General features: G+C 45.2%; 1 protein-coding gene across 6 annotated transcripts; it reads right to left on the bottom strand.

The window, feature by feature from the left end:
• Positions 1–15,743: 15,743 nt before the first annotated feature.
• On the bottom strand, positions 15,744–67,599 carry LOC128931407 (uncharacterized). 6 transcript variants are annotated; one of them, XR_013532702.1, is made up of 3 exons: positions 67,200–67,599; positions 38,041–38,554; positions 15,744–18,490 (listed from the first exon to the last, which is right to left on the bottom strand). XR_013532702.1 is itself a non-coding variant. In XM_078365943.1 (3 exons), the coding sequence occupies exons 1-3, from the start codon at positions 67,353–67,355 to the stop codon at positions 55,571–55,573; spliced, it is 318 nt and encodes a 105-aa protein (XP_078222069.1). In that variant the 5' UTR covers positions 67,356–67,599; the 3' UTR covers positions 55,444–55,570. The 6 variants fall into 6 exon arrangements, 1 of the variants encoding a protein (XP_078222069.1); XR_013532703.1 differs by lacking the exon at positions 67,200–67,599 and adding an exon at positions 43,921–44,055; XR_013532701.1 differs by lacking the exon at positions 15,744–18,490 and adding an exon at positions 47,072–47,313 and having other exon boundaries at positions 37,203–38,554.
• Positions 67,600–72,089: the final 4,490 nt, after the last annotated feature.

The following is a 72,089-nucleotide window of genomic DNA, read 5'->3' as shown; positions in this document are numbered from 1 at the left end:
GGGAATGAAATCCTTCACCCATGTTTGGAAGTCAGACTAGAGATTTAGCCTGGAGGCAGGTGGGTTTTCCTGAGTTGAACCCCAAAATGTGAACCGGGAGGTATTGGTTATCATCTCCATAGGGCGAGTGTGAGCCATCTGGGACTTATGTACCCAGGTGTTCCCCAGCCAAGGAGCCGTGTGCCTACTGTACTTTGTGAGCATGAACAGAGCAGCGGGGTACTGCACCCCGCAGTCATGGCTTGAAGCTCCTCTTTCCCTCCCGAACACTTCAGTCACTCCCTAGTGTCAAGTCATATCAGAGAGTCATTTAAACGTAGGAGTCTGAGATTCTCTCATTCTCCTACCAATTTACAACTGGAAAGCAGAAGTCCTAAAAGAATTGCCTCCCAATGTCACCCAGGAAGTGGTTACTAGGCTGGAAGCTTCCCAAACGCTAACGTGCATGAGTGTCCCCTGCAGGTTCTGAGTTCCCAGGCAGGTCTACCCAGCTCCAGGGCTGCTGCTGTTGCCTTGGGGGCCACACCCGTTCCACTGGACTGCCAGCCTCACCCTGAGACACTCACTCCTGCTCCGCACAGCTGGACACATAATAGGTACTCAGGAAATACTGGTTGAATCAGTGTTTAATCGAAGTCCAAGACTAGTCCTGAAGCCTCCCACACCAAACTTCTTTTAAATGCTACTTTGTAATGCTTCCATAAAAATTCTGTGGTGGTAAGAACACCTACCAGGAGATCTCCCCTCTTACCGGGATGTGAAGTGTCCACTACAATCGTGTCAACTGTTGGCACAGCAGACCTCTAGCACTTACCCGTCTTGTAGAACAGCAATTTGATACCCGTTGATGTCCTGATGTGTTAGAAATGCACAGCCGCTTTTATCAGTTTGTTAAAGCAAACTAAATACGATCAGAGAAGGAGTACTTCGATATTTGAGTCTCTGTGGATGAACTGCCACCTAAGTTAGTAGGTAGACAGGATTGAAAACCTAATTTAGGAGGATGCACCTGGAACCATCGCTGAGTCTCAGCCAATCCCAGCAGCCGGACTTCAACCACTCACATGCTGCGGAGTGTTCAAACTGTGTTCAAATAAGGGAAATGACCACGTGTAACCCGTCTGGCTGTTTCTGTACCTCACTTTCAATTTCTGTCCGCCACTTTACTTTTTCTGAATATAAATGTGTTCTGACCAAAAGGCATCCCTGCGGTCTCTCTGAGTCTGCTGTGTTTCTGGTGCTGGCCAGTAAGCGAATTGCTCATTCGTGAATGAACGATTTACTTTTAACAAGCTAAACCTCGATTCTCGATAGGAGAAGCTCTGTCTCTGATTGATCTTAGTGTCATCACACCAAGTAGAACAAGGCACCATCAGTCCTCAACAAGCTCCCGTGCATGAAGGGCTGAGGCGCTCCAGCAGTCTTCTCCATAGGAACGATTAGAAGCTTTTGGAGATAATTTTGGAGAAACTCCAATAATTAAGAAAGAATAAGAATGCTTAAAAGACAAGAAAATGGAAACTCTTTACAAAAGCCTTTCTAAAATGAAAGCACTCAAAGAGTGACGCACGGTGGACTGCCTGGGTTCTAGACATGAGCCACTGCTGGAGTGTATTTCTGTGTAACTCACAACTTCAAGGTCCAGTGGCTCAAAACCACAATGTGCCAGAACTGGGCTCTGGCCCAGAGTCTCTCACAGGCAGAATCAAGGTCTAGGCAGGTGCTGCAGGCATCCCCAGGCCTGGCTGGGAGGGGACGCTGCCAGGCTCAGGACATGACCGCTAGCTCAGGCTTGCCTTGGGGTTCAGGTGAGCTGACTAGCAGTGCCACATCATCCTCCATCTCCTCAACCCCATCTGGTAAAGGTGAAATTAAGCCACAGCCCAGAGAAGTGAGACACAACCAAAGCCAGCTTCCCCAAGCCCTTTCTACCCCGCCTGTCCTGTGCCACAGAGCCCATGTGTGTAGTGCACCTGGGGCTGCAAAACACCTTGCTTAAACACACACACACACACACACACACACAGAATCACAGCCACAGACACATATACAGTCACAGTAACACACAGTCACATGCAGTCATACACACAGGATCACACAGTGATAAACAGAGTCACAGGATCACACATACCATCATGCACACTGTCACGCTCACAATCACACTCAGCCACACAGTTACACTTATAACCATGCCATCACACAGAGTCCCATTCACAGTCACACACAAGAGCACACTCACAGTGACAAACACAGTCTCACAGTCACAGAGTCACACTTAAAATCACCTACAACACAGAGTCAGAGTGACACCCATGGACACCCACAAAGTCAAAGGAACTCACACACACACAGTCACACTCATAATCACACACAGTCACACTCACAGTCACACACACCGTCACACTCACAGTCACACAGTCACACACAGAATCACACTCACAGTGACACAGTCACACACAGTCACACTCACAGTCACACAGTCACACACAGTCACTCATAATCACACAAAGTCACACTCAAAGTCACACACACAGTCGCACTCACAGTCACACACACAATCACACTCACAGTCACACACACCATCACACTCACAGTCACATGCAATGACACATGCGGTTACACACACAGAATCACACACACACAGAATCACACACACACACACACACACACACGTAACTGACATTGTCAAAGACCAGACAGGACTAACCCATCTCGGAGCTTTCCCCTCAACTTCTCATCTTGTTTCTTGTTCCCTGTAGCCACCAAATCAGGAGTCACATTCGCACACCCAACATCTGTGTTTGAAGGTCCAGTCACCTCCTTGGCCCCTCCCACTCTGTCCAACACCCAGGCCCAGCCTCCCCTGCCCTTCTTGGCCAGTCCTCCCATGCTGCTGTGATCTGAGCATGTTCCCCAGAATTCACGTGCTGTATTAGTCAGGCTTCTCTAGAGGGACATATATATGTATCCTCTTAGTTCTGTTTCTCTCTTTCTCTGTCTCTCTCTCTCTATCTCTGTATGTGTGTATATAAATATATATATATGGGAGTTATTAAGTATTAACTCACATAATCACAGGGTCCCACAATAGTCCATCATCTGCAGCCTGAACAGCAAGGAGAGCCAGTCCAAGTTCCAAAACTAAAGAACTTGGAGTCTGATGTTTGAGGGCAGGAAGCACCTAGCAGAGGAGAAAGATGTAGGCTGGGAGGCTAGGCCCATCTAGTCTTTTCCCATTTTTCTGCCTACTTTGCATTCCAGCCAGACTGGCAGCTGATTAGATGGTGCCCACCCAGACTGAGGCGGGAGGTGGGTCTGCCTTTCCCAGCCCACTGACCCAAACGTTAATCTGTTTTTTAGCAACACCCTCACAGACACACCCAGGATCAGAACTTTGCATCCTTCAATCCAATCAAGCTGACACTCACTATTAACCATCGGATGTGTTGAAATGTCTTCCCCATCATGGGGGTATTAAGAGAGGGCTCTTCTAGGAAGCGCTTAAATCCTGAGGGCTCCACCCTGGTGAAAGGATTAATGCTTTAGAAAAAGTCAGAGGGAACTAGCTAGGCCTTTCACTCTGTCCCTTCTGCCAGGTAAGGACGCAGCATTGTTATCTTCTAGCGGACACAGAAACAAACCATCATCTTGGAAGAAGAGACTGGGCCTCACCAGACACCAAACCTTCAGACATTTTAGTCTTGGACCTCCAAGTCTCCAGAACCGTGAGGAATACATTTCTGCTTTTTATAAATTACTCAGTCTAAGGTATTTTACTGAAATGGCATAAACAGATGAGACACCTGCCTTTCTTGGACATGGGGACATGGGGAAGTGGGTTGTGCTGAGTGCCGACAGGCATCTCAGAACGATGCTCACACCTGCCAAACCCCCGTAGTCCACTGCCTCTGGGGCTCTCAGACTCGCTCATGTGCTGTCTCCTTACTCTTGTTTTAAGAATATAATCCCAAGGAGCCTGAGCTTCCTCACTCCAAGGTGTCTCTGCTGGTTTCTACCCTAAGGCTCCATCTTGGGCCATTCTTTGTCACTAGCAAGTTTCCCTCCACCCCATCTCACGACTGAGCAGGTTTTCCTGTGACCTTACCAGCTGTGATGCCAGAACCCTCCAGCCTTCTCCTCACACCTGTCTGAAGATTCCTAGCAAAAATTTAAGGTCATGGCTAGCAACCGCATGTATATGTACAGCACAATCAAATGAGAGCTGGGTATTCAAAGGCATCTCTAGCAGAAAGGGGAAGAACTGAAATTACCGGGTGTGGTGCCTTAAACATTTCTCCCTGAGACATGATTTTGAATCCACATCATGATTTGTCCATGGCAATAATTCCTGTCACTATCCTTTCAGGGAAATCAGCTTATCAGATGCATTTCTTAGAGTGTAGAGTATAGTGTTCTAAAATAAACATCCCTTAATTGTCAGCTACCTCTTCGGAAATATACCTCCTTATAAACATTTCCTCATCTGCACTGATGTTCCACTGTGTAGGCGCCTTTTTAAAGACAAGATATGTATCGTTAAGAGGACCTTGCACAGTGGCTATTCTTAAGGAAAGAAGTAATATAAACATAAAATAAATGTTTACAAATTTGAGGAATAGAAAAAAATGTATAAAATTCCCTAAAATGAATTTCATACAAAGTTGGTAGAGTCATACCAAAAAATTTCCTATATTTGTTACTATATAAATATCAGTGTTTATGAGGATTTTTAGAAAAGGGGTGTTAAGAATTGAGGAATTAAGAAAATGACAAAATATGGAAACAAACGTCCCTGGTGCTTCCTTGTAAACATAACTAGAAAAATCCCTTTGTCCAGTGTGCTCTCAGAGTGCGTTTGGACTGGGTGGAAGGGACTCCAGTTTCCCTCCCCTGCCGCCCTCTTAGGTTGTCATTGCTCTCCAGCTCCATTGTGCATGGCTCCAGAAGACGTGTGGACCTGCGGAGGTCACAGCCTCATGCTCCCGGTCACTTAACCTGGAGAATTACCCCGAAGTTGAACTTAGAATGAATACAACTGACAATACAAAAGTCCCTTTAGTCTAATAATAAAAGGTAGGGTTTGCAATCCACATGTACATGAGGGTCAGAGTCGGGGGGTGGGGGGTGTATTTATCTCTAAATACAGCAGGTCAGGGCTTATCTGGAACCATCCTTAACAGGTCAGTCCTAACCCGGAACCATCCTTGCTCTAAGTATGCCCCAGGACTGAGGTGAGAAGTTTCTAGGCTGTGCATCTCATTCACATAGTCACGTGGGGAGTGCAGCCTGCATCATTGCCACGTCACAGGGAGAAGAACAATTGGCAGATGCAAGCTCTAAAGTGGACATAAGCAAAGGGCTTGCTGCTCCTTCTAGATGAGTTAATTTGGCCAAGTGCTAACTGAGCCTAAGTCTCTGGTGTGAAAGGTGAAACACATTTGAATCCATAAAAGCAGGGGCTCTCTGTAGTTCAGGGGGACTTCTGCTTTGGAATTGTTGTGAAAATTAAATCAGTGTCGGAAGACAAAGAGTGAGCACTCTGTAAGTTCCTGGGTTTTTTGTTTTGTTTTGTTCGAAACGGTCTTGCTCCGTTGCCAGGCTGGAGTGCAGTGGCACGATCACAGTAGCCTCAAACTCCCAGGCTCAAGTGATTCTCCTACCTCAGCCTCCCGAGGAGCTGGGACCACAGGTGTGAGCCACCTTGTCTGGCTACATTTAAAACATTTTTGTAAAAATGGCATCTCCCTATATTGTCCAGGCTGGTCTCAAACTCCTGGCCTCAAGTGATTCCTCAGCTTCCGCTTCCCAAACGGCTGGGATTACAGGCACGAGCCACTGAGCCTGCCTCTGTAAATTACTGTTAAACAAAAATACATAAATATGTAAGTGTGGTCTTCCTTCTTCTCTCCTCACCTTGCAGATGGGATGATAGAAACAGCACTTCTGCAGACAAACCTCCAACTCTGTGTCTCCCTGAATGTCACACTGCAGGTCCTCATCGCCTGCTCTTGTGATGTCCTGGGAGAGCCCCTGGTGGCCGAGCACAGCGCCCCTTCCTGGACCCATCACTTGCCACCCCATGTGTGCTCCTGATGGCAACTCTACAAGGTGGTGTCCTGGGCTCTCCCTCCGGTCCTGTCCGTGTGACCTCCTCGGTTTGGGTAGAGATGCAGGAAGAGGACTTCAGGACAATTTACATTCCTAAGACATCATCTTGGAAGAACAGACTGGTCCTCACCAGACACCAAACCTTCAGACATTTTAGTCTGAAGACACTTTAGTCCTTTAGGAATTTGTCTATCCTAAAGGAATATAAACTGTTCCATCCTAAAGACACATGTGTGTGTATGTTCACTGCAGCACTCTTCACAATAGCAAAGATGTGGAATCAACCTAAATGCCCATCAGTGGTTAGACTGGATAAGAAAAAAGTGGTATATCTACACCATGGAACACTATGCAGCCATGAAGAAGAAACAGATCACGCTCTTTGTGGGAATGTGGATGGAACTGGAGGCGGTTACCCTTGGAAAACTGACACAGGAACAGAAAACCAAAAACTTCACTTTGTCAAAAGCATGTCATAAATAAGATTGTTCAAAGCCATATTGTCTCCCTTTTACCCAGATATTATTCTACATGTGTTTGCAGGAATCCTAAAGATTGCTGACTTGAGTTTCCAGGCTTCCTAGAGTCTGGTTCAAATGTAGTAAGTCCCAGCTGCACTCTCTGTAGTGACCTGTGGCCGTTGCTGTGTGACGGAATTTCTTTGGGTTTATATCCTGCTCTGGTTACTGATCACTGATCACTGCATAATGAGCTTCCACACATGTGCACTATCAACGACCCACCTCATTATTAAGCTCTCGGATTCTACTGGCCAGGAAGTTGGCAAGGCAGAGAGGCTGACTTATATCTAATCCCATTGTCTGGGACCTCAGCTAGGAAGATGCACCTGGCTGGAGTCTTCCACACACTCACTCTCCCATGTATCTGGTGCCAGGAGTGCCAGACTTAGGTGCTGAGCTTAACTGGGCTTTCAAGGCCTTGGCCTCTCCATGTGACATGGGCTTCTCTGGGGTCCTGTGAGTGTCCTGAGAGCCATGCAGGAGGAGGCTCTCTCTAACAATCTCATCTCAGAAGTCACACGGCATCACTTATGCCTCACTCTCTTGGAAGGAAACAGAAGCCCACCTAGGTTCAAGGGCAGAAGAAATTGACCACATGTCTCCAGGGGAGAACCGCCCAAGGACCAGCAACTATTATTCAAGCCACCCATGACATGTTGCCTTTGTATCAATGAGCTTATCCTCCACTCTGGGGGCCCCTGGGTCTCCCTGTTTGACCTGGCACATCCAGGGCGTGTGCTGGCTTCAATCCTCGGCCACACCACAGACAAGCGTGGTGTCTGTCCACCAACAGCATCCCCGCATGTTAGCACAAGCAGCTCTCCTGGGTTTCTGCTGCCATACTTCTCCACGTCTCTGAAAGACTTGGATGCAAGCCCATTCTTGCATCCCTACAATGAAATACCTGAGACGGGGTAATTCATTTTAAAAGGTTTAATTGGCTCATGATTCTGCAGGCTGTACCGGAAGCAAAGCCCTGGCTTCTGCTTCTGGGAAGGCCTCAGGAAGCCACAATCATGGCAGAAGGTGAAGAGGGAGAGTACATATGATGTGGCAAAAGCAGGAGGAAGAGGGACAGAGCGAGGTGCCGCACACTTTAAACAACCCCGCGAGAACTCATGCCGGCCAGGACAGCAGCAAAGGCAAGTGCTAAGCCACTCATGAGAAATCCACCCTGTGAGCCCACCGCCCCCCACCAGGCCCCATCTCCAACACCAGGGATTACATTTCAACATGAGATTTGGATGGGGAACACACATCCGAACTACATCAGAGGTCAGAGAAACTTTAAGTAAATTACAGGATTCTTCCCTAATTCTACTGTCCTGCTTGTCATATTGAAATGGAAGAATAATGGTCCAAATCCCAGATCCCATAATTCCTGGTTTCTCACATTTAGGGGAAGACAGAGGAGCAGATGACAGTTCTAAGCTGCATGGATGGGGCTCAGCTCAGAGCTGTGGCCCCAGTCCCCAGCATCTGAGCAAATCGCTCATGTGCCCCCGTGTGCCGAATGATCTGCCACCATCCAGCTCCCAGAAGATAGTGCTCCCCCGTGGGCCAGCCACTAGCCACCTCGTATCCGGCTCTGCCCCGTCAGCACCAAGAAGAAGACCTGTCAGTGACCATGTGCTCAGTACAGGCTTTTCCATGTGCAACATCTTCTTGTCCAGGGACTGCGTGAGACAGAAGCCGAAGGAAGAACTGAGGGCTTTGTCAGCAAGGAGAGCCACCATGCTGGACCTCCCTGTGAGCTGCTCTGAGGTTGCTCGGGGCTCCCAGATCATCAGATATTGAGTATCCAGCCTCCGTCCCACTGCAGCTCTGAGAGCAGTCAGGCTTTAGGCCCCATTCTCAACTGGCTAGCTCCAGATGTTTCTCAAGGTTACCCAGCACCTGACCCTCCATCGGACACAAGGTATAAATGCAGAGTCTCCCAGGACACTGGGAGCTGTGGAAGACACCAGGAAGTGGTGATCTGAGCTGCTGAGGGTTTAGACAGCAGAAGGTGGAGCCATTGGAACCCATGAAGGCTGATTCCAAGGGCAGCATGAGACACTTCACAGTCACCCGAGTTCAGCCCAGAAGCACCTCTGCGGGGAAAAAGCGGTCTTCCCTTCAGTGGGGGGAGTGAGATTCTGACAAAGGTAACAAGCCTGTCTCAAGCACAGAGGATCATTGGATCATCATACTGAAGAGGCAGTGCAGTGTGTCCCTAAGACCATGGGTGGAGGTCAGGCTGCCAGCTCTGTAATTAGCCATCTGAGTGACCTGGGACGAGTGACTGAAGCTCCCTGTGGCTCAGCTTCCCCATCAGGAGGACCTCACGAACTTGTGGCGGGGACAGACAGCAGTCGTGAGTTAGGGCTGGCACAGAGGCAGCTTCTTACCAAAGTCGGCCTTGGCATTAATGACAAGCCTGGGGAGGACCAGCAGCCCCTCCCATCACGGTCTTGCACTCCAGAGCTCTGTGGAACAGGAATTCGTATTGACTGTACTGGGATTCAAACCCACATCTGTCTGCTGAATCCAGCGCTCAGGAACTTCTCTGCAATGAACAGCCACTCAGTGGGAGCATCATGACAGAGAGGCTGGCGTTGGGCTGCAATTCCGGTGGGCAGCAAAGCCCCAGCTTACACACCCCTCAACACCCTTCCCACCACCAGAGTGCAGGAGACACTCATGTGTCCACGGTCACTACCTCGAATTTTCAAATAACGTGAAATTAGGCTTGGTATGCAGCGTTTAAGGAAACTGGGAAGGATATGAAAGGCATTTGCATAATGATTTTCTTACATAATAAAAGTGCTTTAGGTTTTTAAAACTTCAACGACTTGAAAGAAACATCAACTTCAGTTATGCGCCAAGTTAGTGTACATGGGACACCTCAGTTCTCTGTCATGTGATGCATTCGGTATCCACTTAGCAGAATCCACGTGCACCTGGGAACACACATGCAGCAATTCAACATGCGCTTGTGCATCAGCGTCAATTCGTAACTCATGCATTTAAAAAATTATTTTACTTCCCATAGAAAGTAACTTTGATAATTTGTAATTTTTTGTAGGACTTGAATGGGAAAACCTTTAAAAATGGCCATTGCCTCGGGGCCAGTCCTGTTTATAAATATTGTCTCCTCCTTCCCTTCATCGAAGTTTGCCTTGTTTGCTGTTCGTATTAACTGACTCAAATTTTGGCTCTTTCTCTTGCTCTGTTTTAGAAAATCTGCGCATGTGCAGGTTACAGGGTGCCCTGCTGTGAGGAGCTGGCAGCGACCGATGCCTGGGGCCAGTCTCCCGGCAACTGCCCAAGCCTTGACCTGTTTACCTAAGGTCAGCGGGTCCCAATCTGGGATGGGTAATTTTTTTTTTAATCTTTAACTTCAAACTTGTAAATATTTGCTGACTTTTTTTCCTTTTTAATAAAACAGATTCTACTTGAAATTATTGTTTTGCTTTAGAAGAAATGGCCAGAAACCCTCCCCCGCCCTGCCCTGCTGCAATTATTGATGCTATTAATCTGCCCAGCAAATGCTTCTTTCAGGTTGTTATAGCATCAAGATGAAGAATGCCTGGAGAAAGAGGTTTCTGTCCTCTTTGGGGAATCAGAACCAGGGACTAACAAAGCCTTTGGCTGCATTCCTGGCACCTCGCACTATGCGAAGAAACGTCCATCCAACCCTTCTCAGCCCGGGGCTTCCCAGAGCTCCTTCTCACAAATACCTGATAACAGGAGAGCTGCAAGCCCTCATTCTCTTTCACCCCGGAAAACCTGCACACATCCAACTTGGTGAGCGATGCAAAGGCTAATCCCCTCATGGTCTCCACGCCACTCTGACAGAATGATGTCCTGTGATTTTCCTTCCCCCAATTCCTGCTTCTCCCTGGGGAAGTGCCAGTGTCCCCGCTCCTGGAGCTTGGCTGGCCATGAAGAGTCATGTTTTAGTTTTAGTCATAAGCTCACAATTGATTCCAAACCAAAAGCAACAGGTTGTCTGTGAAACATAAACTAGGCGCTGCGCCGTGCACATTTTGATGGGCTGAAAATCTGAACCATCAAAGTGGTTTAATCTCATCTCATCTTTCAATATGAGGATTAAGTGAACTCCTTTATTCCTCTTTGGCAAGGGTTGAAAGAAGGGGTCAAGAATCAGCCCTGTTTATTTTGACACTGGCATGTTTTGTGATGGGCTGGGAATGATGACTGGCAGGCGGAGGTGGCCCCACACGAACCGCTGGTGGGAGTGGGGATGCTCAGCCTCTGAACTCTGAAGCGAAGGGGTCCGGTTGGCCCTGGGCCATGCGGGACCCCGAGCAGGTGCAGTTTATCACATCCCAGGTGCGACCCGCCTAAGCCAGCCTCGCAGCAGTCTCGAGCAGGGTCCTCGGGAGACCAGGCTGGAGAGACGGCCTCTTGCGGAGCTTCTCGCAGTCGGGGAAGCTTGAGGACAACGGAAGAGAGGGAATTCGACCCTGCACCGGCAATCCTGCAGCAGCAGTCACACGGCAACGCGCCACCCTGAGTCACACACAACGCGCCACCCTGAGTCACACACAACGTGCCACCCTGAGTCACACACAACGCGCCACCCTGAGTCACACACAACGTGCCACCCTGAGTCACACACAACGTGCCACCCTGAGTCACACACAACGCGCCACCCTGAGTCACACACAACGCGCCACCCTGAGTCACACACAACGTGCCACCCTGAGTCACACACAACGCGTTTCCAAGGCCGTCTTCTCCTCTGACATAGGCTCATGAAGTCCTAGTAAGAATTTATTCATCCTCGTGTGTCCAAGAGTGGCCTGATTTCAGTTCTGAAGGTCCTGCACCCCAGGAAGCCCCAACTCAGTCCCAGTAAGACCTGGACAGTTGTTCACCCTAACTTGGAGGCTGGTGTTCAGATCCCCCAATGCCCAGTGCAGAGACGCAGGGGTGGCAGCACCTTCTGAAGGACCCTGCTCGAAGGAACAGGGCCTCTCAGCCAAGCTGTTCCAGACTCGACCAGAAGAGGGCAGCCAAGGACCACAGCTGTAAAACAGACATGGGGTTGCCAGAAATCTCCCCAAACGCAGTTGGGGAGGTTGAAACCTCTTTTACGGATAGGGCTGTGGAGTGTAGACTTGGAGGGGAGAGAAATCTAACATAGGTCCCGTTAACCCACTGTCCCTGTGTTTGTGACATGCCCACGATGTCAGGCCTCCCATTCTGATATGTTTCAGTATAAAAACTTCCTTAGCATTACTAGTTCTTGTCTCTTTTTTTAGACAGAGTTTTGCTCCTGTTACCCAGGCTGGAGTGCAATGGCGCGATCTCGGCTCACCGCAACCTCCGCCTCCTGGGCTCAGGCAATTCTCCTGCCTCAGCCTCCCGAGTAGCTGGGATTACAGACGTGCGCCACCACGCCCAGGTAATTTTTGTGTTTTTTTTTTTTTTTTTTTTTTTTAATTTTTGTGTTTTTAATAGAGACGGGGTTTCACCATGTTGACCAGGATGGTCTCGATCTCTTGACCTCATGATCTACCCGCCTAGGCCTCCCAAAGTGCTGGGATTATAGGCGTGAGCCACCGCTCCCGGCTGTTTTACTAGTTTTTAATAGATGTAAAGAACAAAGGCTTCTTGTCATTTAACAAGAATGTCAGCTGCGGTTTTGGAAAAAATAAAAAAAGAACATCACACCTTTTCATCAAGTATGTGGAGAATCACGGGAGCCTTTAGAAGTCTTCTTATATTTTTTGTGCCGACACTGGTGGGGTTGATCTGGGGGTGGAAATGGCTCACAGACGGGAGACAACAATCCCGACTGCGGATGGAACAGCCGCTCCCACAGGAGCCTGCAGGTCCCGAGAGGTATCATAGGCACTGAGCTCATCCTCCGCCTCTCATCTGAGCCTGCCAGGGCCAGTGCAGCAGCACCTCCTTGGGGCAGAGGGAGTGATAGACAGGAAGAGGAAGGACTCACCCCAGCACATGGGGGACAATGGCAGCTAAACCAGGGGTGCCCCTGCAAGGTGCCACTGGAGCTCAGAGGTGCATGGCTCATGCAGGACACACCTGCAGGGCTAACTCCAGAAACCAGGACCTGTGCCCAAGAAGCAGACCACCCCCCAGGGCATGCCCTTCCGGCATCAGTGGGCTGTGTAAACCTTTTGGCAATTGGGGTGCAAGGCTGGGCGCGCTCCAGGGTGAGCAATCAGCTGGTTTTATTTGTTAACACAGTGGTGCCTGGCATGAGGGAGGCACTAATAAACCTTTGTTGGATGAAGGGTGATGGCCACTGACCAGCTCTGCTTCCTAGAACACCTTTCCTGGGAGTGCTCGGTCTTTGCTTTAGGCTCTAAGTATTTTCTATTGTCTTACCCTCTGCTAGGTGCCTCGGGCTGCCTAAAAACTTGAAATGGACAGCTTCGAACAACAGAAAAGCACTCCCTCAGAGTGCTTCAGGGCAGAATTCTGAGGTTACTGTGTCCAGGGGTTGTGTTTCCTCTGAAGACTCCCAGTGAGGAAATTTCCTTGCTTCTTCTGCAGGGTTCTGGTCCTGTAAGAGCCAGAACCTGGTGGCTGCACCCCTGCATTCTCTTCTGACCTGGCTTCTCCTCTTTCTTCCTGTGTCTCTCTGTGTCCAGACCTACCTCTTGTGAGGATACTCTCATTGGATTTAGGCTCACCTTTATCCAGTATAATCTCACCTCAACTCTTCCCTTAATTCCATCTGCAAAGACCCTATTTCTGTCAGGTGACATTCCGAGGCTCCCAGTGTGCATGAATTTTTGGAGTACCTCGTTCACCCGCTGCCCACCTGGAAACAGCGGCCTCTGTAGCCACTGACTTAGCTCAGGCAGGACCTACATTAGGTGTTTCATGTGTGCTTTCACATTTTATTCTCAGAGTTACCCTATGAAGTCAGTTTTGTTATTATCACTCCCGTTTTACAGTCAGAAACGCTGAGGCAAGTTCAGACCCTTGTCCAAGGTCTGAAAGCTAAAAGGTGACCATATCAAATAGATATGAGCCAGCTGAGCCCTGCAGCTCCAGACATACCTGCCCCATGGTGCCCCTCCAGAGGGACTCTCCACACTCAGCTCTGCCAGGAAATGTCCTAGGACATGTTGAATAGATAATTAGAACTAGTTGAAGTTTTATCTTTTGTGACTACTTTGAAAATGCAGGACTATCCAGAAAACTAATAGAGGATGAACAAAACCAGCTGTTGACATGTGATGTCCATCCCACTCCAAAATACTTGGCCTGCCACGCACCAGAGGGAGTTCTCACTGATCTTAGATTCCTCGGCATGCCAAAGATGAGATCTTCCTAAACGTTTTGTTATAATTTGAAGGAGCATGACAAGTGAGGGCCAAACAAATGCTACAGAAATCCTGAGCTTCGCAGACCTCCTAAGCAGAACGTTAGCTATGCAAGCAGCATGACAAGGTAGCCACACTAACCACCGGCCCTTTCCCAGAACTTATGGGGGTACTTCTGTGGCACTGTGGTCCAAGACCTATAATTAAGGCCAAGTATCATGGGCTGCCTTAACACCTGGCAAAGTTAGGAGAGTCTGGAATGGCATAACCATAGATATCCCCCCAGTTTGCTCCCATGGACCCCTGGCCAAGCCACCTTCTTTATAAAGGAATCGGTGCAATGCCTGCTTATCCCGGAGCCGTGGCCTTCCACAACCCCTAGCCCCTGAAATGATTGCATCATGGATGTGACTAACATACCATGCCAGGGACATCTGCCTGGTGCTGGTGTGTGTTCGGCCATCTTCAAAGCCCAGAACCAGACTTCCTCCCTCACTAATGGGATGAGAAAGAGGTCACTGGGAGTTCTACTCACCAGGTCCTGCAAAAACTCACAGTCCCTGGGGAGGGAGCCACAGGGAGAAATGTCTACAAAGCAACGTGGAGACATGAGACAAGAGACAAGAGTCCGGTGCTGATGGCAGGCAGGGAAAACAGTGATTTCTAAAGCAAAGCTTAGAGAAGAGGTGACCTTTGAGATGGATGTTGGAGCCAAAAGAGGTGGTCCCCAGACAGACACCGGACTGGAGGACCGGGCTGGAAGGGCACTTGAGTGCATGAGTGTGACAACCAGGAGGTAGCCCAGGGCCCCGCAGCACTCCACGGTGTGGATGTGTCCTAATCCGGATTCTGGCAGTGTCTCTTCAGTCCACACTGCTGGGGGCAGCATCTGCATGTAAGCTAAGAGGTAGCATCGCTCCAGGTGGAAGGTAAGCGTTTAAAGATGTTTCTGGGCCTTACTGACAAGAACGCGCCAGTGTCCAGCAGACAGGGTGGCCGCGCTTATTTGTAAGCATGAAATGGTTCAGGTAGAGAATGATCTGAAATGTTTGACTCCAGGCACTGCAGGTGGACGGTGTTATTCACCGACCTCCCGATATTGTCACGGGTTCTTTGATTACTTGCTCTGTAAATTCTTTAGACCTTCCACGTCTCACTTTTGACAGAACTTCAAAAGTAGAAGTAACTTTTCAGAATCGGTATGAAATATTAACTGCTCTGAGGGAGGTGAGGGGATTGCATTCTGGCAAATATTTGAAAACAAATGGGGCACAAGCAAAGAAGGTGATGTCCTAAGGCATCCAGGGCCAGGTAGAAGACACATCTATCTCAAGTGTGCAAGCCAAGGCGCCCCCGTCATTATCACAGAGGAGCAGAGTTCAGCGGGGTAGTAGAACTGTCACCCCGGAAAGGCAGGGCTGGATGTGTGCACAAGTCAGGATGTGAATCCTGGATTCACATTCGATGCATGATCCTCGCTCATGTTACTGTGCCAATAACTTTAATTTAATAAGCCGGTGTGTCAAGGGCCACTTCAGATCCATCGCAGCTGCTGCCTCCCCTCCCTGCTTTTTTGGAAACCTCAGTTCTCTGGCCGGCTGCTCCCGCCGGCACCGCCACAGAAAGCTCTGTGCTTGCACTCGCTGCCTGCACCGACCCAGCTAGAGGAGGAACTTGGTGTTCCCACGGGTCACCTAACTTCAGCCTCATGACAATGAGCGTGGCCACCAGTGATCCTGGAGACCTTTCCCTGCAGTGAGGAAAAGTGCTGAGCATGGGGGAGAAAAAAAGGAGCCAAATACACAAATCACTTTAATTTAATGCCTCAAATCAAAATTGCTCAAATTGACATTTAAAGTAGGCGACAGGGGCAGGTTGCATGACTAACCCTTTACCCAGGAGTAAGCAACAGAAAAGAGACAAAGGTCATTTTTAAGAAACAGTAATGAAGTTTAAGGAAAAAATACTGAAAGTGAATTAATATTGGTTCTAACGTTTCACTGGGCTCGCAGACAACAGGGAGGGGCAGCAGGTTTGCAGCGGATGTGCTGCTTATGACTGTCTTGTCTAACAAAGCCAGAAACCTGGCCAGGAGAAGGAACAATGTTTTCCAAAACATCACAAAAGATTCGGACCCTTAAGTGAAAGGGTACAAAAGAATCAGAGGAAAGGAAGGATTTAGGCAACCACGCAGCTCGGGGAGCATCACAAAGGAGAAACAGGGCAGAGTCAGCGTTTCCTCGGGCTGCGCCAGCCCCTAAGCACCTGAGCTTCCCGAGCGTGGGGTACAAGCCAAGCATTTCACATGACAATTTCTGGGCTGTTTGTTTTTTAACCAAGTGATCTATGTAAAGGCCATTACTCTTGAGAATAACTGCACCCACCCTCTGCAGGGAAAGCTGCACGTACTTGATCCAGTGCAAACCCAGCCATAGGTAACACAGCCCCCAGAAGACACACACTGCAATCTGTTGTGGGGGGTTCTGTAGGCTGGAGTGTGCCCAGTGTCGGCGAGAGGTCCAGTCTTCCAGATCCGCACCCTCTCTGCGCCCACACTGTGCTTCTTCGTGATATTTGAGTTACACTATTTTGTTTCTTTGATCCACACTCTTTTTTTTTTCCAATGAGAGTTTTTCACATATGCGTTTTCAATTCCTCAGATGCTGGCAGTACAGCCTTTGCATATGATAGAGGGCTTCTTTTTTCTCTAGTTAACAGACTTTGCCAATCCCTTGCCTGGCGTAGCTGGCAGTGCTGCTGTGTGCTGCCTGCGCCATGCCTTTCTCTCTGTTTTACTTGAGCAGTCTGCCCACCAGCAGTTCAGTTCAGCTCTCACCGAAGATGGCTGCAGCACTTCCCAGGCACCACGGAGACACAGCATCTGACACGGTCACCAGAAGTGCACCCTTCCTGTTCAACGCTCTGCACGTGCCATCGAGGGGCCTTCTCTGCAGATGTCCCAGAGGCTGGCAGTCCTGCATGAGGTGCTTCAGCATGAGGCATTTCAGCATTGAAATGCCAAGAGCTGGGTTTAAAAAGTGAGTGATGAGAGAAGCGCTTTTCTGGTTTTCTAGAAAGAAAGAGTTAATAGAGAAGAGAAACTGAGTTTTTGAGGACAAGTAATCTTGGCCAGATAAAGAAACAAAAAAAAGCCATAGTCCAGACAGATAATCTGTGTGAGCAGAAGTACGTGGAGAAGCAGGTGAGCACACCGATATTTGCTGAATATTTGCCGTCATGGGAGAAAGACCAGGGTCAGGGTGAAAGGTGGAAGGTGGGAGCTGGATGGGGGCTGCAGGGAGGCCTTCTACAGCCAACGAAGTGCCAGCTCCAGCTCCTGTCCACAGCAACAGGCTGAGCCAGACACGGGGCTCCTTAGAGCCTGCAAATGAGAAGTGAGCTCAACTCCTGGCCATTTCCATACAGTGAGCCAGTAGGTTCCTGTGTTGACTGAAGCTATTTTGAGACATCTGGTAGGCTCTGAACTGGGGTGCTAGTAATTGAAATTGGAAGACAGGGGTTTAAAGAAATATTTAGAAAAAGAATAGAAGTTAGAGATCAATTAAATGAGGAAAGTGTGAGAGGGGATGTCATTGAGATTGACCTCAGGCTTCTGAAGTAGGTGAGTGATGGATAGCGACAGATTTGAGAGAAGGACATGCCTGGTCTTTATTATTTGGAGTTTGAGTAATTGCTGGGGATTTAGGATCCCAGTAAATAAAATCTCTCTCCTGCTTGAGCTTCGGAATCCATTGAGAAGTAAGTGGAGGTGTCAGTCAGTTGGAGATGCGTGAGATGTTATTGACAAGAGCTCTACAGGAAGATGGGGCTTAGAAGTCAATTCAACTGTGCTCATCAATATGTCCCCTTGCTTTGCATGGCCCAGAGGGGAGATGTGAACCTGGGATCTCTACAGATACAGGAGCTCCAAGGAGGACTCAGCAGAGCTGGAGCACCACGTGGTCTATTGCTTCTGCCCAAGTTCACCAAGCACAGTGAGTGTGAGAAAGCAGAGAAAAAGGAGGACATGTGCTGGACAGGGTGGCCCATAAGCTCTTGCCACCACCAGCTCCTTCAAGCCCAAAGCATAGAGTCCAGTAGGCAGTTCCAAGAATGCCTCTGATTATTTCAGGGAGAGCCCATGGCACATGTGTGCCTGTGTGTGTGTACATGTGTGTGTTGTGAATTTGCAAGAGAAGAAACCTCAGGAGGGCCTGGGATCCTTTAGCAAAGATTTTCCTTAGGGAACAGCAGTGATGTGTAGTGGCCCGAGGACGCAGCCCTTGGGATCACCACTGCCTACCGAGAGAGATCAGAGAAAGAGAACTCTTTAATGAGACAAAACAGACAGCGAAGTTCACGGAAAACCAGGAGAGAGGAGTGTCCCCAAAGCCAGCAAGGGTGAGTGATAAGAAAATGCAATAAACATCATTCTCTGAAGAGCAGTCCATTAAGATAAGCCATGAAAAAAGGCCATAAGTCCTGGCAACGTGGGCGTCAGGGACGAAATCCAGGGAAACAGCCGGAGCAGGATTCTCAGCATTTATCCTGAAAATGAACAAGGAGGAGCAAGTGAGGGACTCTGAGTGGAGCAGGGGCACTTTCTGTTGGGATCTGAAATGGAAATGGCTCCCTAGCACACAGCCACGTGGTGCCTGGTATTTATTGCCCGTTGATGTCTGTCACCGCTCAGAGGGGTGGCTGAGTTTAGCCACCTCACATCCAAATTTTGTTGGCCAGTGGTTTTTAATCTGTGCTTTTGACAAACTGGGGATCCAGGGATTCCTCAAGGCCAGCAAAAAGGGTTTTGTGGACCCATAACACACACATGCATGCACACACACATGCATACACACATGCACACACACGTATGCACACACACATACACACATGCACACACAGACGCATACACACTCATACACGTGCATCTTCCATGCCATGCACTCTCCTTGAAAGGACAGACACATATTCTTGAAACTGCCTGCTGGACGTTGCGCTTCAGGCTCCAAGGGGCTGATAAGGTGAGGAGCTTTCCCTCGTCTTTGAAAGTCCACTACCCTTCATCTGGAGCATCTCTGCCCTGGAGGCTCTAGCTCTCTTTGCAAAGTGGACACTCCACTTGAACGGGAGTCCTAAGTTGTTATCGAAATGGTATCTGGTAAAGTACTCTCTGAACACATCAGGGTTTATTTTACTTCTTTGCCTCCTGTTGGTTTTCATTAAGATTTAAGCTTTAATCTTAATCACATTTAATCTAATAATGATAAAATATACAATTGAAAGATTAATATTGTAATTCTAAGGGAATACAGATCAAAAGTAACTCACAATTATTATTTTACACTGAGCCATGCAGGTACATGCTGTGTGCATTCATAAGAAGCATCAGATAATGGTTGCAATTTTTTTAATTGTATGCAAATAACCTGAATTGACACTACTAAGCATCAAATTAAAATTATATAGATATAACTCAAATTCTCTGTGAAGGATATCTTATATCAACTAACTTTATATATCTTTATGATTTTATATTTAGTTGTGTATTTAGTTGTTTGGCCTATAAAATATTTTTTGAATGTTACAAAGATATTTTCTTACATGAAATATGGGATTCTGAGAAAGGTATTTTACTGGAATTTTACTTGGGATATAAGTAAATCGCCATTAACATTCGCCTTCTCATGCTGTGTGACGCAAGAGGAAAGAAGAGATAGGGAAAAACCACAAAGGGCTTTTCAGGAAGGTTGTGGGAGTCACGAGGACTAAGCTAAAGGAAGGAACAGGATGCAGAGGAAATCAGTTAGGGTTGGAGTCTCCAAAAGAGTGTTCTCTTTACAACTCCCCTGATAAAAAACCAGGTAAGTGCGTCCTAGCCCTACTTATACTTCAAAGAACATCTTACAAAGTTTAGGAGTGGTCTCATAGGTGTCCCCATTTTTTATTTATTTTAATTTCGACCTCATCTCTTCCCTAATATTTACTGGCATCAGATGCTTAGGAAATTGAAGCAGCTTCTTACTGATTCTGGGAACCATAGAGGATGATTTAGAATCTTCATAAATTATCATTTTTCTAATTGGAAAAAATTACACAGAAGAAGGGGGTGGAAGTAATGGTGGGCCACAGGGAAACAGCCCAAAGTTTCCAAAGAAGAAGGGAATCAAAGGGACAGGTGCATCCTGAGACACCTGAGCCCACAGTGGGGATGCTGGCAGGAGAGCCTCAGGGGTACCCCGTTTCCCCAGCACTCTCTTGAGTCCCAGCATCTAAAGGGACAAGCAACAGTGAAGGAGCTCTGGAGTAGAAGGATGGCTGTGCCTGCCATTGCTTCAAGGTGACTTTTGAAAGGATCATTTGCTAACAGTTCCTGGCATTTTCCCAGTACATTTCCCATTACATTTGACCCTTTTTTAGCATTTCAAAATCAAATGGTGAAAAGCAGAAAGGGCAGTAGCAAGTCCTTAACACCAGAATGTGATTGAGTTGTGGACTCAATACTTTATACGTTTCAAAAAATATTTAAAGAATATTGGCCAGCTGGAAATTAACTCCCACATTACAGAAAAGAGGATTGGTCCCATCACTGCTTTGTATGTGTGTTCCTACATTGAGTTCAAATAGTCCAATAATATGGTTTGAATTGGTTTGAATCTCTGTCCCCATCCGTATTCGTTAGGGTTCTCTAGGGGAACAGAACTAACAGGATAGATAAATAAATAAAGATGGATGGATGGATAGATAGATAGATAGATAGATAGATAGATAGATAGAAAGGGGAGTTTATTGAGTATTACCTCACAGGCTCAGAAGGTCCCATAATAGGCCGTCTGCAAGCCAGGGCGCAAGGAGAGCCAGTCCGAGTCCCAATACTGAAGAACTTGGAGTCCAATGTTTGAGGTCAGGGAGCATCCAGCGAGATGTAGGCTGGGAGGCTAAGCCAGTGTAGCCTTTTCACATTTTTCTGCCTCTTTTATACTCTAGCCTCACTGGCAACTGATTAGATGGTGCCCATCCAGATTAAGGGTGGGTCTGCCTTCCGCAGCACCTCCGCAGACACTAGGATCAATACTTTGCATCTTTCAATCCAATCGAGTTGATAGGCAGTAGTAACCATCACACCACCCAAACCTCATGCTCAGTTGTAATTCCAGGGTTGGAGGTGGGGCCTGGAGGGAAGTGACTGGATCACGAGGTGACTCCTTCATGATTTAGCACCATCCCTTTGGTGCTGTTCTTGTGATAGGGTTCTCACGTGATCTAGTTGTTTAAAGGTGTGTGGCACCGCCCCACTCTCTGTCTTCTCCACGCTCCCACCGCCTGAAGCATCGGCACCCCTTTGCCTTTCACCGTGATTGTACATTTCCTGAGGCCTCCCCAGAATCTGAGCAGAAGCTGCTGTGCTCGCTGTTCAGCCTGCAGAACTGGGAGCCAATTCAACTTTTTCTTGTAAATTACCCCAGTATCAGGCATTTCTTCATCACAGTGCAAAAATGGAATCATCCGCCCATCCTTTCAAAAACAGTGAAAGCAACACTGAGAGTTGTGTGCCTGACACTTCATATTCCTACAGCTCTTCTTTGAGTAGCTCTCAACATTTTAATGTTGAGAAAACCAAGAGTCCAAGATGTGATGTGAGTTGCTCATGATTTCTCAGCGAGGATGTGGCAGGGGTAGAGATGTGTACAGAGCAGATTTGGGGTTAACTAATGTCTGTCGAGGCCAAAAGCCAAGAATAGAGAATAAGTGAAATGCATTTGCTAATTAATATGAAGATACAATCATGCTTTTCTTTAATAGAACCATTCACTTGCAAAATGGAGCCAATTTATTTTGCTCTCTTTGCTTTCTCTGCAATTCCTGGGCATGCAGAGTAACCTGCACATATTTCTCATCCGTTCATCATGGACTCCAGAGAGTGTGATGGTTTCCAAGTGTTTCCCATAGCCTGACACCTTTTGAACCCACAGAGGCAAATGAGGAGCATCTTTACAATGTCAGCAATTGAAACTGATATAAAGAAGACAAGAATGATGAGTGTGTAACTCTTCCGAATGCAATTTCAAAACTGGACCTGAGTCCAGGGAAGTGGAACAAACCCTGACCGCCCCAGTACTTGCATGTGGGGGTCTCAGTGCCAAGCGATTCATTATGCAAAGTAGGTGCTTCCCAAGTGCTCCATCTGATAAGGATAACAGCGGTGCATTTTGCCAAGTTAAATCTGTCCCAAGAAACGAAGGCTCTTCTTGCTGCTGAGTTGAGAAGTGCTAAAGAGAACAGTAAAAGCTCCTATCCGAGTCCAGAGGGACATAAAGAGCACATAGTCTTCCCGATGGCAATAAAGCTTCATGTCTGCGCTAACCTCCCTTGACTAAATGGGACAGATCCTCTGATTCAGGTCAAACGCGAATCCTACGTACTGGCACTCTGAACCTCAGCATGTACAAGACGGGAACGGAATTGTTTCAGCTGTTTGGAAACTGAACTGCAGAATCTACACAGTAGAGTTTTCTAATTTCTAATTAAACATGAAGTCAGAATACGCTTTTTTTGTGTGTGTGCCTTTTAGCTACCTTAACTCTTCTTGTAATAGAAGGACATAGTGATTCATGGGCTTCCATTCTGATGATCAATCGAACTTACCCAGGATTTTTAAAAACAGATTTCCGGGTCTTAGCCTAGGGCATTCTAACCATCAGTCAGCATGGGACCCCTAAATGTGATTTTGAGGTATTTTCTAGTTCTGACCAAACTAGAAAAGTTTAGGTGGGGCCCCCAATGTGATTTTTAGGTGGGGCTCCCAAATGTGATTTTTGAGGTCTTCCCTAGTTCTAACACCCATTGTTTCTTCTTTATTACAAATGTTCGTTTATTTTCTTTCTTCTCCTCAATGTAGATTTCACCAGACCCACTCTTCAGAAACAATCAACTCAGTCTGATGATTATTCTCTCAGCTGAAGCCATCATAATTTAGTTAGCTTTGGTTTTGTAGACCTATTTTCTAACCTTTCAACTATTTCCACTACTCTCATTTGAATATTCTCAAATTTCCATTTTGTTACAAATATGATCATCCGTGGTAATAATTTTAGAAGAGGGTGGGAGTCATGGTGGACCACAGAGGAAAAGACGAAATTTTCCGAAGAAGGGAGTCAGAGGGATGGATCCATCCTGAGACACCTGTGAGCCCATGGTGGGAACCCTGGCAGGAAAAGTAGGTGCCAGTTGTCAGCCGTCTGAAAGTTCTTTCACAAACACACACACACACACGTATATATATGTATTATTTATTCAAATTATCTCAGTTAAATTTAGTCATCGCTGGGGAAATAAAAACCAACCATTTTTCCACTACTCAGTACTGTCTACTTTATGACACCTTTAATTCCTGCCATCGTCTTTCAGGAAACTGGTCTCTTCCACCTGAGGTCCCCTGTGAGGAAGGGTTTCGCTAGAATATCATTGTCTGTGGGGTTTATCAGTTGGAAGACATGTGAGTTAGTGCATGTGGAAGTATAGTGTGTGTCCCCATGATACTCAGAAGTCTGCTATAAATTATTGCTTTTACTTTTCTTTTCAGAAAGAGATTAGTTCATCCCAGATGAGTATGAATGCCCCGGGTCTATTGCTTCAGACCTTAAGCTGCAATCCATAGCCCCGTGAAGGTGATTATTCACTTATTTTGGAAGTGCAATCATAGACCACAGACTATTTCAATTAAACCTTGCCTATCCCCATGTTGCATTCCATTTTGTTAGTGAACTGGGTCTCTTGTTGGTGCCACCTACTGTTAAGTTTATTGATGAGAACTTAAGCATTTAGCCTCTAAGGAAATACCCTGGGTCTTACACATGCACCTGGTTTCAGTTGGGGGAAAATTCATCTTCCAGCCATGTCTTTGTGGCTGGAATTTTACAGCCACCACAATGTGAAAGGCAAAATATATGCAATCTCATCCCTAGGCATTAACAAAATAGAAGCAGAGAAGGTATATGATCTAACCAGAATCAGAGAGCGGTTCAGGGCCCATGTGCAAAGCAGCAGCCTATCATAAAACCTGGACACATACTGCTGAAATGGTGCAAAATGCAGGTTTCCCACTTTGCACATTAAACAAAATAAAAACAAAGGTCAATAAAGATATGTTGGTGTGTGTTTGTGTGCATGCATTTTATCTAAGTTCAGGACACTCAGTTCATTCTGTCCACTACCCCATGGTTGTTTCCATGGTTCCTATACGAACTTAACTGACTACTCCATGGCTCACTCTGGGTTTAGAAAACTTTCTCTTCCTAAGAATCTTTCCTCTGGGCATGGTGGCTCACATCTATAATCACAGCACTTTGGGAGGCAGAGGTAGGTGGATCACCCAAGGTCAGAAGTTCAAGACCAGCCTGGCCAATATGGTGAAACTCTGCCTCTACTAAAAATACAAAAATTAGCCTAGTGTGGTGATGGGCACCTGCAATCCCAGCTACGCAAGAGGCTGAGGCAAGAGAATTGCTTGAACCCAGGAGGCTGAGGTTGCAGTGAGCTGAGATCGTGCCATTGCACTCCAGCCTGGGCAACAAGAGTGAAACTCCATCTCAAAAAATAAAACAAAAAATGAAATTTTTTAAAAAAGATTCTTTCCATGTCCCTACTTTGAATAATGATATAAAGTCTCAAATTTGCTGGGACTCCGCTCTGTGCAGGCCAGCAGCTTGTCAAGGAGGAGTTCGATTTCTTCCATCTGTTTCCTGGCCCTTCTGACTTCCCTGCCTGCAGGTGAGATGAGGGATAACCCCCCGTGAGTCAGCACCCGCCGTGAAGCCTCCCCACGTGCAGACCTCTGTCTGCATGTGACCTCCACAGCATGTGACACAGCTGCACTGAACAGCCTCCAGCTACAGAGAAGCTAGAAGATGTTCTAGCAGGAAATGCCCTGAAGGCTTTTGTCTGAAGTGGGCAGGGCTTACCTTCTCATGAAGTCCCTCCTGATATGTTCATTAATGCATATTTATGTGTCCAGTGAAAGATGACTGAGACTCCTGCTTCGGAGGTCTGAGGAAGTTTCTGGGAACCGGGAGCCGTTCACGATGTGGTTCACAGAGCTTCAGCATCAGCCCCTAGGGTGGGCTTGCAGTGCATTTATAAACCACGTTTTGATACAATTTGCCCATGTGAGAACATCAGTGCAACCGAGATCAATTACATTTTGTCTACCCCTTGCTTACCTTCTCCTCAAGGCTGCTGGTATGGAACAGCTAGTGACAAGCTAGGGATCTCAGAAAGGGCAATTGCTTCAGAGATACATTTAGACTGTAATTAACCTGATACAGTTAATGGATTTACAGTTACTTTCTTGTATAATTGTTACTGTTACCTGTCCTTCTCCTAAGACACACAAGAGAAGGGAGTGGAAATAGGTCCTAGGATAGGATTGTGTCCTGAAGGTGTTGGCACAAAAGCCTGTGGGACAGATGAGAAGAGAGTCTTAAAATACATGGCACTGTGGCCGGGCACAGTGGCTCATGCCTGTAATCCTAGCACTTTGGGAGGCCAACGAGGATGGATCACCTGAGGTCAGGAGTTCAAGACCAGCTTGGCCAACATGGTGAAACCGTGTCTCAACTAAAAATACAGAAAATTAACTGGATGTGGTGGCAGGCACCTGTAATCCCAGCTACTTCGAGGGATTGAGGCAGAAAAATTGCTTGAACTTGAGGTGGAGATTGCAGTGAGCGAAATCGTTCCATTGCACTCCAGCCTGAGCAACAATAGCGAAACTGTCTCAAAAAATAATTATATATATCTATATTTCACATAATTACATAAAAATGAATCATCCTCAGCAAACTGACACAAGAACAGAAAATGAAACAACGCATATTCTCACTCATAGGTGGGTGATGAAAAATGAGAACACATGGACACAGAAAGGGGAGTACTAAACACTGGGGTCTATTGGGGGGAAAAGAGGAGGGCCAGTGGGAGGGGGAGGTGGGGAGGGATAGCCTGGGGAGAAATGCCAAATGTGGGTGAAGGGGAGAAGAAAAGCAAAGCACACTGCCATGTGTGTACCTATGCAACTGTCTCGCATGCTCTGCTCATGTACCCCAAAACCTATAATCAAATAAAAAATTTAAAAAAAAAATGAATATATATTATATATTACATATATAAATAGTCATACATATATAATTTTATACACACACACACACACACACACACGGCACTAAAAGCCAGCCTGTGGGAATGTCATCCAATTCCCAGATGTGTAAAATTGTAAATAGATTTCCTCAGTGAAATGGATGCTCTCTCCTGTCAGAAACAGACCCAGTAAGGCAGCATTAATACTTAGGAGTATATTAGTAGTTTCTTTTTAACTTTGGATGGAAATCTTATGAAATACAATTTATCCGGATTCCGGTGTCTGTAAAGCACAAGCCCACATCAGCAGTGCAAATGCCAGAGCTCTGTGTGTCTTCTGCTTTTCCATGTTTCAAGATAAAAACAAGTAAGTGTTAAACAAGCAAGTTAGAGCAAAGACTAAACTGTTATTAGTGTCACTATAGGAAACACATACACAAATGAATTTTAAACAAGCAAGTTAGAGCAAAGACTAAACTATTTTTCAGTTTTTGCATAGAAAACATACTAGGAAACCACTGTCACTTAAAAAGACCATCAAAGATATGCAACCGAAAATTGGAGGCAAATATAATCATAGACGTCTAGCAGTTTATGATTTCTGTGTGTGTGTTTCCACTTAAGTTATAATTTGATGTGATTTATTTTCTCATTCAAGACAAATGTTTTCATTTGTACCATGTTTAGCTGAGTGAGACAGGCGGGCTGCCCATAGCTCCCCGCTTGGGCACCAAGCCTTCAGGACACGGTTCCATCTGGCACCATCTGGCGCTGCTGTTTCTTGCTCCCCAGGTTGTGAGAGGCAAGGCTCTGTTTGCCTACCCGGACGTTTTGTGGCCTCGACTCTTTTGTCTTGTTTTCAGGACCTCACTGCTCAGGAACGCAGCAGAATACCTGTTGCTTCTCCCGTCCCCTGGGGGGGTTTCAGAGCTCCTAAATGACCAGCTTATGCTCTTCCTGGACTTTCATCCAATGCCTTGTTCTTGATCTCTGGCAAAGCTCACTTATGCCTTCATCCTCGTTCACTCCCTGCACACCAGTGACATCTCCCATATGCAAATTTGGCAAACTCATCACCTCCTATCATGGCCAAAGCATCCCAAGGGCTGAAGCCAGTCGGTCCCACATCCCTCCACCCCATCAGGACTCTGTCCTTTCTTGCAACTTCAAGCATGGCTGGTCCTGCCACCAGCATGTCCCTGGGTCCATTCTCAAGTGAGGTATTCCTGGGAGGTGTCATCTGAAGATCCTAAAGAGGGATGGGAAGTTTTCCTCAGCCGTTAGAATAGGTTGAATGACCTGTGCCAAAAAGGGACTGTTTGATTTGCAAATTTAATACTAAGACCTTCTTTTCTTATATGATAATCTGGTAGCAAGGCTGTGGGGAGAGGAGGAGACATATTCCCCCATGTAACACTGAGTGCTTTGTTTATCCAAAGAACTGACAATTGCTGGGAGGAGAAATTCACTTAGGTCAGTTTTCACGCTGCTTTACACACTTGGCCGGTGCCTCTGGGATCATTCCCCAAAGCTCGGTTGTTATTTTTCTGCATACTTAGTTCTGTTTTCGTCTCATATCTCCTTCCAGGCCACTTGGGCTGCCCACTTGGGATCCGCTCTTCTCGGCTTTTCAATTTCCTGTCTCTGTACATACAGTTCCTTGTAATTCCACAATGCAAACCTTAATCATTCCACCTGGCAAAGCTAGAGTCCAATCCCCCTCACAGCATACAAGAACCGCTCTTCCTTTCCAGGGATTCCCAATTGACACCAGCCTGATAAACATGACACTCATCCAGACCCCAAATGTAACCATTGTCTTACATTGGGATGTCTATGTCACTCAACTTGCATTCTCAAATATCAACTGCTAAGTCATATTTGAGCTTTATGTTCCAGAGTCCCCCAGGGCAAACCCCCAGGAAGTTATGAACTGCTCTTTCTTACTGAAAGATACAGTGGCTGGGACTGCACTTAGCAAGAAGGTTCTTCTGTAGTCAAGCATGGTCCCAGTGAGCAGTTAGACACACAGGGGCAGGAAAGATGTGGACCTGATTTATCAATCACCAGATAGTGGCATGGCAGTGCACAGAAGGGTTGTGGAAGATTCATGAGCTCAGGGTTTCAGAGGCAAGCTGAGAACAATGTGGTCTTCCTGCCTACACAGAACTGGATGAGGTTAGAATCCATTTGGAAAACGCATTCTCTTCACTGTGGAAGGGAAGGGTACACACTTGTAACACCTCTTGAATTGTTTTCTGTTTGTCCCCATGGAACATGAGAATGGTCAGGGCACAGTGGCTCATGCCTGTAATCCCAGCACTTTGGGAGGCCGAAGAGGGTGTATCCTCTGAGGTCAGGAGTTCAAGACCAGCCCACCCAAAATGGTGAAACCCTGTCTCTAGTGAAAATACAAAGAGTAGCTGGGAATGGTGATGTGTGCCTGTATTCTCAGCTACTCGGGAAGCTGAGGCAGGAGAATTGCTTGAACCTGGGAGGTGGCAGTTGCAGTGAGCCAAGATTGAGGCATTGCACCTCAGCCTGGGTGACAGAGTGAGACTCTGTCTCAAAAAAACAAATCAAAAAACAAACAAACAAACGAATCTGAGAATGGGTTGTCTTAAGTATTTTACAGAAGTGTAAATATAAGAGGAAAAATGAGGTTTGGAGCACCCTCAATGAGCACTTTGGCCCTGGTGTCAGTTTATATCACTAGCAAGAGAAGAGGAAATACAAAAGGTGGGAAACTCCGATGGCAGCCCCAGTGCAAGCTTTTATGGAGAAAATATTAGTGATACTTTGTACCATGGGAATGTGATAGGCAAACATCCTACTGGATGTGAATGTATTATTTGTTGTAGAAAACTGATAACCAAGAAACCACTTTCCAGTTTTAGTTGTACAAAGGCAGACGCTCAGGTCAAACTGATCTCCCAAGCAGTAATCACACCGATGGGCAAAGGGGTGCTCTGCAGAGTGCATGAGGCTCCGTCGCTCAAGGCGGACACAGGCGCAGTCTAACCACTGTGAAATCAGCATCAAAAAGAAGACAAGTAGATTTGCTTTAAACAGCACGCGCTGAATGTCAAGGATTTTAAAGTTGGTACTTCATTGCGAACTGTTCTGCGGGCTCAATGGACTGCAGTGTAGGAGATGACAGGTTCCCTAAGAACGCATGCATTGCATTTATTATCCCTCACAGATATTGGAAAATTGAAAGTGCAAATTAAAATCTTTAGTATAAATTGAAATTAATTTACCCTTTCACGTGCTGGATACCTGCATACTGATTGTTTATTGTGTAATAAGCCTGGGGCGAATTGTGCGGCCACCTCATCTAATCAGTAACCGAGTTTTCGTTACTTTAACTCCATCTCTCTTTTCCATGTATCTCCCATATGGTCTGACAATTCATACTTTTCATAGTTTGGACCTTCACGTTTTCTATTTTTTATTGCCACAGTTACTTCCTACTTGGAAGATATGTATTAAAAGCTGGACCATGCCTTCCCAAGACACGCACATACATGCATTCGCACACATGTTCCCACCCAGAAACACACACTTCTTTGCACACACTCATTCATCCTACATTCTCCCGATGAAAACAGATGTGAAGCTGCTAGATAAACACCTAACATCAGAGCATTGTCTGAGCGTTGGATTGGTTCCCTTTATGGCTCTTGTTGGATTCAGGACCAAGTTTCCTAGCTGGTCAGAGAAGGAGCCCGCCGGTCTCTAGTTTTGCGTCCCACCTCTCCTGGCTCACCCCTCCCTATGTCCTGCATTGTGGCATGTGCTCCTGCCTCACCTGTTCTCACCACTTCCCCACCTGTATCCCCTCCCTCGCAGTTTCTCTGTCAGACCAGGTTAGGGCTGGCTACAAAGACCGAGGCCAGTGACAGTGGCTTAGACAATGCAGAATCCATTATTCTCTCATAAAAATGGAGATCGGCACCTTTTCTGTAGTTCTAGCTGGATTTTCAGAGAGAATAAACTGAGCTCCAGCTCAGAATTTGACCTGGAAGCTGTCAGAACTTCCTTATACTCATTCTCCCCTTGTCGGTCTTTGAAAGAATCAGGGCTGTGATATCACCCTAATGGTATTGCAGAGAAAGAAGCAGGCAGCCTCATGAGGCTTTTTTGTTTGCTGCCTGTTTCTTCTGCTTGGAATTTCATAAAGGGAAAAGGAAAGGCCCCTGGTGAACAAGGCATGGAGAAGAATCCCTGCAAATGAAGAGAAGAGAGAGGACAGGACTGCAAGCCCACTTTAGGGTCTCCAGGCTGGGAGCCAGTCAGGGAGACAATATCTGGGTGGGGTGGCCAGAGGAGATGGGGTGGGCAGGGTGGCACTACAGCAGGCAGCCTGTGCCATCACCTGTACCTGGGCATGCAAAAGCACCGTTCACTCTGCAGAGGTGCACATTCCCCTGCACATGGAGAGCAATGTCCATGCCCCTGAGAGGCAAGCATATTCCCATACATGACTCAGGAGGGGTGCTGGCCCACCCACACTGCCCCATGGTCAAAGGAAAAGGTCCCTGAAAATCATAAGGGCAGATGTGCTTGATGAAGACACATGGCCTTCCCATGGGGCTTCAGGGAACTGAGGTCTTCTCCTCTTGTGGCTGCCCCCCCTCATGCCCATCAGAGTCCTCCACAGGAGCCTGGACATCAGCTGATGGAGGAGAGTGTGCAGATGACCACACAGGAAGTTCCATGAGCCACGCTGTGAAGCAGCCAGCCCTCTGCTGACCATGCCCCTGTCCCCACCATCACCCTGCAGACAGGACCCTAGAAAATGAAGATGGCAAATGGAGATGTTCAAAGAAATGTGTAGAATGAAGCAACAGAAAAACTGTAACCTCTGAATGAAAAGACATTTGGGAGAAAGAGAAGCTAACAGAATAGCAAAAGAAATAGTAACAAAGAAAGATGGACGTCTTTAAATTAGATTAAAATCCATAGATCTTATTTTATTAAGAAAAATTGTATTAAGATAAACAATTTTGCTGACCTATTTAAGCTACGCTTCACAGATTAACCTATTTGATAAAAAACTACTTGGAGCCAAATCAAGGCTCTAGATATTTGCAAGTGAGTTCTCATGTATGTGGGCAGAGCAAATGCACGAAAACATGGACTAGAATGATTCCTTCCTGCAATCATTGTATTTTAACTTCTCCAGAATGCTGACAGAGCATTTCAGAATTGGGCAATTTAAAAGGATACATGGATTTTGCCCATTTCTTAATGATGCTTAAAATGATACAGAAAATGATGCAAAATCACTGGAAAGGCATACACACGTGAGCCCAGGCGGAGGGAAGCATAAAGTCTCCTGGCAGCCTGCACTGTGTTTAGTCATTGTGACCCTGCTGCCTTTGTCCACTAGGATGGCTTGAGTGGCTTGGGGCCACCACACATGTGGTTTGAGTTGTCTCCCACTGGGGGTGATGGATTTGAACTGATCCAGCCACGGTCTCCCACCCAGTCCCCCTTGTGGCCAAAGGCATGTGTTTGTGAGAGAGCTGGATATTGTCAGGAGTGAAAGGGGTGATCACGAAGCAGAGCAAAATACAAAAACAGTCAGCGCAGCAGCGATTCCCAAGACCCTGGCCTTGTCCGTGGTGTGTTCTAACCAACCGTGCTAGGGCCTCTTTTGCCTGGAGCCTGAGTAAAGAGGCCACCACACAGGCCATTGGCAAGGTGACAACTGCAGCCACAAAGGCCTGCTGTTGCTGTAGAGAGACACAGCAAAACATATTCTCAGGGAAATGAGGGCTGCAGCTGAACGGGAAAGGAAAGTCAAACTTCGCTGCCGCATAACCCTGAAATTAACACTAAGTTCCCGTAAACGTGACTTTCTGAAGCTTATTCAGCTTTCGCTGATTTCTCAGGGCACTAAAGGCAGAAAAAGATCCATACCTTTGTTTGAAGTAACCCTATTCCAAACATTTCCGTACAATGGAAATTGTGTCTTCTTCTTGAAATAAAGGTGATAAATCTGTCAGAAAGTAACTCCACAAAAATCGCCAACCAAGTGGAATCCAGAATCTGCATAAAGTATACATATTTTTAACTATGTCAAACAAGATTTAAAAACAGCTTGACATTTCCTAAATATATTCAAAGAAATCGTAATTTTGGCCCGAAGGGAGCAGATGGCTGCAAACACTGTAGGAACTTAGAGAGACCGAAGGAGGTTTAAAGCCATATTTGATAGCAAACTAAAGGAAGAAATCTTTCCTCCCCTTCTTCATCCTGGACTGTTTTCAAAATAGTGAATTATTTTATGAATATGCATTCCCCACTCAGAGCCATGGAGAAAGGCCAAGGGGGGACCTGCCAAGGCATGAGATTAGCAACACAGCCCAGTGAGATTTATTGCACATAAAAGATAGGGAAGTAAGACAACAGATTCCAAAGGAACAGATATTCTCATATAAATTAAGTGCTTTTAAAATTTAAGGTGCTCTTTTGGTAACATGTCTTAACATAATTAGGGCTAATTTAAAGATAAAACTTCATCCTCAAAAACAGCCATAATAAAAAATGTTTTATTGATAAACCATCTGCTGTTTACTAAGGCATGGTAAACCTCTGCAGATATCTCACCCAGATAGTTTTAAATAAACCGTGAGATCACTGTTACTGCTACACATGCTTGTAAGAACCTAATTCAGTATATTAACTGAAGTTATAGGGATCACCTGATAGTGTCTCGGCATCTGTTGCTCAGGGACTCTGCATGCTAACAGAGCTCTGCTGAAACCTGAGACCCCAGACCCCAGGGAAGAAAGCACTGAAGAGGGCAAGCTCAACACATGTGACCGTTTTCTTCTCACAGTTTCTGGCAGAGTTCAGTAAGAAAAATCTGCATTTATCAGGTCCACAAGCAAGGAATGGTTTTACACCTTTAAATGTTTTCCTAAAGAATCAAAAGAAACATAATGTTTTGTGATACATGATTATTATGTAATATTCAAATTTCAAAGTCCATAAATATATTTTATTGGAACACAGCCATGCCCGTTCACTTATACATGGCTGTGGCTGCTTCCCCGCCAACTGCAGAGCTGCAGCAGAAACCACACTGCCCTTGAAGCTGAAAATCTCATCATCTGGCCCATTGCAGGGAAGTAAGGCCTGGCGGCTGTTATAGGAGTGGAAGGTGAGCTGCCTGTGGTTCCTAACGACTATCTGGTCCCAGTGGAAGGGCTGCTCTGTCCCGACCTGTCCTTCTGCCTGAGGGAGCACCTCAAGGGGAACTCAGCAAGTGAGTTAGAACGGGGTCCAGTTAGAAGGGGGAGGAAAGCCAGGGGTGGAGGTTGTATTACCTGTGATGTGTTCCTATTGCAAAAACTACAAGGGCACTTACGTACTAAAGGTCAAGGAAGGAACCTCTTTCCTTATTTCCCCGGCATTTGATACAATTGCCAAAATAATATCAAACTTGCAAAGCACAGAATTAGAACCTGTTGAGTCATGAAACCAAAAAGAAGGTTTGTCATACACGTCATAGCAAGACAGAATTGTCCCGACACAGACCTGGGCTCTGAGGCTAAAATTGCAGGTGCAAGGTGGAATTAGCCAGCAAAAATGAGGAGGTAAAAGCACAGGTCACAAATCCTGAACACTCATTAAATACTGAAAATCACATAGATTCTCTGGTAGAGGTTCCTGACGAATGGAAGGGAGTCACTGACCTCATTTGCTGTCAGGCGAGGTGACTGCTTACACTCCTCTTTGCATAGAAATCTCATTGTAGGCCGGGCACGGTGGCTCATGCTTGTAATCCCAGCACTTTGGGAGGCCGAGGTGGGTGGATCACGAGGTCAACAGATCGAGACCATCCTGGTCAACATGGTAAAACCCCGTCTCTAGTAAAAATACAAAAAATTAGCTGGGCATGGTGGCACGTGCCTGTAATCCCAGCTATTCAGGAGGCTGAGGCAGGAGAATTGCCTGAACCCAGGAGGCAGAGGTTGCGGTGAGCTGAGATCACGCCATTGCACTCCAGCCTGGGTAACAAGAGTGAAATTCCATCTCAAAAAAAAAGAAAAAAGAAATCTCATTGGAGTCCCAGTGAGGTCTGGGACAGACCTCAGGAACCACTGTGGGGGAAGCACAATTTCTAGAATGTACACTCCGCCCTCCCTGTAGGTCTGGGGGAGAGAAAGGACTGCTCAACCTATCTGCTTCACTGGCTCCCAGTCCCGGTAGTCTTGAGCAAAGCCAGTAGATTACAGACTCCAGGACAGCACCAGACCCTCCATCCCCTCCTGCTAGCACATGTACCCCAAACATACCTAAACTGAGAATGAAACAATCATGGCAAAGAGAGAATGCATTCAGACCAGGCAGCTTTTGCTCTGGAACTCCTCACTGTGCAGTCTCTTTCTGGGATCAGGCAAGCCTTCTGCCTCAGCCTCCTGAGAAGATGGGATCACAGTCATGGACAATCATGCCCAGCTGTCTTTTTCCTTTTTGTAGAGATGAAGTCTTGTTCTGTTGCCTAGACTGGTGTCAAGCTCCTGGCTTTAAGTGATCTTCCCACTTTCACCTCGCAAAGCACTGGGATTACAGTCATGAGTTACTGTGCCCACCAGATTTTACTCATGAATAATTTTCTTTGAATATAAATAAGCAAATGTGGGCCATGGCAGTCAGTCTATTCCAACGCTGACTGCAGTGTGAAGAGGCTGTTTATCCTACTACCGGGTATTGAAGAGCAGGATTGCCCTTGATGGAAATGATAAGGAAGCCACTGTGAGTAGATGATCTTATCACACATTGGGGTGAAGGGTCAAAGCACTACTTCTCCATGAAAGGGAGGTTGAGTCAGGCAGGAGATCTGTATTAGTTCATTCTCATGTGCTATTAAGAACTGCCTGAGACTGGGTAAGTTGTACAGGAAAGGGGTATAATCTACTCACAGTTCCACAGGGTTGGGGTGGCCTCAGGAAACTTACAATCATGGCAGAAGCCACTTCTTCACAGGGCAGCAGAAGAGAGAACGAGTGCCAAACAAAAGAGAAAAGCCCCTTATGAAGCTATCAGATCCAGTGAGAATTCACTCACTATTGTGAGAACAGCATGGGGGTAATTGCATACATGATTCAATTACCTCCTATCAGGCCCTTCCCACGGCATGTGGGGATTATGGGAACTACAATTCAACATAAGGTTTGAATGGGGACACGTCCAAACAATGTTTTGCCCTTAGCCCCTCCCAAATCTCATGTCCTCACATTTCAAAACACAAATTCCTTTTGAGCAGTCCCCCAAAGTCTTAGTTCATTCCTACATTAACCCAAAATTCCAAGTCTAAAGTCAAATCTGAGACAAAGCAAGTCCTTTCTGCTTCAGAGCCTATAACGTTGAAAGCAAGTTACTTACTACCTAGATACAATGAGGAGTACAAGCATCGAGTAAATATACCCATTCAAATGGGAGAAATTGGTGAAAACAGAGGGCTATATCCCCTGTGCAAGTCTGAAATCCAATAGGGCAGTCATTAAACTTTAAAGTTCCAGAGTGATCTCCTTTGACTCCATGTCTCACATCCAGGTCATGCTGATGCAAGAAGCAGCTCCCAAGGCCTTGGGCAGCTCTGCCTCCATGGCTTTACAGGGTACAGCCCCCCTCCTGGCTGCTTTCATGGGCTAGCATTAAGCGTCTGTGGCTTTTCCAGGTGCCTGGTGCAAGCTGCTAATGGGTCTAATTTCCTGGGGTTCTGGAGGACAGTGGTCTTCTTGTCACAGCTTCACCAGGCAGTGCTCCAGGGGGACTCTGTGTGGGGCCTCCAGCCCCTCATTTCTCTTTCATACTGCCCTAGCAGAGGTTCTCCAAGAGGACTCCACCTCTGCAGCAAACTTCAGCCTGGACATCCAGACATTTTCATACATTCTCTGAAATCTAGGCAGAGGTTCTCAAACCTCAATTCTTGACTTCTGTGTGCCCACAGGCTCAACATCATATGGAAGGCTGTAGGGCTTGGGGCTTGCACCCTTTGAAGCAATGACCCAAGCTGTACCTTGACCTCTTTAAGACACAACTGGAACTGAAACAGCTGGGATGCAGGGCACCATGTCCTAAGGCAGCACAGAGCAACGGAGCCTTGGGCCCAGCCTGGGAAACCATCTCAACTATGCCTCTGACATTTGCTGGAGACTTTTCCCATTGTCTTGGCTATTAAAGTTTGGCTTCTCTTTACTTATGCAAATTTCTGCAAAAGCTTTAATTTCTCCTGAGAATATGAGGGTTTTTCTTTTGTATAGCATCATCAGGCTGCAAATTTATCAAACTTTTATGCTCTGCTTTTTTTTTTTTTGACACGGAGTTTTGCTCTTGTTACCCAGGCTGGAGTGCAATGGCACAATCTCGGCTCACCGCAACCTCTTCCTCCTGGGTTCAGGCAATTCTCCTGCCTCAGCCTCCTGAGTAGCTGTGATTACAGGCACGTGCCACCATGCCCAGCTAATTTTTTGTATTTTTAGTAGAGACGGGGTTTCACCATGTTGACCAGGATGGTCTCGATCTCCTGACCTCATGATCCACCCTCCTCGGCCTCCCAAAGTGCTGGGATTACAGGCGTGAGCCACCGTGCCCAGCCTGGTCTGCTTCTCTTTTAAACGTAAGTTTTAGTTTCAGATCATCTCTCCCAAGTTCAAAGTTCCACAAATCTCTAGAGCAGGAGCAAAATACTGCAAGTCTCTTTGATAAAGTACATTGAGAGCCACCTTTGCTCCAGTTTCCATCAGGTTTCTCATCTTCATCTGAGATCACCTCAGCCTAGATTTTATTGCCGATATCACTATCAGCATTTTGGTCAAAAACATTCAACAAGTTTCTAGGAAGTTCCAAACTTTCCCACATCTTCCTGTCTTCTGGCCCCTCCAAGTCTCTTTCCATATTTTTCTGTCTTCCTCTGAGGCCTTCAAACTTTCCCACATTTTTCTGCCTTCTTCTGAGGCCTTCAGACTTTTTCAACTTCTGACTGTTTCCCAGCTCCAAAGTTGCTTTCACATTTTGGGTATCCCTGAAGCAGCACCCTACTCCCTCAGTATCAATTTACTGTATTAGTTCTTTCTCATGCTACTGTGAAGAAATACCCAAGACTGGGTAATTTATAAAGAAAAGAGGTTTAATTGACTCACAGTTCCACAGGGATAGGGAAGCCCCGGGAAACTTACAATAATGGCAGAAGACACTGCTTTGTAGGGCAGAAAGAGAGACAATGAGTCCTGAATAAAGGGGAAAGCCCCTTACAAAACCATTAGATCTCCTGAGAACTCACTCCCTACCGTGAGAACAGTACGGGGGTAACCACCCTCATGATTCAATTGCTTTTCACTGGGTCCCCCTTACACAATACATAAGGATTATGGGAACTATAGGTCGAGATGAGATTTGGGTGGGGACATCCCCAAACCATATCAAGGTCCTCATGGTCTTTCAAGCAGGGGGAAGAAGGAAAGGGGCCTGTCCTGATTCTGTTCCTGTAGAGCCTGGGAGCTATGGTTCTAGGATCAGAGAAAGAAGGAAGACACGGACCAGGAGAGAGAAATGAGCAAGACAAATGGGATCACCTCAGAGGCTCCATTCCATTGGCCATGGTAAGGGAGCCCAGGTAAGATTGCAAACTCCTTTCAGGCTCCAGAGTAGCTACCCCCGAGAAAGGAGCTGGGACCTGAATGCTTTGTGGTAACATTGTGTGCCAAATGTGAGAGAGATTTGAAGCTAAATATTCTATTCCTATTTATTCCTTGATTTAAAACATGTGGGGACAAAGAATGTGACCAGCTTGTGTACAATAGAAACACATGCCAAAGGATGACAGTTTGTATGACCCTGACACTTTTTCCTACCACAGCAATTAGTATTTGGTGGGGACCAGACACGCTGTGCCTGTCACTTTCAATATGGGTTAGCTAGTTAACATTTTAAAGTCCCAAACTTACCATGAGGTCACAATTCCCTGCTGTCAGTTACAGATGCTAAAGACCCAAGAGACATTCCTCTGCAGGGAGTCAGAATGATGGTGGGGCATTTTTCTCTCAATAGAAGATTGAATCTTCGTGATTCGTAATGGAGAAGGAGCACTGGGCTTATTTATTTTCCTGTCATCACCCTGACATCTCCTCCCCAGCCGGCAGCCAGCCCACCCTGGGTTGCCATGGACTCCAACCTCCTCCACGCCCCATCAGCCGGCAGTCACTGCCATCGCACAATGAGGGCTCAGTCCCCTGGGCTCCGTGCTGCCTGGCAGTCTCCATGAATCTGGCCTACAGAGTTGCGGGCTTTTTCTGGGCACTGGGCCTCGGTCTCAGGTTCAGCCAGAGTTAGTTCACGGCAGCTTTGAATTCAGATTCTAAGAGAAGCTTTGAGGACACTTCTGGTCAGCCAAGAGTTCCTCTTTGTTGGGGATTTGTGTTTTGGTCTGGAAGGGCATCCATAGTCTATTCCCTTCTGCTCCTGTGAAAAAAAGAGAGAAAGAGAGACATCAAGAGAGGAAGAAAGAAGAAGGAAAGAAATAAAAGAAGGAAGGAAGAAAAGAAGAAAGAGAGGGAAGGAGGAAGGAAGGGAAGGAGGGAGGAAAGAAGGGAGGGAGGGAGGGAGGGAGGAAAGAAGGGAGGGAGGGAGGAAGGGAGGAAATAAGGGAGGGAGGGAGGGAGGGAGGGAGGGAGGGTGGGAGGGAGGGAAGGAAGGGGCAACGCCAGTGTTTATTTTGGGTCTATGCACTGGGTCAAGTGAGAAGGGAGGTTTGAAATGGGAAAGGAAGACTGGAGCAAGCTGGCTCCACACCTTTGAATTTTTATTATGTTAGATTGTGATGCCTCCTCCCTTACCATTCCTTCCCATATTCTTCCTCAGATTTGCTTTTAAAATACAGACAAATGTCATTAAATTCTCCAACTCTCCATAGTACATCTTGTCCACATCTTTGCAATATACCAAGGAAGGAGTATTTTAAAAATTAGAACTAATTCACATCTGTGGTTTTTTTAGCATCATATTAATTTCTTCGGTTAAATCAACAACCAGAAAGCACCAAAGCTCAGGTGATGCTGAACCCTGTGAACCTGTGCCTTCCAGGCTGTAAAGCACAAGCGGATTATGGAATGAGTTCACATCGGATGTCAGCCTTTCCCCACAGGACAGCGCAGCAATGAAAGCAAAATAGTTAAGAACCTTGAATGCAACATACTTATAACATGTTTTTAATTTTCAAATTCTTAAAACCGAATCCTTTAATATTTCCAGATTTAAACTCAATTATCAAGTTGGGTAAACTGTTTACATGATAATATAGACCAGTTTTTGATCCTAAAAAAACCCCATGGCTTTACATGCCAGTAAGAATTGTGCTGTTGGGTGGTCTCTTTAAAGCCTAACATAGTATTAAGAGGAAAATTGTGCGATCTTTAGTGGGATTTTAACGTTGACAAGCATTTCTGCGTGAATCAGTTAGTAAGCTGTGAGTAGACCTTGACAAAAGGACAGAAACACAAGCTAAATCTATTAATAAAAAGACAAACCTGATTCCATGAACTATTTCATCTTTTGATTGGTCATAATACCAGTGTTCCATTCCAAGCTTCCCTCTGGTTCTACAACCCCGTGAAATTTAAGAAGTAGCTTTGTTAAGTGTTGGGCTCTCCCTGGGGTTTTTCAGGCTGACACCAACACTTCCCAACACACACACACTCCAAACAGATAATTAAACACAACAAAAGGGCCCAGCAGGCCATGATACATTTCACCAGCATGCATGGGGGAAGTGGGGCACAGGCAGGACGAGAGGGGCGATTCCCCAGATATGTTGGATGTAGATGGCACTTAATGGTTTCATGAGCATAAATGTAAAATTGCCCCCCCTCTGAGTCATTCTCTAAGAAACTGAAAGCCAGAGCACTGGTGTGAGATGATGTGTCATTCAACACACTCGTGAGGTGTCCCAATGCCAAGGAAATTTGCTATTTTATATTGCTTACTGCTACGAACTGTATTAATTTTTTATTAGACTACATTTTATATTTTCTTAGTAATTTTGCCCTCCATTTTATAGATCAAATATTTTGTTTTATTGCATTTTACCTAATAAAAATTACATTCTACCCAGATGAACAACTCAGAAAGTATTATAGTAACATCATTCTCTGCACTCTAATTTTTATAGAGCTGAATAAATAGATCACTCATAAAGTTTTCTTATAAGTCATACATTTGAGTAGGCTGATAACTTATTGTGCCACAAGAAAGAGACACATTTTTAAGGCTTGTTTATAACACTGATAGCATAAATAAATGTATGAGAAAAATTTCTGCTTTCTATCAAGAAAGAGACCATTTTTACCCTCCTTCCTAAAGCAAACAAAAAGAAAGAGACAAAATATATGAAATCCACATTGTCAAAAATGGACATCAAGAAACAAAGGCTGTGATCCCTGAGAGATAAAAAAGCAAATGACGTGAGCTCTCCAAGTGTCCTAGCATAATGCCTTGAGGGAGTTCCCAGACGGGTAAAGGCAGCGGACCTGTCTGGAGACCGTCAGATTCTCTGAGCTGAGAAGAAGGTAGACTAATCCAGTGAGGCAAAGGCAGGTGGAAGCTACAGTGCAGAATACCAGAAAGAGATGGAACACAGAGAAAGCACTTCAGAGATCTCAACAAGGTCCCTGTGGAGTACTCAGCTGAGTACTCAAGAATAAACCCACGTGTGGAAACTTCTTGAAGCTGGGGAAAGAACCACCCAAACGGATGAGAGGAAAGAGTGCCAGAAACTTACACAGGGCTGAGGATAGTACTTGTTCCTCCCAGCCAGATAGGAAAAACTTAGAATTCATTGTGCATTGAGCATGTACATGTAAAGTTCTTGTCTAAGTCAGGAAGAATGATCAGCCCTACACCAGTGGTCTTCAATCTCGGCACCACTGATACTTGAGCCTGAATAATAATTTGCTGTGGGAACTTCGTCTGGTGCACTACAGGGTGCTTAGCAGCACCCACAGCATTGGCCCATCAGATGAAAAACCGTAAACCTTGCAGATGTTGCTGAGTGTCTGCTGGGTACAAAATTAACCCTGGTTGGAAACCACTGCTTTAGTCTGATCACTACTCTAGTTCTTATACAAAAAATCTTATAAACGAAGGCATGAGAGCTCAAACTGTTTTCAATAAAATTAATGGCATCCCAAGACAAAGCTCAAGGATATTCCTAAGAGAACAAAAATACCAGGACTTAACAAAGTCAAATGACAAAATCTTGCATTACATAAAAATTACCACATTTTCAGATAAAAGGGAAAACATGTTCCATAAAAAGAAAATAAACAATTGAAACTGACCCGGAACTAACACAGGGTTTAGAATTAGCAGATAGTTTTAAAAGTTATCATAAATGTACCTATGTTCAAAGTACTAAGTAGAAACATGAAAGGCATTTAAAAGATCCAAATCAACTTTTAGAGATGAAAAGCGTAATATGCGAGATTGTAATATGTGAGATTGTAAAATGCACTGGATAGGAATAATGGCAGATAAGAAGAAAAGACTAGGAAACTTGAAAACACATCACTGGAAACTAAATGAAACACGAGAAGAAAACTATGACTTAAAGACACATCCAAGCACTGGTGACCTCTGGAAAACATCTAAACAGAATAGTGTGTAAGTAATTAAAATCCCTGAAAGGAAAGAGTATGAACCGTAAGGAGGAAGAAGAGGAGAAAAAGGGAAGAAACAGTGGAAAGGAAAAGACAAAGTAGAAAGTAAAATAACCATATCTTTTTCTAATTTGCTAGAAACTAGAAACACACAGATTCAAAAACCTCGACAAAATGAGAATGAGAAGCATAAAGAAAACCATGTCAAGACATTTTATAAGGAAACTGCTCAAAACCAATGATAAAGAAAAAGACTTAGAAACAACGGGAGAGAAAACTGAGTACCGAGGAAGAACGTAGTTACGATGACAGCAGGTTTCTTTGGAGAAATGACACAGCCAGGAAGACGGTGGACCAGCATCGTTAAAGGACTGAACGGAAAAGCTGTTCGCCAACGGTTTCATACCCAGAGGAAAGATCTTTCAAAAGTAAAATGAAATAAAGACTTTCAGACATAAAAATCTGCGGAAATGCATTACCAATGGAACAGCACTACCAGAAATATTGTTTAAAGTTCTTCTGGGAGGCAGGAAATAACCAGATAGAAATGTGGATCTATGGAAAGAGAATGAGGAATACCAAAAATTTTAGCTACCTGGGAGATACATGAGACCATTCTGATTATTAAGTCCTCTCTTAGAGCACATTTAATAAAAGCTTTCATAAAATATAACGAGTGTAAACTTTAGAGCAAATATGCATTTAAAGTATATGGCAAAACTAGCACCCAAATCAGAAGGAACAAAGGAAAGTCTACTATTGTAAGTTCCTTATGCTATACGTGAAATGTATGTACAAAACATGACTTGAATGTAGACTGCCATAAATTAGAAATTCATATTATTAAACAAAATACAACCCCACCAAAGTAACAAAACAAGGTGTTACAGAGAATAAAAAAATATTGATATAAAATGAAATCATAAATATGTTAAATTATTTCAAAAGATGATATAAAACCAAAAAAGGAAATGAAAAGCAAGTGGGACAAATGAAATACAAATGACAAGTTGGTCAATTTATACCTAAAGAGATCAATATTCATAGTAATTGTAAATGACCTGAATGCACCCATTAGAAAGCAGAGGTAATCATACTAAAGAAAAAGTCTAAACTCAAATACATATTGACTACAGAAACACACTTCAATCATAAGTACACAGATAGGTTAAACAATTTTTTGAAGTGTTATATCATTCTAACACTAATCCAAAAATGCCAGAAGTCTCTATTAATTTCAAGCCAAGTATATTTCAGTGCAAAGAATATTACCATCAGTAAAAAAGGTCATTCCATTATGGTAAAGTTGTCAATTTACCAAGTGGATGTAGAATCATAAACAGGTATGCACACAGTGAGAGCTTCAAAATACACAGAGCAAAAACAAATAGAACTGCAAATAGAAAAGGAGGAATCAGTAGACATCGCTGGAGATTTCAGTATCTTCACTCAACAATTAAGAGAACATGTGAACAGAAAGTCTCCTGCCTAATACCTATTAAACGGAGTCAATTTGTAGCTTGTCACCTCCCTTCAGTGATTATATCAGAGACAGCTGGCTTCACTAGTAAATTTCACTAACAGTAACGAAAGAAAGTATCCTATTTATACAGAAACTCAACTAGAAAACTAAAGAGCTTTCTCTTTCTGTGAACTGACATTATCCTGACTTTAAAAAAAAAAAAGTTAATGACGTTATAAGAAGAGAAAACTACAGACTTCAGGACACGTTAGAACAAAAGTCCTAAGCTGATCTCACCAATTAAATCCAACATTTAAAAATACATCATGATCGAGTGAGCAAGTGAGGTTTATCCCAGGAATACAAGGTGAGTTTAATATTCCAAAATAATTGTGACAAACTGAAAGTGAAAAGTCCCACGAACATCTGAGCAAAAGTAGAAAAAGCATTTCACAAAACCCAGCACCCATTTTTTTCATAAAAGCTTTCCGCAAACTAGGAATAGAAGGTGTCTTCCTCACCCTGAATATGTGTTTAAAAAAAATATATATATGTGACCAGTAATATCACAGTTATGATGACAGATTAAACGCTTTTCCATTAAAATCAGCAGTAAGATGTGAATGTCTTCCACTGCTGATTGGAGTATAAAATGGTGTGACCCTTTTGGAAAATAATTTTTCTCTTTTTTAAAAAGTTAAATCTGTACCTACCATATGATCCAGTTGCTCCACTCCTAGACATTTACTCAAGATAAATGAGTACATAAGCAATACAAATCCTTGTAAACACACATTCACGGCTGCTTAACCCAAAAGTGAAAGCATCCCAAATGTCTATCAACAGGCAAATGGATAAAGAAGCTGGGTACAGCCGCACTGTGGAACACCACACAGCCGTGCAAGGAATGAGCAATTGATGCACACAACGACTTTAATGTGTCTCAAAATAGTTATGCTGAGTGAATGAATCAAGAAAATAAGTACATAGCGCATTATTCCATTTCTATAAATTCTAAAGAAAATAAACTAATCCACAGTGACAGGCAGAAAGCACGTCAGTGGTTCCTCAGGCTTGGGGCGGGGGCTGAAGGATGCCTGCGGCAATTCATAGAGGTCAGGGTTTTCAGCCGAGAGCTCACCTTCTAAAGAAGAAACAGAGTACTTCCTCTAGATGGAAACATGTAAAATCAGATTTAAAAAGGGAGCTTTTGTTTTTATGTGCAAAGTCCAACTTATTCTTGAAAATGTCCTGGAAGCCGTGGTGCCAGTTTACAGCCTCCTGTTTCAGAAAAGCACGGTTTCTGGTAAGGAAGGACAGAGCAGTGGAGCTGAACAGCAGGCGCTTAGTAGCTATATCCGTGGCTAGGAGAGTGACTTGAGCTTCACAGTAAGACTCGAATCTGAAGAAGCAGTTCCAAGTGTGTAATAGAATGGTGGAGGGCAAATTAGTATCTACCTCTCAGAACTAAATCCAGGATCCGGCAGCCCCCACAGAGTGCTCTGGGAAAAAGGACAATAATATTTTCTTGTGCATTTTAAAAGCAATAGACAGTTCTAAAATTGTCAAAGTCGGTGGGGACATAAACCTAGCTAGGGCCAATGATTCTCTCTTCAACTGTGAAAAACTGTAACTCGAGAGAGCAGAGAGGGTAAAAAAGGAAGTGCATCCCGGCGGTTGCACAGGGTGTGGAATATGTCCTTATCGTAGCTGTTTACCTCACAATGAAACATGAATACAGATTCCTTAGACACAGTAATTAATGGGTCACATATGCAACACTGGACCAGACTAGCCTCTCGGGTGGCTCTAAATATGACAAAATGTCAAAGCCCATTAATGGTCACATTTAGGATCTCAGTTGCTGCCCAGCTGGGACGATGAGAGCATTCCCCACGGAGGAGTATCATCCTCAGCCCGGAAACAAAGACACTCTGCCTTTCCCAGAGTGTCTGGTCATGTACTGAAACTTCTGGAGACAGGAGACTGAGATAAATTGACTATGTTATCCATGATTCATAAAAAAAACAGTGCCAGAGTCTTGAATAAACCTCCATGTTATTAGATAAACTGATGCATCCATCATCGGAGAGATTAGCTAAGCTTTGATAATAGTGGCTGGACTTGGTTTTGCATTTTTTTTCTATACAACCGAAAATAATTCTTGAAGCGAGAGTGGCTTTAATGCTTTCATGTGAGAAATGCGATGATTTCTGTGTGGTTAGAAAGGGAGCTGCCTCTGTGTTCTCTGTTTCTGCATCTGTGCTTCAGTCTGACCCGATCAGACATTTCTCTCCGGTGATAGATTCCACAGGGCTGAACAGACAGCCTCGAGCTCAATTCCGTGGACAAGGCCACATTTGTGGCTAGGCACATTTTCTTTCACGGACAAAAGAATTTGGTTAGCAGAAGGAAAAAATAGAATTTCCTTACATACGCACGACATACACACACACACAAAACACACACACACGTGTGCGCACACATGTACACATTAGAAATGTTGGGAACATGAAAACACCCTTCTTAGTCTCTTTTCTGCCTAGTGGCTTTGGATTGTTGCTCCGTAGGATGCAATATGATCCATCATAATCAATAATCACAACACCTGAAATGCTAACACCCGAATTGCCTTTATTTACCTCTGAATGAAAAATAGATGCCTCACCCGCGGAAGCAAGTACTGTCCAGGGACCCAGCCCTGACTGCAGGTCCCATGATTGATTGCTTATAGGCTCCTGGCAAAGCAGGATCCCTCCATTTCAACAGGCCGGGACCCTGACCTTCATTCATTTGCTCAGCCTGCCGGCACCAATTGTGTAGGAACGTATTATGTGCCAGCCACTGGGATGTAGTTTGAGCAAGACTGGTGAGGATGGTCCTTGTATGGAGTCACATTCTTGTAGGGAGAGAGATAGCAAATAAATAAACATATAAACACTGCAGTGATGCAAATACAGACTGGCAGTACACACTGTGCAGAGACTTTCCTGAGGTTATATGGGGCACTTGGGGAACTGTCACCCACTGGGTAGCCAGGAGGTGCCAACGGAGCTTAGGTTTGAATGGTGTGATGGTGTCAACGCAGAAGCCACAGGTGGATGGTGGACAGAGGAACATTTCTGGTGGGGAACAGGCACGTAGTAATCCCCTCCTGTGCGTTTGGGTGGATCTGTGACTTGACTTCAGACAACAGAATGTGACCGAGGTGACAGAATGACAATTCATGATTGTATTTTATTATAGAAGAAGCCATCGTAGCAGGCTTACGCAGGAGACTTTCATACAGGCCTTGTAGAAGCAAGTCACTGTTTGAGAAGACCAAACAGTGGAGAGGACCACATCCAGGAAGCTGTGGGGGCTTTTAGATGCTCAGAGCAGCTCCTGAAAAACTGCCATCACTGAAGCAGGGACCTCTGTTCTGTCAATTTTCATGCAAGCTTGGAAAAGGATCGCTGTGAGACCCAGATGCAGGTCCTGCCAAGGGCTGGACTGAAAGCAGTGTGTGATGCTTGGTTTAACACTCATCTTGAGAATATAAAACACTGAATCTCAAGCTCGAGAGACAGAGGGAATTCCTCTGGGAAAAGATGTTGGAGAAATGTTGTTTTTTCCCTAAGCATGCCTTCAACCTCTAGATGCTGGATTCCTACCCACACCCAGGGTCCTGTAGAAAACACGGAGATTAAGTCCTCAACAACTCCTGGCCTAGGAGGAGAGAGAAACTGCACAGGATCCATGAGAGCTTAAGGTTGAAACGCAAAAGTACCATAAAAAAGTAAAATATCAGGGCGGGCGCCTAAGAGGATGGGGGTTCCCCTGTAGGAAGGGCGACCTCACAGGCTTGGCAGAGGAGATGCCCACCTGAAATGCATTTGCAGGGCAGGCAGAGCGGGCTCAGAGAACAAGAGCAGAGCACTTCTGAAACTGGAATTGAGGAGAGAGAAGTCACCAGGATGGAAGAAGAAGCGTAGTCAGCAGCCAGGTTCTGTGGTGGTTAATTTCACGTGCCAACTTCACCAGGTCGCGAGATGCACGGATATTTGGCCAAGCATTGTTCTAGGTGTGTCTGTGAGCGTGTTTCCAGAGGAGATCGGCATTTCAATCTGCGAACAGAGTAAAGGGGACAGGCCTTACCCAATCCACTGAGGCCCTGAATAGAGCAAAAAAGCAGAGGAAGGGAGAGTTCAACATCTCTACCTGACTGCATGAGCTGGGTTATGTGTCTTTTCCTGCCCTCGGACTCTCAGACTCGGACTTACACCATCAGCACTCCTGGAGTTCTGTCCTTCGGATTAGGATTGGAATCATAGTACCCACGTCCTTGGGTCTTAGCTTGCAGACAACATACTGTGAGATTCCTAGCCCCTGTTAATTATGTGCAACACTTTCTTATGATCTCTCTCTCTCTCTCAATAAATAAATAAATGAACAGTAAACAGATAGACACACACATACACTATTGGTTCTGTCTGCTTCTCTGGCAAAGCCTGGCTAACACAGGGCCCATGGGAAGAAGGTAGGAGTGGAGACTGAATGGCAGATGGAGACAGGAGCTCCAGGCCTTGACCTCCGGGCTGAGTTAACTTGCGATCAGGGCAGTGGCCTCCAAAGCCACAGCATGGAGGTGAGGCATAGCTGGGACCCTCCCCTGATGATGGTTCTGCTTCGCTGATAAGGATGGGTTTGGAGTAGTGACGGGCAAGATGCGTAAAGGAAAGAGGGAGAGGAGCTCACCGCTTGCCCTGCACCCTGAACCCCGGTGGCTACAGACATCCAGGTGGTGAGCCACAACAGCAAAGAGAAATGAAGAGAATCGGAACTGCGAAGAGCAGCCGCAACTGTAGACGCAGATTCATGAGTCATCTCGTCCAGACAGATAAGTGGAACCATTCATTCTGTAATGCACAGCCCAGTGGGGGTGTGCTGTAAGCATCATGACTGTGGGCACTACTGATATCAGTTTCCAGACCCTTTTTGAGAAAAGCAGGAAAAGGAGAGCTCTGCAGAACAAGAGCAGTGTGTGTGCTGATGTGATGTGGCGACTTGGCTCAGCTCATCATTTAGTTCTGGGGCAATTTGAATTCCAGGGATAGGATGTCTTGATAATGATCACCTGGTAAAGGCAACATTTATGCTAAGAGTTTCATCTTAAATTCTGACGTATGTTTTTAAAAAATCCGGATGGCTCAAGTCTGTAATCCCAGCACTTTGGGAGGCTGAGGCAGGTGGATCACAAGGTCAAGATATCGAGACCATCCTGGTCAACATGGTGAAACCCTGTCTCTACTAAAGATACAAAAAATTAGCTGGGCATGGTGGCACGTGCCTGTAATCCCAGCTACTCAGGAGGCTGAGGCAGGAGAATTGCCTGAACCCAGGAGGCGGAGGTTGCAGTGACCAGAGATCATGCCATTGCACTCCAGCCTGGGTAACAAGAGCGAAACTCCATCTCAAAAAAAAAAAAAAAAAAAAATCCAGAGTTACAGGGCTGCAACAATTCCATCTGCATGACGAATGGTATGAGATGTGACATTCTAAGTCACAGCCCTGTTCCCTGGGCCGACCCTTGTGACTGATTATCCTTTCCCAGTAAATATGAGTAGACGGCATCAGGAGTTAATTAGGCTGCCTTAAGAGGTGATGCTGGGACATACGTTCTACTTATCAGGATGGGGCTGTTGTTTTCGCTTGCACTGCAGACCGTGACCCTCTGAGCAAAGAAACCCAATGAGATTAACTTGTAACTGTTTAATAGCACATGTGTTTTTAAAGCCAGTCTGCAACAATGATTCATTGATTGGTCATTGAGGATAAGTGTATGGCCACTACTGCCACATCTGCGCACTTACTGGCTGGGGTCTATTGCTTGTTCACACTCATGAGGAGGTGTGGAAAGCAGAGTAAACCCAGTGGTGAAGACCAGTGATATTGTTAGGCAGGAAGCTGAAGATAATGTCAGACTTTAGGAAAGCACTCTGCCGTCCGTAGCGTGAGGAATCTGGGTGAGCCGGTCAGGTGTGAACTGCAGAGTCAAATGCTACAGATATGTATCTGGTGTACCGATGTGTACAATAATAAAACTACATTTCTAATCAACGTTTGTGTTGTTACCATTAAATGTATTTAGCATAAGAAACTTTCTGAGATACATTAAATAGAAAAAAAGATATTGAATGCTCCAGTGACTTTCGGAAACTGATGGTCATTGCTGCTTCTACCAGGAACTGTTGCCCTTTTGTTTTCCCGAGGTCTTGGCTTGAGTCAAAGGCTTATAATTTTCAAGACCGTCATGCATTCTGCTTTTAGATGTTCCTGGCAGAAGCCTCACCTGATGGGGCAAAGCTCTGAGCTCTGAAACAGCTTTGGTACTCTTATGAGAGGGCTCTAGGGATAAATTTCTGTACTGGAAGCCTGGATGGGTGGCCATGAGTAGAGAGGACCCACACTAGTATGTCCTGGAGAAGGATATACCTTGCCTATGACATCTGTGTGGTGGCAGTCAATGTCTTGGCAATGAGAAAAGTGTGAAAATGAAGAAACAGCAGGGCTATGATGCAAGCTGAGAACATAGCTTTGCGTGGCTTCATGCCCTCAGCAGAGCATCTGCTTTGCTCTCCTCCCACTGTGATGTCACAGCAACTGGTATCTATGGGTCAGTTTCACAGGTTGATGGGGTTGCATTTTAAGATGATATAACATCTCCCAAGAAAGCTGCCCAGTGACCAGGGTTTCTGTTGTGTTTCACGTTGCCCTTCTGCTCCTCTGCTCTGCTAAATTGCTTTATATGAGAACCACATCAGTGCCAATGTGTAGCCATGATGCACTGGTGTGAGCCTTCACTCCTGTGTAGCCACGATGCATCGGCGTGAGCCTTGGCTCCTGTGTAGCCATGATACAGTGGTGTGAGCCTTCACTCCTGTGTAGCCACGATGCATCGGTGTGAGCCTTGGCTCCTATGTAGCCATGATACAGTGGTGTGAGCCTTCACTCCTGTGTAGCCATGATGCACTGGTGTGAGCCTTCACTCCTGTGTAGCCACAATGCATCAGCGTGAGCCTTCACTCCTGTGTAGCCACGATGCAGTGGTGTGAGCCTTCCCTCCTGTGTAGCCATGATGCATCAGCGTGAGCCTTCGCTCCTGTGTAGCCATGATGCAGTGGTGTGAGCCTTCGCTCCTGTGTAGCCACGATGCGTCGGCGTGAGCCTTGGCTCCTGTGTAGCCATGATACAGTGGTGTGAGCCTTCACTCCTGTGTAGCCACGATGCAGTGGTGTGAGCCTTCGCTCCTGTGTAGCCATGATGCATCAGCGTGAGCCTTGGCTCCTGTGTAGCCACGATACAGTGGTGTGAGCCTTCACTCCTGTGTAGCCATGATGCATCGGTGTGAGCCTTCACTCCTGTGTAGCCATGATGCATCGGTGTGAGCCTTCACTCCTGTGTAGCCACGATGCATCGGCGTGAGCCTTGGCTCCTGTGTAGCCATGATACAGTGGTGTGAGCCTTCACTCCTGTGTAGCCACAATGCATCAGCGTGAGCCTTCACTCCTGTGTAGCCACGATGCAGTGGTGTGAGCCTTCACTCCTGTGTAGCCATGATGCAGTGGTGTGAGCCTTCGCTCCTGTGTAGCCACGATGCAGTGGTGTGAGCCTTCGCTCCTGTGTAGCCACGATGCAGTGGTGTGAGCCTTCACTCCTGTGTAGCCACGATGCATCGGCGTGAGCCTTCACTCCTGTGTAGCCACGATGCAGTGGTGTGAGCCTTCGCTCCTGTGTAGCCATGATGCATCAGCGTGAGCCTTCGCTCCTGTGTAGCCATGATACAGTGGTGTGAGCCTTCGCTCCTGTAGCCATGATACAGTGGTGTGAGCCTTGGCTCCTGTGTAGCCATGATGCAGTGGTGTGAGCCTTGGCTCCTGTGTAGCCACGATGCAGTGGTGTGAGCCTTGGCTCCTGTGTAGCCACGATACAGTGGTGTGAGCCTTCCCTCCTATGTAGCCATGATGCATCAGCGTGAGCCTTGGCTCCTGTGTAGCCATGATACAGTGGTGTGAGCGTTCACTCCTGTGTAGCCACGATACAGTGGTGTGAGCCTTCCCTCCTATGTAGCCATGATGCATCAGCGTGAGCCTTGGCTCCTGTGTAGCCATGATGCAGTGGTGTGAGCCTTGGCTCCTGTGTAGCCACGATGCAGTGGTGTGAGCCTTGGCTCCTGTGTAGCCACGATGCATCAGCGTGAGCCTTGGCTCCTGTGTAGCCATGATACAGTGGTGTGAGCCTTCACTCCTGTGTAGCCATGATGCATCAGTGTGAGCCTTCGCTCCTGTGTAGCCATGATACAGTGCTGTGAGCCTTTGCTCCTGAGGCAACCTGCTATTAGCTATGGTATTACCAAGAGTAATTCTTTCCAGCATGATTTTATGGATCTTGCTGCATAAGACTAAGCCACTGGGGATGCAGACACACTTTAGCAATAGGCTCTCCCTATGGCAGCAGCCCAGAGGACCAGTGGCCAATTCTGTCATTTCAAATATCTTTCCAATCATTAACTTTGAGTGGTGAAATCAACTATAATTATGGAAATGATACAGGTGATGTATCTATGAATTTGACAAGCTTTTATTTTAGTAAAAAATCTTAGAGCTTTGCTCATAATCCTCTGCATGCTGTTTGTACAACATAGAGTAGTGTTGGGAAATGTAAGTTTCAAACATGCTCAGTACCACTCATGGCTCAGGGGCATACACTGGGAAGATTAAGTGGTTTTGATCTTTAAGATGAAACCTGGGAAAAGGCATATTTTTGATATGGTGTAGAGGTCCAGAGACCTCTCTAGAAAGTGTTTTGCATCCCTTTATGTTCCCTGACACTCAGGCTCTCTTTTGGACAATGAGGAAAGACAGACACGGTGCTAACAACTGGGCTTTGCCAGATACATTAATAGATAAGTAGGAAACTCAGAATTCCAGAGTCTCTGAGACCATGAAGAGACTGCGTGTCCCCACTTACAGTAGGGATGAAAAAATCTTCCAAAGCCCACACCCTCCAAGCCTGCTGGCTTCTCACCCTGTGTTTTTCTCGTTCCTCCCGTCACTCTCCGTAGAGCAGGGTTTATCAACCTCGGCACTGCAGACATTCTGAGTTGAATAATTATTGGTTGTGGGGCTATTCCACATGCTGTGGGTTGGTCAGCAGCACCCGTGACCTGTTCCTACTAGATGCCAATAACACTGTCACCCACTGTGACAAACAAAGTGTCTTTAGACACTGCCAGATATCCCTGGGAGGGCCCTCTGCCCCCAGTTGAGAACCACTGCTCCAGGATAATAATGAAATAATGGATAATAATGACAGATAGGACCATGATGATCAATATCATTCCTGGGCACTTCAACTGCTCCCATTACGTTATCTTTCTGTAATCATTAAAATAACCCATAATAGTCGTGTCATTATTATTATTATGTGATACATGAAGAAACTGAAATGCGGGGATCCTAAGTAACTTTCTTAGGTGAACGAACAGTGGAATCCAAACTTAGAATCCCTGACCTGGAACACGCCGTGCTGCACTGTGATGGGTCACGAACGGGCACAGGCATAAGCTGAGGAAAGGAGACAGCCCTCCCTGTGGCAGGGCACACCGTGCTGTGAATACGGTTGGTGCTTCAAAGATGCTCATAAAATAAAACTTGGAAATAATAAAACTATTAGAAGATATGGCTTGTATGTTGTATTTAAGACTGAACTGAGAGCTTCATTAGCTTTGCAAGCAAGGAAGATAGTGCCTTTCCTAAGGCAGAAGCCTCGTTACTCTGAAGGCTGCTCTACTAAGCCTGGCTTGGGGGGCTGCCGTCAGCTGTGGGGGGCTCTAGGTCTTTCTCCTTCGACAGTTCAGCAGCCAAAAGAGTGTTATTTGGAAAACCACTGCCCCTCCAAGTCTCAAATGTCCTGCCTCCTGCCCACCCAGTGCTCAGTAGCTCACAGCATTCTGCTAATGGATTGTGTGTGTCTCTTTGGGGCCTAAAGGAACAGAGAACTTCATCAAACATGCCTTGCACAGATCTGAGGATAAAATCCTTGATTTGCATTCATGCGAAGCAGGCTCTCGACAAGGAGGCATCCAGGACCTTGGCACACGCCGCTTGCCCTGTGGGGAAAAGAGCTGCGTAGAAAAGTCATTTTTTCCTGTGAGCAGGATGGGTGAGGAGGGAGAGGTATGAGTGCAAGCACAAACATCTGGGAAACATCGAGTCCAATCAAGGGCCAGCCCAGCAGTAAAAGCAACAGGAGAGCAGAGGGTGAGCCGCTCTCTGACCAGGCTGCAATCCCTGTCTGCAGAGGGGAATTCTGAGTTTAGCGTTAGCAATGGAAATAAGCTCTGATCTCACTCAGCCTCCAAGCCAGGAACAAGCGATGCCCACCTCCAAGCCCAGCCCTCTCTGATGCACAGCTCCAGCTGTCATTAGGAAGCAGCATCCACAGAGACCTGCGGAAAGCAGAGGAGGCCACTCGTGGGTGGGATGACTTCAGAAGAGCAGGGTCCAAGGGAGGTGGGCTCCTGACTTCCCATGAGTGCCCCAATCCCACAGGTAGTTAGAGATTTATTACTTTAGCTCAGAGTTTTGTGTTTCCCTTTGAGAAACAGACATGCAGTTAGTCAAGTAGTCACATTAGTTGCGTTACATAGAATTCTCCAGAGAGAACCAATAGGATATATATATAATTGAGGGAATATGTACTATATACATATATATGCACACATACGCCCCACATATATGTATATGTGTGTGTGTGTGTGTGTGTGTGTGTGTGTGCGTGTGTATGCATGTATGGAGAAAGAGAGAGAGAAAGAAAAAGGAATTATTTTAAAGTCATCTCATGCAATTGTGGGAGCTGGCACGTCTGAAATCCATGGACTGGCCAACAGCCTGGGAAGGCAGGTAAGATTCGATATGGACTTCTTAAGTCCAAAATCCTCAGGGCAGCAAGAAACTCAGGCAGGATTTCTCTGCTGCAATCTTGAGGCAAAATTTCTTCTTCTTTGGGAAACCTCAGTCTTGTGAGACCTTTGATGAATTAAGTGATGTTCATCCACGTTACGATAGGTAATCTGGTTTACTTAATGTCTTATAATTTCAATGTTATTCACTTTCACAAAATACTAACACCTCCCCAGCAACATTTATTTATTTATTTATTTATTTATTTATTTATTTTGAGATGGAGTTTCGCTCTTGTTACCCAGGCTGGAGTGCAATGGCGCGATCTCGGCTCACCGCAACCTCCGCCTCCTGGGTTCAGGCAATTCTCCTGCCTCAGCCTCCTGAGTAGCTGGGATTACAGGCACGCATCACCATGCCCAGCTAATTTTTTGTATTTCTAGTAGAGACGGGGTTTCACCATGACCAGGATGGTCTCGATTTCTTGACCTCGTGATCCACCTGCCTCAGCCTCCCAAAGTGCTGAGGTTTGACCAATCAGCTGATCATCACAGCTGAGCCAAGTTCTTATAAAATTAACCATCATACCAGTCACCATGCTTGGACAGATTCTCTCCTGAGAGCTAGTTTAAGGAAAGGAGGGTTCAGATTAACTGAGTGTCCCGGCAGCCCAGCCAAGAAGGGAGAGGGGCACGAATCGCATAGGAGGTATAACACCTTCTGCAAAGTAGTCTAGCAAAGAGGCAGAAAATTATATAAAATATGTCATAATACACGCATGCATGTTTGTGTGTATATCCATGTGTATGTATGGGTATGGTATGTATGTGTGTGTATGCATGCATGTGCATATGTCAACTTAGACAACAGACAAAGGGTCTCTAAGAAAAAAAAATTGTTTATTTGGGAATAAAGCATTCTAAGGGGAATATGCACACCATAGTAAACTATGTGCCTATTCAGGGAAATAACAAAAGATGGGGGGGGGGGATTAAAGAAAAAACAAATTACACAATTGCTTTAGAGTAATTATCCTTGGCTACAAAGATCAGTAGCAAGGGCGTTCCCAGTGCAAGGTGGGACAGGCAGTTGCTGGGCAGAAGTTCTTGCAGAAGTATTTTTTTTTTTTTTTTTTTTTTTTGGCAAGATTGAGATGCCTTTGTGCAAGGTGTGAGGTTTTTGTAGCCATTTTGTTATCAGGCGTGTAGTGTGAGCACTCTCTCTTTCTTCATGATGTCACTGCCTCTATTGGTAAGGGTTTTCTTAATGTTAATGACTCAGACTAAATTTTGATCTTGAGAAATTTCACATACTTGCACATGAATATATCTATGCACATATATGTGTGTGTGTGTCACCTAACAAATTTCAGGGAATGCAGAGAGCAGAGGAACATTTCAGCTGCACCACAGAAATGCAATCAGGAAACTGGAAACTGTACAAATTCTGCAGGCCAAGTAACAAATTTCTTCAAAGACAAAATAGCTAGGAAAAAAGAGTTCAGAAATAATTTATAGGAGTTTTAAAGACATATCAAGTAATCAATATCTTGGAACTAATTTGGATTCTGATACACATAGACTCTAAACAACAAGGAAGCACAATAATGAAACTACTGGAAATATGAACACTGGATATTCACTGGTATGAAAGAATCATTTATTTTAAATATGATTATATGATTATTTTTAAATTCATCTTTACAGACAAATCTGGAATATTTGCTTCAAATTAATAAACAAATGGGCAAGTAGAATGGAGGTCGCCTAGGACAGGACTGGCCACAGTGTCCAAGTTGTTGGCACAGGATAATGGTATATTGAAGTTTAGTATGCCAGTCTGCCTATTGTCATGCATGTTTGGATTCTTCCATAACAAAGTATGTTTATATATAAATGTACTGTGTGTATACACATATGTGCATTGTGTTTATATATATATAAATGCACTGTGTGTACACACATATGTACATTGTGTTTATATATATACAAATGTACTGTGTGTATACACATATGTACATTGTGTTTATATATATATATGCACTGTGTGTATACACATATGTACATTGTGTTTATATATATATAAATGCACTGTGTGTATACACATATGTACATTGTGTTTATATATATATATGCACTGTGTGTATACACATATGTACATTGTGTTTATATATATATAAATGCACTGTGTGTACACACATATGTACATTGTGTTTATATATATACAAATGTACTGTGTGTATACACATATGTACATTGTGTTTATATATATATATGCACTGTGTGTATACACATATGTACATTGTGTTTATATATATATAAATGCACTGTGTGTATACACATATGTACATTGTGTTTATATATATATGTACTGTGTGTATACACATATGTACATTGTGTTTATATATATATATGCACTGTGTGTATACACATATGTACATTGTGTTTATATATATATATGCACTGTGTGTATACACATATGTACATTGTGTTTATATATATATATGTACTGTGTGTATACACATATGTACATTGTGTTTATATATATATAAATGCACTGTGTGTACACACATATGTGCATTGTGTTTATATATATATAAATGCACTGTGTGTACACACATATGTACATTGTGTTTATATATATACAAATGTACTGTGTGTATACACATATGTACATTGTGTTTATATATATATATGCACTGTGTGTATACACATATGTACATTGTGTTTATATATATATAAATGCACTGTGTGTATACACATATGTACATTGTGTTTATATATATATATGCACTGTGTGTATACACATATGTACATTGTGTTTATATATATATGTACTGTGTGTATACACATATGTACATTGTGTTTATATATATATATGCACTGTGTGTATACACATATGTACATTGTGTTTATATATATATATGCACTGTGTGTATACACATATGTACATTGTGTTTATATATATATATGTACTGTGTGTATACACATATGTACATTGTGTTTATATATATATAAATGCACTGTGTGTACACACATATGTACATTGTGTTTATATATATAAAATGTACTGTGTGTATACACATATGTACATTGTGTTTATATATATACATATGTACTGTGTGTATACACATATGTACATTGTGTTTATATATATATATGCACTGTGTGTATACACATATGTACATTGTGTTTATATATATATAAATGCACTGTGTGTATACACATATGTACATTGTGTTTATATATATATGCACTGTGTGTATACACATATGTACATTGTGTTTATATATATATATATGCACTGTGTGTATACACATATGTACATTGTGTTTATATATATATAAATGTACTGTGTGTATACACATATGTACATTGTGTTTATATATATATAAATGTACTGTGTGTATACACATATGTACATTGTGTTTATATATATATATGCACTGTGTGTTTACAAATACATACCCACACACACATAGACACACATGTAAACTAATCTATATTATTTACATGCTGCGTGTACTGTGCATTATACCCAATACTACTATATGTGATCTATGTGAACCATTATGTAATGTATGCAATACACTAATACTGTGTGATGCTGTGGTTGTATAACAACAGCAATGCTCATCTCCACTGATAGGGCAGGAATTGGTACAGAGATTTTGGTTAGTGATTCTTATAATGACCAGAAGGGATTTCACTCATTAAAGTTTCAACAGAAGATGCCAGACACAAGAGGTCATGTTATATTATCTAATTTATATGAAATCCAAGAAGATACCTAGACAGGTAATGCAGGTTGGAGATGTAAGGAAGTTTCCAAGATGCTTCTGCTGATCTTTACTGACCCGGGTGGATGTTACCAGAGGATGCTCATTCTGTGAAACAGGAACATGTGCATGGTGATCCACATATGTTATGCTTTAATAAGATACTTAAATATCATTCTCTTATTGATGTACAAAGAACAAATATTCAGATGATACTACTACATCTAACTAGAACTGCTCAGGTCCCCTGATTTGTAGTTACTTAATTCAGATGCTGGCTTGTACCCACCTATGTTCCCACCAACAGTGCACAAGCCTCGTACAGCTTTGCCAACATGTGCTGTCGGTTGTCTTTCGACAGCCACCATCCTAACAGGTGTGAAGTGGTGTCTTGCTGTGGCTTTGACTTATATTTCTTTATTAGTAATTTTGGGCATCTTTCTACAGACCTGCTGCCCATTTGTATGTCTTCTTTGGAGACTATTTTGAATCCAATTATTATTCTTTTTGCTATTGAGTTGTGTGATTTCTGTATATATTTTGGATATTAATTTCTTATTAGATATATGATTTGCAGATACTTTCTCTCAATCTGTAAGCTGTCTTGTGATGGTTGATTTTTTTTTTTTTTTTTTGCAGTGGAGCAGCTTTTCAGCTTCATGTAGTTCCACTTTATTTTTGTTCCCTGAGCCTCTGGTGTCATTTAAAAAAAAAAAGTCCTTACTGATGGCTGCCAGTGTCAAGGAGCTTCATCCCTATGCTTTCTTCTAGGAGTTTTATTTTTTCAGGCCTTGAGGTCAAGATCTTTAATCTATTTAGAGTTGATTCTGTGTATGGTGTAGAATAAAGGCCCAATTTAATTTTTTTTTTTTTTGCACATGAAAATCATTTCCCCAGCATTGTTTTTTGAAGAGACTATTATTTTCCCATTTGTATTCTTTGTGGAATTGTCAAAAATTAGTTGACTGTATGGTTTATTTCTGGGTTTTCTACTCTGTTTTATTGGTCTATGTGTCTAAAACATTACCCTACTCTTAGTACCACACTGTTTTTGATTACTATAGCTTTGTAATATAATTTGGAATCAGCACATGTAATGCCTCCAACTTTTTGTTTGTTTGTTTTCTTTTCCTCAAAATAACTTTGGCTATTTAGAAACTTTTGGTTCCATTTAAATTGTAGATATTTTCTATTTATGTGAAAAACACCATTGGAATTTTATTAGGGATTTGGGGATTGGTACAGCCATTATGGAAAACAGCATGGAGATTCTCAAAAAAGTAAAATGAGAACTACAATATGATACAACAATTTCTCTGCTGCATATATACACGAAGAAAAATTAAACCACCATCTTGGAGAGTGGTCTTCATTCTCCTATTCATTCCCCCATTATTCACAGTAGCCAAGACAGACAAACAACCTAAGTGTCCGTCAACAGATGAAGGGATAGAGAAATGGTGATATATGAATGAACACCATGGAACACTATGCAGCCTTGCTAAAGAAGCAGATCCTGCCATTTGTGACAACATGGATGAATATGGATGACGCTGTGCTAAGGGACATAAGCCAGATATAGGAATAAAAGTGCCACATAATCTCACTTAAATGTGAATCTAAAAAAAAAGAATAAAACAGTGCTAACCAGGGGCATGGAAGAGGAGGAAATGAAGGCATGCAAATCAGAAGGTACAACCCTTTCAATTACAGTGGATCTAACGCACATCCCAAGGACTATGGTAAATAATATGTTGTGTATTGGAAACTTGATAAGAGAATGATTTCAGGTGCTCTTACCACAAAAAACGGGGATAGTGACGAAAGGTGGTGTATAGGTTAATCTGGTTAACTGTAGCAACCATTTCACTGTGAGTCTGTAGACCTGAACAGCAGGTTCTACTTAAATACATACCATTTTAAAACCCTTACTTATAAATGACTCACAAAGACTTTTCATAATATCAGCTGAGTTAGTCTTTGTACAGTTGTTCCTAAAGTTATAAATTGCTATACAAATTCAAGCTATTATTGTCATATCTATTAATTCAAGGTTTTTGTAAATAATGTATTTATAAATGAATTTATTTTAGTTTGTTAAAAAGGAACAAATTTCAATTTCAAAAAGTGAATGGAATTAAAAGTTTCATGGAGAAGTTTTTAGGCATCTTGGTTTAGATGGCTCCTCTTCAATGAATCTTTTCACATCTAGATGCTTGCCCTTTCAAATTTGTAATGTAAGAGCCATGGATTTATTCTGAGAATGAAATAAGATAATGTATGAGAAAGCATCTGAATTCTGCCTGGCACTGGAATGGAAAACTATACATATTTTAAGACAAAAAAAAAGTTTAGCTCCATCCCTCGGGGATGGTTCATGGGGAAGCTGAGGCAGGGAGGTGCATAAGGAGTCTTTGATCTTCTGTATGATGCTGGTCCACTTCTGTCATCCAGAAGAAGCAGGGCAGTGTTGACAGAATGTTAGTGCATGGCCTGTTGGCTTCAACCTTGTGTCACTCACGTCACCGTGCAATTTAGAAAGTCCTTTCGTTTTTGAGACGAAGTCGTGATCTGCTGTCCAGGCTGGAGTGCAGTGGCTGATGATGGCTCACTGTTACCTCGAACTTCCGGGCTCAAATGATCCTCCTGCCTTGGCTTCCCAATAAAGTAATGTTTTATTAATACTATTTTTGGTTGACAAATAAATAATTGCATGCATTTATGAAGTACAATGTGATGTTTTGATACACGGAAATAATGTAAACTACTAAATCAAGTGAATTAGCATATTTCTCATCTTGCTTACTTATTAATTTTTGTGGTGAGACCTTGAAGTTGATTCTCTCAGGTACTCTGAAACAACAATGCGTTATTGTTGACTATAGTCAACTTGCTGTGCAACAGACCTGAAAACTTATTTCTCTTGTCTAGCTGAAACTGTTCCCTGTCACCTACATCTCCCCGATCTCTCTCCTCTCCCCTATCCCTAGAGGACCCTCACTTTACTAGGAGTTCAACTGTTTAAAATTCCACATATAAGTGTGATTATATGGTACTATATTTGTCTTTCTGTGTTTGGCCTCAAAAAATAAAAAAAATAGAACTACCATATTGTCCAGCAAGCCCACTTCTGGGTATACATCCAAAGGAATTGAAATCAACATGACAAAGGAATACTTAGACTCCCACGGTCATTGTAGAACTAGCCAAGTGCTTTGTCAGCAAGCAAGATATGGAATAAAGAAACCGTGGCACATATACACAACGGTACACTAGTCTCCCTTGAAAACGAAGAACATTCTGTCATTTGCAAAAACATGAACGAACCTGGAGGAGCATATGCTAAGTAGAAAGTCATTTAGGAGGAACAATAGTGTTTTGTGTTTGTTTTGATTTTGTCCTTGCAGGAAAGGGTCAGTTGCTGCAAACAAGAGCGAGGTAAAAGAGGAGCGTGCACTGTGGACATTCTCTCCATGTGGCTCAGCTGTTCCTCCAGGGCGGACATTAGGGTTGATGACCAGGAGAGGCTTGCATGCTCATGGAACCCCATGACCCCCGTCAGTAGCTCTGGGGATGGGAAGTGCTCCAGGAAGCTTTTGTGTCCTGGGATGAACATGGACTGGCCCAGAAATGTTTTCAAGGATTTTGTGGGACTCGAGGGGGAAGATAGATGAAGGCCTCTCTGAAGGCCCTGTCACTACAAGCTGAGGACCACCTTGGGCGAAGACCAGCCCTGACGCCAGCTCTGAACTCCATTACAGCCAAGTGGATTTTTCCCATCTCGAGGCCCTTGGTTGTTTTTCTTAACTTTTTTTTATTTCCAACCTACCTCTAGGTTTCCAGTGGCCTCCTTCAAATTGGTGAGCACCCCTCCCAGTGCAGAGCACGCACCCTTGCTTCTGCCCCAGAGGCAGCCTCTCCCCAGTAAGCCAAAGCCAGGGACACCCTCTGGATCCCTCATGCTCTCCCTGAGATGGACACTGTGCCAAGGCGGGTGCCAGCCTCACCGATTTCTCCATGTAAACAAACACTCCTAAAATTATTGGAAAATTGTTCCTCACACCTTTTATTTTTTAGTAAAAATGTCATAGAAAAAATGTGTGGCTTTCATGCTGTATCCAAGGAAAAGACATTTGGGTTCCTTATTTTCCTTACCAGATGCCTGAATTTTCTAACAACTCACATTACAGGCAGGGGGTTAGTTGGCAGTCAACATACACGCCTGGCTAAAAGCAATTAACTACCTTGTAGACATTTTTCTTTAGTTAGAAAATTCAGAGAGCAGATCTTCACATTTTTACGAACATATGTAATAGTCTCACTTCATCTTATTTATTTTTATATGTTGATACTGTCAAAATAAAAAAAAATCCTCTATTTTTATAATCTGTATGTAAAGGCCATGCATGGCAAGCAGGTGCAGCAATGTCCGTGTACAGCAGACAGCATGTCCCCAAACCAGCCCATAGCCTTGGCCGGCTCCCTGCAGCTGAGCCCCAGACAATGAGTGCCCAATGCTTTTCACCCCCTAATGGTGGAACTAATGAAAATCTCCCACAAGGCCCTTGGCACATTGTCCCTTTCTGTAATGACCTTGGAGACTCTTGTCCTTGGATGATGGTGGACCCTCAAGACAGCTCCTGTCCTGAGTCACTGCAGGGAGGATGAGGCCTGCCCACCTGCATCCTTGTGGATAAGAAAGAAACTGTTTCTTTAGAAGCCAGGGAGGTCTTAGGCTTTTTTTGTTTTATGTCTACCAGTACTGTGGGATGAAAATGCATTCTATTTATAAATAAGTTCAAATTTGATTTTCAAGAGCTTCAGACAGGAACACCTGAAGAGCGGGAATCTCTCGATGTTGGCATCAGGTGTGCACGTGTGTGCTTGAATCCAGACAGAACGCTGATGCAGGGCCAGGCAGTGTCCTGGGGAAGCGATTTAGCTCTGCCCTTCAGAACAGCCATGACCATATGATTGTCACTGTTTGAGATGTGTCATGAGAACTCAGTGAGGTGACACCCGTAAAGTTTTTCTATAACCCTCTAATTCAGTAGCTGTGAAATTAATCTTTTTACTCTGTTATCTTTCACTTTCTCTGCCAGAAAAAAAAAGTCCATCTCCTGAAACAGATTATTGGAAAGAGATGCTTGGTGCCACAAACAAAAATTAGCACTGAGACAAGGAATCTCTTATCACTGAAAGTTTTGCTCCCTGAGCTGCAGAAAGCACACTCTCACTAGCCACCTTGCCACAAGAATACAATGAAGTACAATGAACAACGGAAAAATAGACAAATTTATCCCTCATGCATTTGGGGTCATCTTTACTGCTGTTTCCGATGTCCGTTGGCTGGAGCCAGATCTCACAATCTAAACTAAAACCCAATTGGCTAATAACTTAAAACTTTTCTAAACAGGTAAAAGTAATGAAGAGCTGGGACACACCTGTGAGCACATCCAGCACAGATATCTTGGTGAAAAGTACAAGGACATAGAATGTACTACATGCCTGTAAGCACGGCATGTCTGACAGCTACATAGGACAGAGTTTAACAAAGAGTGATTAGCACACTTATGATTTATTCTTTAACAAGAAAGGAAACTTTAAAAAGGAACTTTTCTACTCCCTACAGAGATCAAGGATGTCATCAGTGCAGCTTCTCTCTTTTAATGATTTGTCAGTATCTTAGAAACACAGAGAAGATGCAGAATGTCTCTATAAGGTCTCTTCCTTGGTGGCTCGTGTGCTTGTCCTCTGTTCCGGGATAAATACCACTTTCTTCAAATCTTAGTTTGGACATCATCCTTCTGAGCCCGTGAGCCGGGGCCTTGGTTCACCATGCTACACCTGCTCCCGCAGCAGCCCCCGCCTGCTCTGGCTTTTACTCACTACCCTGCTGCGAGTTCGCCCACAGCGTTGAGGATCCCTGCACTGAGCTTCGGCCCAGAGGAGAGCCCTTCCTCTCAACATCCTCGCTTCATCCCAGCCCCTGCCACCTGGACAGGGTTTCAGGTGAGAGGAGTAAAGGAGGAAATGGAAAAAGCAGCATCTGGTGCAGATACACTCTCCTTGACCACGTGTGTCTGCAGTGCCATCGTCTAACAGGCACTGTCTTCCAGTGTTGTTTAAATCATGATAGTGGGCTCGTTTCTACAACACTAAAGGGCGTATTTGTTAAAACTGCTTAAAAGTAGTAGAAGGCTTTACTGGCTTTCTTGGTGTGCGTAAAGCATGCTATTTCCACCCTAACCCATGTTACGAGTTGTCTGTGATGTTATTTTTCTTGAAAGTGCAAACAGAACGTTCTAACTGGTTTCTTGCTCTTATTTGGTTTAAGCTGCAGCTGCTTATTCACACATGTGCCAGCGATAGTCAGTGAAGCCATTGCTTTCAGAAGAGCATACACGAATGCACGGACCAACGACCAAACCCCTTCTATCGGAGCACCTAACTTCCTGCAAAAACACATTTCAGGATGGATTTCAGAGCATAATGAGGGAGAGTTGCTCAATACCCCACTCTGACAGTAATCTGCAAATTAAAAGATTTAAAGGTGTCGAAGTCACCTCCCAGGGAGGTGTTTCAAGCCACTGGCACCACCGCCAGGCATCAGTGCATACGGACGAAGTGGCCTCTGTCATTGAGAACATTGTGCAATCTGCTGACATGCGCCACCTTATACACAAAGTGGTCCGATCACGTGAGGCTGCACTGGATCTTGCAGACAAAGGTTTTCTCTGTATTATGGTAAGTTGCTAATACAACAGCAATGCCAATCTGACAGGTCTCCGGACCTTCATTTGGGACATCACCACTGTTGTGCTGTGTAGCATAAACACCCTGGAGAGGCACTTCGTCTACTCAAGCAAAGACGAAAGATCTCAGTAGTGACAGGACACGCCTGATGCTGACTCTTCTCTTTCCAGAACACACGCCCCAGCTCTGCTCCTTTGTCCTGAGGGTCTAACCTAGCATTTTTCTACTGTTAGGGAAAGCAAACTTTATCAAATGACTCAGCCCCTAGATGTTGGAGGGCCTGGATGTGGCAACCCCTTGACAGATGGTGTTGCCCAGGGGCAGTAGCCAGGGGACTGTGAGGTGATGCCACCAGCTGGGGCCGAAAATACTATGAGCGTGTGTGCACTGGCACTCTCCAAATGTTGCACACCAAACTTGTAAATGCCCCATGCATTTGGACGCAGCCAGATGTCCAAACAGCTGATGCACAAATGGGTTTCCGTATTACTTCTCGGCCTGCAACTTGAACATGAGAAGGGCTGGAGGCATGGAGCCCATCTTCTTGCCTGTCAGGCTGCCATCATGAATCTCTGTCATCTCTGGCCTTGGATTCAACTACATACAAGACATTCAAAAGTCCTGGCCAATGGGATACTCATGCCTGTCACTCTGACAGGCATTACACGCATATACAGGGAGAGCTGGGAGAGGAGATGATTCTCCACCTGCCTCTTATGCTTCTGCACATCTTTCCAGGAGAGACACTGGCTGCTTTTCATTTCAGATCATCTTTTTGAGGCTGTCTGCATAGCAAACCACCTTACAGTATAGAGAAGTTGTCTCCCTAAGAGCAGAGGGCAGGCCTACTTCTGCCCAGGAGGATAAAGAGAATGTTTTCCTTCCATGTGACACAGCAGGTGAATCACGTTGTTTGATATCTAATTTTTTTTTTGCAAATTAAATCTATTAACCACAATCAGTAATTCCTAGTAAAAGTTTCCTAAAGGTAACAATTACCTTTTTTTTTTTTTTTTTTTTTTGAGGTGGAGTATCGCTCTGTCACCCAGGCTGGAGTGTAGTGCACCATCTCAGCTCACTGCAACATTTGACTCTCGGGCTCAAGCAATTCTCCTTCCTCGGCCTCCCAAGAAGCTAGGATCACAGGCGTGCACCACCCTGCCCGGCTAATTTTTGTATTTTTAGTAGGGACTGGATTTCACCACATTGACCAGGCTGGTCTCAAATTCCTGACCTCAGGTGATCTGCCCACCTCGGCCTCCCAAAGTGCTTGGATTACAGATGTGAACCATCACACTCAGCCTAAAAAAAATCTTTCTGTCAATAAAAAGCTCAATTACTTTGCAAATACCCACTGCAACAATGAATCCAAAGCCTCGGGGCTGAGCTCTGCTCACTGGTCCCAGCTCCGTGCACAGCTGGGAAGCAGGGAAATCCTTCTAAGGCTTTGGAATGAAAGGGGAGGAAAAGTGAGTTTGGGAAGGACAAGAATTTTCCACGCAAACATTGTTGTTACCCGGTGTGGTGAAGTGGCTAGGCCATGAGGCACAGAAAAAATGGATTTTGTGTGAGAACTGTGTGTGCACGATTCTGGGGTGCTAGGAATTGTTTCCTAGATCTAAACAGTTTAATTTAATCACCTCTTCTGGCACAGCAGCTCTTCAGTTCAGCAATGGAGGGTATAATTTGAGTAGGAAAGAATATTGTTATAAGTAAATCTCAGACTAGAGACATACCCCATTTGGTAGAGTATGATGAGGAAACCGAGGCAGGCTTCCTGGCTTCCTGAACAGAAGGGCTGACACCGAAACCACGTTTTCTGTGGCGATGGCCTTGCCGCGTCACCGCACCGGGCAACAACCATGCTCGCGTGGAAAATTGTCCTTCCCAAACTCACTCCCATTCCCGTTTAATCTCATGGTCTTAGAAAGATTTTCCTGCTTCCCAGCCGCGCAAAGAGCTGGGACCAGTGAGCAGAGCTCAGCAGCGAGGCTCTGGATTCACGGCTGCAGTGTGTATTTGAGAAGTAATTGATTTCCACAGTCGGTGTGAACTGAGTTCACACCGTGTATAGACTTCACCGTACGTGTCAGACGCAGAGCCAGGCAGGTGCAGTGGGTCCCAGGCCACAGCAGCGGAACGGAGGAGGCGGCGCGGCGCGGCCCTGCCCAGCTGCTCACTATCCAAATAGTAATAAGAAGTGCTACTCTCTGAACTATAAACAAAACAAATGCCACATGCCTTATTGAGTCGGCACGCAATAGTAATCTGTTTTCTCTCACTTTGTAAAAATCATTCCATGCCCCTGTGAGATCCTTGAAAGCAAGGCTAACCTGCACTCACGTGTCTAACCGTTTTCTTGAAACGGACCACTGAGTGGGACGCGTGCACGATTTGGGAACACGTCGCTGCGCCCCCACAGTCCCTGCACCCCCACAGTCCCTGCACAGGCAGGGGCGCCTCGGGTGAGGCAGGGGCGCGGTGAGTGGAACCCGGGTCTTCACTCTGCACTGACCTCTGTGCGCAGCGGCTGCCGGTGCGTCTCGGAGCTCCCCCGCCGCGGACCAGCCGTCCAGTGGGTCACGGGGTGGGGGCGCCCCGGCCTCTCCCGGCCCAGGGCTTCCCTGTGGGGATGCTGTGACCACGTGGGCTGCGGCTGCTTCTCCTCCATCTGCAGTTGCGGGTGCTCCTGGGTGCACTCTTCAAAGGCCTCTCTGAAGGCCACCCAGGAGCCCTTTCTCTCGCCTACCAGGCACCCCCAAGTCCCATCGCAGCCCCCCTTCCTTGGCTGGGACCTCTTCTCAGGAAAAGCTCGTGTTTTTCCCCAGCTTCAGTCCACTCCCGAGGCGTTGGGTCCCTCCCCTCTGGAGACAGCGCCCACGCGTCTGTCCAGTCTCCAAGGCCTGGGGACACCCGGGGACTCTCTTGCCCTGAGGGTCCCAGGCCAGGAGGGCGGCCTTTGTTCCCCCAAACCCGGCGACAGGTGCTGTGCTGCCACCTAGGGGCCGCTCCGCGCACTGCAGGCCAGCCGGCCCGCAGTCCCCAGATGCTGACAACCCGGTTTCTGTTGTGCTGTTTTGCTGCTCAATGTTTTAATTTAATTTTTGTGGGTACATAGTAATAGCATATATTTTATAGAGTATCCGAGATGTTTTGATACAGGCATGCAATGTGTTCTCATCACGTGAAACATGGGGTACCCTTCCCCTCAAGCATCCATGCTTTCTGTTACAAACAATCCAGTTACACTCTTTCAGCTGTTTTGAAATGCACAGTTGAATCACTGTTGGCTGTAGTCACCGTGCTGTGCTAGCAAACACTGCATCTTATTCCATCCGGGCTGTCAGAGGGGAAGGAATGCTGTAGCGGAGGGATTAGAGGTGAGCCCGTGTTTTCCACAGCCTTCCCCCTGCAGAGCCATTTGTAAATGCTGGCCTGGAGCCACTTGAAGCGCTCAGGTAGACCTGGGAGCATCACCCATGGGCTGGGAGCACTACGGTGGGGACCTGCAGTCCAGAACAGCCATGGTGGTGCAGGGAGGCCTTGCACTTCAGGAGGAGCTGGTTGTGACCCAGGCCAGCAGTGGAGTGGTGGCCAGAGAGCCAGGCACCCAGAGGACTGAGAAAGTCACTAGAGGCAAGAAAGGAGAAGTGAATTGACAGCTTCAAAAGAAAGGTTAGAACGAAGTGGGAAGTACCAGAAGAGGGAAGGCATCCCTGGGGCTTGAGGGATAGACAGACCTTGTAAGCCAAAGCTGTTTTCATGGTATCTGGGATATTTTTTTAAAATCAGAGTGGGATGCACAGACACGGAAAAGATTGTCATGAAGAAAGAAGTTTATCCTCACAGATCCGTGGACAGAGGAGGCACACCTGACCACCCAGAGATGCACAGCCAGGCAGGTGGCCAAGGGGGTGAGGGGAGTGTGTACCAGGGAAGGCTAAGATCAGCTAACCTGAATCATTTTTGCAGGCTCGGGGTCATGAGGCTGACCCTCATTGTCTGATCCCTGGCCTGGGGTGACTTGGGCAGGTGCATGGTGGCCTGGAGTGTGAGGGCCACAGAGAAGGTGGCTGGAGTGTGGACTAGAGGTGGTTGGTTTGATTTGGAAAGCACAGCGCTTGGTTCTAAGAACCAGCTCATTCTGACAAGGGCAGTTCCTCTAGGGTCAGCAAGACCCCATATATCCAAGCACCAGAATTCAGAAAATAAAAGAATTCATTAATACAAAAGACGACATGGAGGCATGGTCAGAAGCCGTGCCTGGGCCCAGACTGCCAGCCTCTTCTTGTCCAGGTCTCTGTACCTAGTCTTCCTTAGCAGGCACTCATGGAATCTACTTTTGAGAAGAAGGGGACTGGGCTTTGAGCACTGAAGAACGAATGCTCAAGGCAGGACATACTGCCTCTGACAGGAGGAGACACCTGCATCTTCTCAGAAGTTCAGACCTAAGGAGAGTTTCAAGCGTTTCAGGATTACAAACAGTGTTCCCCTAAATAAGACTTACCATAAATAACAGATGAACAAAATAATCAGTCAATGAACCTCTGAACATCTGCCCTGAAAGAAGGGAGAGGATGGCACTGACTGCCACCTCGATCCAGCTGCCCAGGCCAGAGATAAGTTAACACAAAAACAGAAACATCAGAGTAACAGGGACTGAATTTGGCATATTTGCAAGTCTTTTTCCACATGGCAACCACAGGAAAGGCAACTCAAGCCAATTTATACAATAATATTATGTATAGATCCAAACCTTCATGGCGGCACGTAGATGCTGGACCCTAGAAATCGTTTTACCAGGAGTCAGAATTCCCAGCCATTGTCCAAGGTCTGAGATCCTGAAGTTTCCTCACCCTAGTGTTTCAGAGAGTGGACAAAAGGAGCGTCAGTTGCTTAGCCTTCCCTTTTTCTTTGGCATTGGATTATTTCCTGTTTTCATAATTACATATATTTCTGCATACATTATGTCCATATGTATATTTTGTACTCAAATATATACACAAACATACAAGCATTATACAGGTACTATAGGTATGATGTATTCCAACAGTACTGATAATCATGAATGTGTGTATACATTAGAGATATCAGCTTGTGGGAATGAGCATTTATGAGAAAAATTTCCTGAAATGAAATTGTCCTCTCCGGCAGCAGTTGCTCATGAACGCTTCCTCCTATACAGTCCTCTCCAGCATGGGTACTCATGAGTTCATCTTTCCTGTAGAGTCCCCCAGCACTAGGTGTTCACGAGTCCATCCTCCTTTCTGAGTCCTCTCCAGCACTGGGTACTTACGAGTCCCTCCTCCCTCCTGAGTCCTCTCCAGCACTGGGTACTCACGAGTCCATCCTCCCTCCTGAGTCCTCTCCAGCACTGGGTACTCATGAGTTAATCCTTCCTGTAGAGTACTCTCCAGCACTGGGTACTCACGAGTCCATCCTCCCTCCAGAGTCCTCTCCAGCACTGGGTACTCACGAGTCCATCCTCCCTCCAGAGTCCTCTCCAGCACTGGGTACTCACGAGTCCATCCTCCCTCCAGAGTCCTCTCCAGCACTGGGTACTCACGAGTCAATCCTTCCTGTAGAGTCCTCTCCAGCACTGGGTACTCATAAGTCCATCATTTTGCAGAGTCTTCTTCAGCCATGGTTACTCACGAGTCCATCCCTCTTGCAGAGTCCTCCCCAGCACTGGTGGTTACTCAGGAGTCCATCCTTCTTGCAGAGTCCTCCCCAGCACTGGTGGTTACTCACGAGTCCATCCTTCTTGCAGGGTCCTCCCCAGCACTGGTGGTTACTCAGGAGTCCATCCTTCTTGCAGGGTCCTCCCCAGCACTGGTGGTTACTCAGGAGTCCATCCTTCTTGCAGAGTCCTCCCCAGCACTGGTGGTTACTCACGAGTCCATCCTTCTTGCAGAGTCCTCCCCAGCACTGGTGGTTACTCAGGAGTCCATCCTTCTTGCAGAGTCCTCCCCAGCACTGGTGGTTACTCACGAGTCCATCCTTCTTGCAGGGTCCTCCCCAGCACTGGTGGTTACTCACGAGTCCATCCTTCTTGCAGAGTCCTCCCCAGCACTGGTGGTTACTCAGGAGTCCATTCTTTCCGTAGAGTCCTCTCCAACACTGGTTACTTGAGTTCATCTTTCCTGTAGAGTCCGCTGCAGCATTGAGTACTCATCAATCCATTTTTCCTACAGAATCCTCTTCAACACTAGGTACTCATGAGTCCATCCTCCCTCCAGCATCCTCCTCAACACTAGTTACTCAGGAGTCCATCCTCCCTCCAGAGTCTTCCCCAGCACTAGGTACTCACAAGTCCATCCTCCCTTCAGCATTCTCCCCAGCACTGAGTACTTAGGAGTCCATCCTCCCTCCAGAGTGGTCTCCAGCACTGGGTACTCACAAGTCCATTTTTCCTGCAGAGTCCTCTCCAGCACTAGGTGCTCATGAGTCCATTCTCCCTTCAGAGTCCTGCCCCGCACCTCCTTCCTACATTTCCCTAGATCACCACCTGCTGCTGTCCTAGGTCAGGACCCATGCGGGCCTCTGAGAGGATCCTGTCACATTGAGTATTTTCTATTTTATAAAATTATCAGGCTTACTAATTGCTATTTCTAGAAGTATGTGTCTGTTATTTACAATGTTGCATGTTCAGTCTGTGAGCGTGCAGTGCTTGGCATATAGCATTTGCTATGCTCTCTGTGCTGGTGGGTGCTGATCCAAGTAGTTGCCATTTGTTAACTCTTTTCTTCCCCTTACAGATCCATGTGATGGGTCCTTTTGTCTTGATTTACAAATGAGAGAGAGAGTGAAAGTGCAGAGAAATCAGGGAGCTTGCACAAGGACTGCTGCTGGCATCAGGCCACGGCTCCCAAGCCCACACGCTTCGTCGCTGACCTGCGCTGCATAAGTCACTGGTTAGACACACTTTGCAACCCTCAGTTACTGGAAAAGTTTTGATTCACTGAAATGTGTGGAGATGTTCTTAAGTTAATTATAAAAGTTATTTAATAGAAATATAAAGCTATTTCTACCCCTACAGAAAATAGTTCTGGAATTTGTTATCTTATTAAATGGATGCAACCCCATTTTTTGTTGAAGAGCTGAGGCTCTTAGCTCTTACCTACTGAGTGACTTCGGGAAAGTTACTTTACTTGTCCGTGCTTAATTTTCTCTTCTCTAAAACAGAAAAAAAAAAATACTCTGAGGCAGGATGATCACTTCAACCCACTGAACCCAGAAGGTGGAAGTTGCAGTGAGCGGAGATTGTGCCACTGCACTCCAGGCTGAGCAACAGAGCTAGACTCCATCTAAAAATAATAAATGGGCCGGGTGCGGTGGCTCACGCCTGTAATCCCAGCACTTTGGGAGGCCGAGGCGGGTGGATCACAAGGTCAAGAGATTGAGA

This window comes from Callithrix jacchus, chromosome 2 (genome assembly GCF_049354715.1).
Source record: "Callithrix jacchus isolate 240 chromosome 2, calJac240_pri, whole genome shotgun sequence".
Lineage (NCBI taxonomy): Eukaryota > Metazoa > Chordata > Mammalia > Primates > Cebidae > Callithrix > Callithrix jacchus.
This window is presented reverse-complemented; position numbering and strand designations above follow the sequence as displayed.

Bases quoted from the DNA above. Each gene is read 5' to 3' on its own strand.
- LOC128931407 (XM_078365943.1), bottom strand. From the start codon at position 67,355: ATGGAGGAGAAGCAGCCGCAGCCCACGTGGTCACAGCATCCCCACAGG. The intron at 58,037-67,199 runs GTCAGTGCAGAG...CCTGTTTCACAG, and splicing joins GGCAGCCGCTGCGCACAGAG to AATGAGCATCCTCTGGTAAC. The intron at 55,636-57,939 runs GTATCTTCTTGG...CTTTTTTCCTAG, and splicing joins AACCTGCATTACCTGTCTAG to CTATTTTGTCTTTGAAGAAA.